We start from the raw sequence: 71,362 nt of genomic DNA on the forward strand, positions 1-71,362 counted from the left end.
TAGTGCAAATGTGTAACTTATCGCAGTAAAGAGGAAGTAGTGTGTTGCTGACTCATAACTTGGCGAGCAGCCAACGTTCGCTTACGCTAGACAAAGACACTGCTGCCTTGTGCTTGTCCATTAAACATGACATGGCATGAACATAGCAGTTAAGAGAGTGACGAGGTTAAATACCATGCCACACTGAAAACGTTCAGCATCATAGTGAAGCTGAGATGCGGGGGATTATAGTTTAGGATAAAGTCTGTCCTACATATAACTGTTTTGGTAGGACTGAATGTCAGATGAAATCCCTGTGACGTGCATGAATAGTTTCACAGTGGCAAAGGTAATGATAGTGTGGAATAGCTAAACAGACGTGGAACAACATTACTTACTAATGTGGCCAAATGTATTCACTAGGTCTAGGCTAAGTATGTTGTCGTCAGCAGCTTGTTATGAGAATATTTTAAGAATCTCAGTTCTCTTTGGAGGAGGAAGTCTGAGGGTATCTGTTTCAGTCCTGACATGTTCCTTCAGGAGAACCGTGTTCCTTCGAACATCCCTCAACAACACCTCTTTAGCAACGTTTTAACACCTGTCACCCTGGGATTTCCCCCTTTTCCCAATCCACTATTAGATTGGACAGAGAGTCCGGTGAGTCAATGCTGACGCAGTCAAAGAGGAAGTTCAACCGGATGTTACTGTTTATTCTTCTGAAACATGGCACACAAATTTGTTTAGTTGAGTCCCAATCGTATCCAGTAATTACCACTTATTGTAAATCTTCAGGTCTGACTGGAGTTCGTTAAGTAAAGAAACCAGTTTCAACTGAAGGGGCTTGGAAAATCCCTCTCGTAAGTTTTTTGTTGTTTTTTTAGACAGGTTGATGTGTAGACGATAAATGAAGAGAAGTTTTCATGCCTCTTTATGGAAATACGTCTGTGGCTTTGGTAGTCTCCCCACTGTTAGATATGGCTGACGGTATACCTCTTCAAGTCAGATGCCTAATCGTAAGACACTCACATACACTAACTCAAGACATTATCATGACCTAGGGCTGGATTCAATCCATATCACTGATGTTCAGCACACTGTGGTTTCCCAGTACCATAATCAAGGGACAAAAATAGCTTTGCGCCACATCAGATCTAAACCTGCATCTGGTGCTAGGTGCTACTACGAATACCCAATGATGAGGACGGGATTGTAGGTGCTTCTTCTTTGAGAATGTGTTGAAACTTTTACAGAAACGTTGAGACATCCAAATGAGAGTGCAACCCAGACATGGGATATTATCCAGAGTGCAAAGAATACCAGTGTATTGAATGACAGCACAGTTGCTGTTTACTCAGATATAAAGCGGCTATGGATAAATAGATGCATTATCTTGGAAATTCAATCTGGCCCATAGAGGAGGGCTTACTTGGAAATGGACTTAGTAAGATTGGAGACTATTCTGGAATGAATTAAATCACTCGAAGACTGAGGCCAGGTATTTTCGTATCTGCCTAATACATTATTCATACAACAATGATTAAGTGTTTAGAAAAGCAGGAGGAAACAGGCTTCGCACGCTAACTTGTTTCCTTTCAATACCCCCCCTTTAGTGGAGACCAACCCATGCCACATAAAGCTAGCAATTTTTTGGGGACCAATGATGTGTGTATAAATGATTGGTTTAAACAGACTGAACCAAAACTATAGGAGCACCACGGCTTTTGCTGTCTCTTCCATTGGGTTCCAGACGTAACTCATTTATCCAATATTGTCTTTCTTTGACCCAGTAGTATCCCACACTCAAGGCCTAAAGTTACCTAAATGGAGGGTCACTCACTTTCCTTAACGTCTTTTTTTCTTGTGCGCTTGAGACCTGTGGGGCAACAAGGGCATAACTCCAACCAACACCTCCATCTCCATCACCATCACCCCCAACCCCCCACCCTCAGTGTGGTGGTGGGGAGGTGGTTTGGCAGTGACCGTGCTCCAGCAATTTGCGCAATTAGGGTCCCGGGGCATGGCTGTCAGCCCCCAGTGCAGAGCGGCGCGGGGAGGGTCCATGTCAGCCTGCTCCTTGCTAATGAGCCGATCGCCTTCCATTCAGACGCTCAATAATTAAGAGCTGGTCCTCTTCCAAGAAACCTTCTCCTCCCCCGCCATCTGTCAGCGAGGCAAGCAAGGAGCACGCTCCGGTTTGTTCTCTCCTAAGCTTTATTGTGCAGGATTTTTTTTCTTTAGCACTTTTTTAGCGCCCACTTCCAAATGAGAAGAGAAATCTCAGCCTGGCACTGAACCGTCCCCTCAGAGAGGGGGTAGCTATGTTTGGAGCCGTCACAGAGTTATGTTAAGCACTTTGACTTTGAGGTGCGTTTGTGGTGAGGAAGGAGGAGTCGTTTTATAATCCATCGTTTGGCACAGGGGAGAGAAACTTCTTCAACTGGGAAATTAGTGTAAACAAGCAACAAACATGCCACCCTGCCAAACCCCCTTTCTAGCAGCACCTCACAGATGTCCCAGATGGGCCCTTCTCCAGGGCATTACTTGATTAAAAGGGCTTCCACAGCGTTCAACACCGGAGAGCCACCCCCCTGCCCACCTGGTGGCCCCAGCGCCCCTTTACCATTTCATTTAGCTCCCTTGTGTTAGATGGAAACTTCATCATTAGCTGAGGGAGGTAGGGGAGGGCTTACAAGCCACAGGAACCTCCTGGCCTCAACTTGTGCCCCCCATGGCTGCCCTTTCATCTGGATGGCATCTTCATTAGCCAGAACTGCTCAGTGCATTGTGGGGACAGGGTGGTGCATCATGGTCTGATGGGCCTCGGGATGTTGGATGGGGTTTTGGGATACAATGTTTCATCTGGATTTTCCTTGTTGTAAATTGTAGTTTAGATATGCTATGCCAAGACAAGCTAGTGGATAGTTATGGTGTGTAATGGTTGGTTTGGAGAGGGGTCTGTATCATGGTGGCCTTGGAGTGTGGCCTCAAGTAAACAAAGTAAAAGGGGATCTTGTTTAGACAGGGCACTGATGTGTCTGAAGTGAGGTTTTGGAGATAGGTAGTTGTAGCATAGGGGCCCCCGCTCACTGTTATTTCCTGTGCCTGTCGCATTGAGTCTGGTCTCTCTTGCACTCCACTGGCCCGGAATGTTCTCCCTTCATTATCAGCCTGCCCCAGCTCTGCAGGACACCCCTTCTTCAGCTCCACGTAACTCCCCCACCCAGTTCCAGTCCCAGCCCGACAGACGAGGGGGGAGACAGACAGGCCAACAGACTCCCTCGCCACGGTTTATTGACCCAGTTTGCAGCTGAGCATACTTGAGACATTGCGAGTGTCGCCTGCTCAGGTCGCATGGCGGGAGTTGACCAAGAATGGCTCCTAAATGTATGCGGGCGCCAGCGAGGACCACCGAGGGAAAGGATGTGGAGCACCCTGGTGGAGCGCCATCCTCTTGCATAATGCATTATTATTTACCCATATTAATATTGGTCATTGTTATTAATCAAAGGGTAGCCTATCATTTAGACATATATAGATATTTTAAATCATTAACTGTGAGGTATTTTTCTTATTGTTATTACATTCTCAGGATATACAGGGGGTGTAATGAAGACAACTTGCTGACAACCTGGCATGACACTAAACGTTGAACTGCTCTTCCTGCTTTTTAAAGTTATATAACATAATGTCTATGCTTAACCTGACATGACATATAAGACAATTGAAAATGTTGTAGTTTTCCAGTTCAGACAGGCTGAGAGGTTCTCTGCCTGTGATGCCTTTAGTTTGAGATGAGCGGAACCAGAGCTGACCTTCCCATTCACTCAGACTGAGGACGGTGTTTACAAGTCTTTTATCAGCCATGGCTGGGCGGGGTCAAAGTTCAAATAGCCAGGAACACTTCATTCTTTCCCAATTGGCACACTGCCCAACCCAGCCTCTGACATGCTTTCACTTTCATTGCTTGTGGCACCAAGGACAAAACCGCCACGAGAGAAAGTTTGTGCAAATTACTCAAAATCAAAGAGGCGGGATTTCCTCAGTCCGTTTTTATATTTAAGAACTCTTGTTCTGTTAATCTGTTCTCTGCAGTTAGTAGATGCTTTGGAGAGACAGGTTCCAATCAAAGCCTGTCTTGTTGGTTATTCATTGCCTTCTGTTGTCAGGGGCATTAAAGAGCCATTCGTCTTAATGCATTTGAAGGTTAAATGCAAAAAAATGGCCAAACAAAATTCCCCATGAGTGACTACTAGAAAGCTGGAATGAATTTCAATCTTTGTGTTATGTGTCATACCTTGTCAGTGACCCGTGGCACATGTCATGAAACGGAACCTAGGAGCCTAGATAGTTTCACTTTTCTGGCTGCTATCAGAAAGTTTAATTGAAAAGGTGTGGATTATAGGAAACAAGAAATATAGAACATAAATGAAAGATAAACATGGAATAATCTCCTATCATAGAATAAAGACTATTGGCACAGAACAACGCATGCATGTCAAGAGTCCAGAATGCTCAGTTTACTGTACCACAACAAGGTCTACAGAACTTTTCTTGATCCTGCAAAGTTGTACTGAAGGCAACTCACTCCTTTGGCCATTTGAAATACTCCTGATGTATTATTGTACATGGGTCAACTTCTCATAGGGAGAAAAAATGTATGGGGGCTCTGAGTTACTGGTGTCAGTTAAGATAAACAAAACTTTAAGTGGTGAAAAATGAGATGTTATCTGGGAAAAATGCCAGCTCTCCAAAATGAACAGCCTGCCAAATGTAGAGGCTGTTTACTTGTGTAATAATAATAAGCATTTGTATAAGGCCAGGATTCAATCCGAGGCACGTTATACAGCAGCACACTGGACAGCCGACAATGTGCTAAATTTGAGTCTGACTTCTTCTTTGTGCTGTGTGCGTGCGTGTGTGTGTGTGTCTAGTCTGGAGGAGGTGGGCGTGCTAACATCTAGTGAACCACCCTGCATGTTCACCTCTGCCACCAATGAGGAATTGAACAAGACAGGAGAAGAAAAACCCTTGCTCTCTCACTCGTTGAGTGGAGAGCACTGACTGGACCACTCTGACACTCTTACTTCCTAACTCTCTGTACATTCCAATATGGAAGGAATATCCAGCTCCATCCAGTATGTTAGTGCTGTGGCTCCTGAGTGTGTGACTCGCCACATATGGTGTATGTTAACAAGTAATAATAGAACAAGACATGGGGAGCAGCTTGCTAATGTCTCTCTTGGGCACTTAGGAGTGTGATCATGAGGGCTGAGAGGTCTTTTCTGGCTGGCTGCTTTGGCATGGAGCCCTGGTTACATGGCATGGAGCCCTGGTTACATGGCATGGAGCCCTGGTTACATGGCATGGAGCCCTGGTTACATGGCATGGAGCCCTGGTTACATGGCATGGAGCCCTTTGGCATCTAGTCAGTCGTCCTGGTTACATCTCTCATATTTCCTTGTGTTATTACACTACTATTTGGTTGAATGAAGGTGGCCTGAATTAATATATCTAGCTATTTTTTGGGGTATGACAGCAGTAGCAGAGTGGATGGATTTCATGTCTATTTCATGTAAGAGATTGTGAGACACTCCCCATTGCTTATCCAGCCCAATAAATTCGAAAAAATAGATATAAATCAGCTACAAGGGAGAGATGTTTGTTTACGATAGACATTTGTGGACAGAAAAGGGGCATTGATATGTTTGCTTTGTTATTAGTGTTGAAATTTGGTGTGAGTAGGCCAACTAAAATGTTCTTGTTGTTGGAAGCAATCTTTCTAGCCCACAAAGGCATTTTAATGGTTCAAATGTGAAGTTCAGCAAATGGAGTGATTCAAACAGTCTAGGACTATATAAATACATAAGCAAGGCAAGCATCAGTGTTGCCGGTAATATAAACACATTTAAACCGTTGCTGACAAATTATCAGCAAAAATGTGTGTCATCCAGGATTTTTGTTGATGAAGAGAAATACACATAACTGTGTTGATTTGGAAACGTGTCGCCTCTGGATTTTATAGCACCAGGTTCATTCAGAAGGAACAGTTTCCAATGGACTTCTCGATCTTCTCGATCTGGATCCTCGAGTCACATGAACTCTTATCTAATAATGGTTTGGGAATAGCAGCATGCCGAATATGCAGACCAGTTCATTGACTCATGACACACAAACCAGCTTTCCAACTGATAACCTCTCAGAGCTGTCCCATCCTTAAACAAGACCACTCACAATGCACACACTGTCCTGCTATGCTGTAGCAGCCAATGGTTCCTTGATATCTGAAAGGGATGGTGCCATCTAGTGTCAAATGACCACTGATACAACGTCTACAAAGCATGTTTGATTTGCGTGTAACATTGTGTTGGACAGTATAGTGATTGTCAAGCTACTCAGGAGCATACAGGCTAGTAGCCTATTGCAATCATTGGGTTAAATATTCTATTATGTAATGGATTTGTGTTGGTAGTAGGCTGTTAGTGATAATATAGCCATAATGTAAATATATTATTCAAAGATCCACTTTGTTATATATAATGCTATCCATGCTGGATAGTAAATCCAGGCTGTTGATAAAATTAGATATCAATCTTGGAGATCTGTTGTAAGAACAGACTTGGTTGAATTTGTGTTCTTGAAAACATATAAATCACGACCCCATTGGTCATTTGGTCCCCTCGGTTTAACAGCGATTGGATAGATATGATGCCTATCATTAGCGGTGAACTGACTGAATTGACGTTCAATATACTCTTGCTCTAGTCGACGATACTAAAGTTTATTTCATAGCTACAGTCGTGTATAATTTCTAAACTACATGCATTGGGAAGTTAACAGGAAAATCAGAAGTTCTGGGACGTGATATTTATGTGTCGAGTGAAGCAGCTGTTATTGTTTTCTTTTCTGTAGAAATGGGCTCGACAAACTCCACCCTGTCAAAAATTCCAAACGTCAAAGAATTAATGCAAGAAACGGGTTGTAAGTTCTCGGACGGGTAGGACTGTAGTTTAGACTACTAGAAAATCTGTATTGAGATTGTCACGATTGTACAATCACGTCATTGTTTATGCCAAATTCGAAGACAAATCTTTGGGAGTGGGCGTATAACGGGGATTTCATTATGAATGTTTTTGTTACAGCTATATGGAGCCCAGTTTTTCAATGCCTTCTATTGCATTTTTTTCCTAAATGTTTTAGAGCGCAGATATTTTGAAATGTGTCCAAATTATTAATAGCTTTCGCAGCGATAAGAGTGATGTTTGACAGGTGCGCAAATTGCGCGCACAACTTTGACTGACCAAAATACGCATGTGTCTTACCCAACCAAATACAGTATTGAATATCTAAGCTTTGAACAGAGACTTCTATTGACATATACATGTGGTTTTGAGAAGTTGTAGGTAAATTAATAACTTGGCCTTTATAAATGCTTGAATAATTCATGGAGTGTTAGCTTGAATGCAATCCTGAGCAATGAACTGGCCTCTATGGCTATTGCATATATTGATTAAATGGTTTGGTGTGCCGCTGTCCTGCCCATTACTAATACTAATAGCATGAATCGATGGTTCTCTTGTTTTCTCATTTAACATAGTCACCCCTGCACACGTTGTTCGACTTTATGACCGTTTCGAAGCATTGGACAAGGAAAAGACAGGCCATCTCCGGTAAGTGGTGGGACCATGTCAGCTTTATGGAGTTTGTTTGTTGAACCAGTGTTGACTAAAACGGTGCATGTCAGAATAATAATAATTCTTATGTCTGAATGTCCTATCTTTGTTTTATGCCCATTACTGTGAAGCCCGCAGGATTTTGGAGCCATTAATAGGTTGGCGATGAACCCCATCGGGGATCGGATCATTGGGGCTTTCTTCTCTCCAGGGTATAGAACAACATTTCTTACAGGTTTGAGTAAAATTGCTGCCTTGATAACCTCACCAATGAAATGGTAACGTGAAGGTTAATGTCCATTTTCGCTGTAATATAAGTCCAGGCTTTTTGTAGGTCTCATTAAAAAAAAAAACACAATCAACAAGACTAAATATTGATTTAACTTCAGTCAATTCTGTGCAACAATAAACTTTTCTCTTTTTTAATATCCTTATATCCTGTACGTTTGGAATGCAAGCAGGTTTTGGTCTTAACATAATCTCTCTCACAGACAGGAAACAGTGGACTTCCACTCCTTTGTGAGGATCCTGGCCCACTTCCGACCTGCGGACCAAAAACGTCCCAAAGATCCCAGTATGCCTGAACCTGTCAACAGTAGGACCAGTAAACTCCAGTGTGAGTCCTCTGGCATTTTTGTTGTTGTTGTGGTTGACTCACAAAATAGATTTTAGCGTTAAAATTCAACTCAATCAGATCCCCCCTGGTTTTCTCCTTCCTTTCAGTTGCCTTCCAACTATATGACCAAGACAAAGATGGAAAAATCTCCAGAGCTGAGCTTCTACAGGTCCATTATAACTGTTAGCTTTACTGACAATAATGCTCTGTATGGTGAGCAACACAATATACCACTAATAGTTAGTGATGTAAATTGTTTCTCTGTTGTAAATTGTAGGGACATACAAGACCTGGTTTATGTCTGAAATGCCAACACCCTATATCAGAGGTATTCAAATCTTACACTTTGAGGTCCGGAGCCTGCTGGTTTTCTGTTCTACCTGAAAATGTATTGAACCCACCTTTTGTCTCAGGTCTAAATCAGGCCCTGATTAGAGCGGAAGAATGGGGGAAAAAAGCAGTTGAACTGGTTTCATAGTCAGGATTTAAATTTGAGGGCCCTATACAATACAATGAAGCCATTCTCCATGGGCTTGGGATGTGATTAACAGCTGAGGGTGATTGACAGGTGCTGCGGTCCATGCTGGAGATGCAGGTGACGGAGGAGCAGCTAGAGAGCATTGCCGACCGCACCATCCAGGAGGCTGACCTGGACAAGGACGATGCCATCTCCTTTGAGGAGTTCCGCAAGGTACCACTGGGTAGAGCTCTAAGACTGACATATCAACATGGTGCATTGCAGCACAGGGCACCCAGAATCCTAAGCCATACAAAGTTCATGCCCATAGAAAATGATGTCGGCCATTGCTGTAGTCAAACAGCATACGGTACCTTGTGCGATGACAGTATTTTTCCCATCCTCTCTCATATTCAGTGGCTGCATTTGCTTCTGATGTAATATACCAATCCCACCATTCCACTCAGTCTAACTTTGGCTTTTCCGTCTCCTTACAGTCCCTGGAGAAGGTGAACATCGACCATAAGATGAGCATTCGCTTCCTGCGCTAGCTAGAGTGGTTGCACTGGGTCAACTGACTGTTCATGGAGATGTAGCCCACTTTGTGTGTACTCATCCCTCCATGGTAAAAACAAGGCTTCAGCAGGGAAATATTACTGATTCCTTTAACTGGATGACTAACACTAAATACCTTAAATGACTGAATAATATGCTGTAACTTAATATGTTTTTTACAGCATACTGGAATATGGGCATCATGTTCCAAAGTCTAACTGTACTAGAGCCCCACTGTATAACTACATAGTAACTGCTTTTATATAATACAATAAAATGTAATTTAATAATAGTAATTATACATGGGACTTATTTCGTGGTAATCAAGGACCCAAAGTCGCTTTACAATTGTAGAAACAAAATAAACATGTTAGTTTTGACAAGGGCAAACATAAGCTTTTATGAAGGGAAACAGATACTTGAAATTCACTCTTCCTTGTTAATTTTTGGAAGTACACTACCGGTCAAAAGTTTTAGAACGTCTACTCATTCAAGGGTTTTTCTTTATTATTACTCTTTTCTACATTGTAGAATAATAGTGAAGACATCAAAACTATGAAATAACACATATGGAATTAAACAAAAAAAAGTGTTAAACAAATCAAAATATATATATTTTTTAGAAATTCTTCAAATAGCCACCCTTTGCCTTGATGACAGCTTTGCACACTCTTGGCATTCTCTCAACCAGCTTCACCTGGAATGCTTTTCCAACAGTCTGAATTCTAAATAAATCACTGACAGTGTCACCAGCAAAGCACCCCTACACCATAACACCTCCTCCTCCATGCTTTACGGTGGGAAATATACATGCAGAGATCATCCGTTCACCCACACGCGTCTCACAAAGACACGGCAGTTGGAACCAAATTTCTCCAATTTGGACTCCAGACCAAAGGACAAATTTCCACCAGTCTAATGTCCATTGCTCGTGTTTCTTGGCCCAAGCAAGTCTCTTCTTATTATTGGTGTCCTTTAGTAGTGGGTTCTTTACAGCAATTCGACCATGAAGGCCTGATTCACATAGTCTCCTCTGAACAGTTGATGTTGAGATGTCTGTTACTTGAAGTCTGTGAAGCATTTATTTGGGCTGCAATTTATGAAGCTGGTAACTCTTTAATGAACTTATCCTCTGCAGCAGAGGTAACTCTGGGTCTTCCATTCCTGTGGCAGTCCTCATGAGAGCCAGTTTCATCATAGTGCTTGATGGTTTTTGCGACTGCACTCGAAGAAACTTTCAAGGTTCTTGAAATGTTCTGTATTGACTGACCTTCATGTCATAAAGTAATGATGGACTGTCATTTCTCTTTGCTTATTTGAGCTGTTCTTGCCATAATGTGGACTTGGTCTTTTACAAAATAGGGCTATATTCTGTATACCCCCCTACCTTGTCACAACACAACTGACTGACTCAAACGCATGTAGAAGGAAGGAAATTCCAAAAATTAACTTTTAATTGAAATGCATTCCAGGTGACTACCTCATGAAGCTGGTTGAATGTCAAGAGTGTGCAAAGCTGTCATCAAGGCAAAGGATGACTACTTTGAAGAATCTCAAATATAAAATATATTTTGATTTGTTTAACACTTTTTTTGGTTACTACTTGATTCCATATGTGTTATTTCATAGTTTTTATGTCTTCACTATTATTCTACATTGTAGAAAATAGTACAAATAAAGAAAAACCCTGGAATGATTGTGTTCTAAGACTTTACTGTAATAAGTATCTAGATGTAGCAGTCGGTGTCCAATTATACTGAACTTGAGAACTATACATACGAGTACGAAAGTGATGGAATATTTCTACCAATTAATATTATTGTAAGTTGTAGCATTCATTTTCTGAGTTGCTTATGAGGAGAAAAAACCATGAAAAACTTAAGCTTGGCTCTAATTGTTTCAATAGATTCGATTTCGAGACAGTCCAACAAAACGAATGTCTACATTTTGACCCAGAGTAATGAAAGGGTCTGTTTGTGACTGACTGGATGGCATTTGAACTAATGTGTGCCAAAATGTATTTCTCAAATCTCAGAATTTTTTGGTCAGATACATGGAATCTTAATTAAATAACCCTTTTGGTATTTGGCTGGAGTATTTTTTGCAACTGATTATCATATTTCAAGCATCAGTACATTTAGCTTTTTGATGTTACTGATTCAAATAGACACACCTCCCGTTCGCTACCTACGGCCATGTAACATGGGGTTATTTTCAAAGTTTGTTCCATATGAAATGTTCCTTATAATGGCAGGAATAGATCTTTTCACTGAGGTTTAAGTGAAATGACACATGGGTCGATAGAGGAAAATAGGGCTTGCCTTGAAACAGAGGCATAATAGAGAGATTTATTCTGTACATAAAGTGTCCCATTACATTAGAAGACGGTCATAAAGTGGAATTGATTTAAACAAACACATGCATTAGCAGGGCTTCCTCAATTGCCCTTCGGCTGACAGGCACATAGAATCCAGAATAAGGAATATCCAGTGCCTAAAAAGAACAGAAAGACACAATGATTACAACATATACGATGCAGCATAGAAAACCATCAGCACAGTACTCTAAATGTACAGAGTGCGTTGATGGAAGAATGTAATAGGTACCTGCGAGGGTATTGGTCATTGTTAGACGGTAGAGAAGGACATCAGTGGTCCCTCCCTTGATGTGGACTGGCAAGCAGTTGTCCGCCTGTAACCAAAGTTAGGGGTCAAATACCTATTCATGATCATGAATCACCGGAGCCTTTATTGTAAGCCGACTTTGTGATATGTGATGATAAAACCAAATTAAATTGCATTCCAGAACAGAACAACTATTCCCTCAAGCCCCTTTAAAACCCGTAATGCTCTTTTTCTATGTTCAATACTGTGATAAGATTCTGGGTGCTGACCAACAACAGTGGACCTCAGGCAATTCATTAATTTCGCAACACGACACATAGTAGTTCAAAATCAGGTCAATGTTGCTGTAAAGTACTCGATCAAACATGTTCAAATCACTTCCGATTGACATTGTTGGCCATTTGATTGCCAATAAATATCTAAATTCACTGATAAGACACCTCTTGTTTTCCTCGTTTGGGATTGTTTCTCACCCAGGCGTCCTAATGATGTCTTGCTCACCTGGAATAGGTTCTGATGATCTGGCACCTTGTTCTTCATCTGTTTGGTTGTTGTGCTGAAGGCTCTGGTAGCCAGCCGGGGCAGCTTCTGAAAGGATCCCACAGTCACATGTTAACCATGTTACCCTGTGTCTGCATATGATGTAAAAACTAGATTGAAAATACAGGGCTTATGACAAAACATTCCTTTGCATCCCTAATTTCCAAATGTCCAAAACAAATCGGTCGGATGCTTTCTGAGCGGCTGAGGCTAGATGCTGTTTTCATAGTGTTTCTAGTAGAATAAATCATTTGATAATAACATAACTATAGCATATTAAGTTATTTCGAGAATGGATGATCAGGATTAGATGGTAATATTAGCATGGTGTTTAGCTTTGGGGTTCCACCCCTGTTTTTCTACTTTCACTTTTAAAGAGATGTGATACTAGCCTGTTGTTTCCTATAAGAGGAAATTGCTATGGAAAACTTTGGGTTACTCTTACTTCCCGCTCCGTCTTCATCATGACAACATCTGCTATTGGTTAGGAGAGGAAATATCCCCTTCTAACTGTTGTTGATGTTTTGAGTACCAAATAAAGTACAAGTGGTTTGCATACACAAAAAAAATAGAACTACAAATGTTCCTTTTGATTTAATTTTAACAGCATGCAGGGGGGAAATACACATACTTGTAGGTGTATTACCTTCAGTATGTTTTAGACTTTTTGAGTGAATATACAATTTTGGCATCTTAGACATGCTTTCCATCCAAAGTGATGCTAGTTTCAAAGACAGCTGTGTTGTAACCTCAAATATGCTTGATTAAATCAACATCCTCCAAGATACAACAAAAAACAAAATAAAAGCCTTCTCTGTAAACAAGGCAGAGATTCAACTTCCTTTAAGAGATAATCTGTCACTCCTAATGAAATATGAAATCAGGCCACCTATCGATATTCTATAAAATGACACTATCAAGTGCATACCGGTATATAACCATTTTTGTCAATTTGATAATCTGTTGAAAATCGAGGTCAAACCATACCAACCCATACCACTTGTTCTGACCCATTATGCTTATTCATTATAACAGGACTATTTCATCACTGGGGACTTGTGTTCTGAAAGAAAGTCATCTCTTTTGAAGTCTTTAATCTATTGGTCTTTGTATCACGTAAACATTCTCTGTGAGGTGAATCTCTTACTACTTTTTACTATCACAAGCAAAACCTTCTCATTTCATTGAAGATCATGTTGTATACTTCTGTTGACTTGGGTTCTGTCCCTTTAAGAGAATTGTACCACAGTGTAATATCTACCCAGGTCAAATTGGGGGCATGAACCAGCAGGGCGAGAACTGACATTGCCGCCAGCCAATGACTGCCACAAAATCTGTGACCTCAACCAATTAGGTTATATATTTTGGAGGGAGAGAGGAACAATACACCCTTCCCCTTGAAATGGATTCCCTGTGTGCATGTGTGTAAGCTATATGTGGACACGGCACAGTTTGCTTAGAGAAATCATAAAGGACCGATAGAGGAAATGTGAATCAATAGAAATATACAAGACCAATATACCATCGCATTTTTCCACCTCACCTAGAAGTGAGAGGGATATAATTAAAATGATATGACCTCTCAGTAGGAGCTTGTAAACTAGATATTTTAAAAGAACAATAACAAGAACAATTTTTTAAATAAAATTTCATCTGAATGAAAATATGAGTCCAATACGACCATACAGAGAGATCATCTAGATTATTTACATTTCAGTAGAATGACATCAGAATTTCCTGGGACCAGCCATTTTGTTTTACTGTCTAAAGTGCCTTATATGCTGGCCTCACTATCAGTCGACCACCGGGGCTGAGACAAGGTCTGCAACAGGTTATTTAAGGCCAAGGTCCGTCTAATTTATCCGCCACACATACTTGGAATTATTTACTCCATTTAATACTTAGCAACAGATAATCAGGAAGACAGATTGCACAACTAATTTTGCCTTCTACTCTCCACATTAATAAAGGTTGGTACAAAGGTTAGTCCAACTGTACTTCCCTTTCCAAATAAGATCTAAGGTTCTATTAATAATATTATGAATCTTTATGATTCAAATGACAGAACAATTAGGAAAAATAGTTTTTACCAGTAGGTGATTCATGGTGGAGTTTGTACTCAGTGTAAAGCCTCTTGCTGCTTGTCTAGCCGTGGCCCGTACAAGGGTGCAGTCACATATTGCAGCAATTCTGAATAGGAGCCAAACTATGGTCACCAGGAGAAACCAAACTCTCCCAGCACTATGGAAGTGCTCAAGTCTTCACTCCCAAGGTCTAAAATGACTTCTTTGGTTGCCGTTGTTCATACTGATTTCTGTCGTCACACACTAAATATAAATATGTTTATTTTGAATTTAAGTAAAATTCTTTATTTGGAAGATGTATGCTTCTCATTGACAGTTTATACTTACACTACCGTTCAAAAGTTTGGGGTCACTCAGAAATGTCGTTGTTTTTGAAAGATAAGCAACATTTTTGTCTATTAAAATAACATCAAATTGATCTGAAATACAGTGTAGACATTGTTAATGTTGTAAATGACTATTGTAGCTGGAAACGGCAGATTTTTTATGGAATATCTACATAGGCGTATAGAGGCCCATTATCAGCAACCATCATTTCTGTGTTCCAATGGCACGTTGTGTTAGCTAATCCAAGTTTATCATTTTAAAAGTCTAATTGGTCATTAGAAAACCCTTTTGCAATTATGTTAGCACAGCTGAAAACAGTTGTCCTGATTAAAGAAGCAATAAAACTGGCCTTCTTTATGCTAGTTGAGTATCTGGAGCATCAGCATTTGTGGGTTCGATTACAGGCTCAAAATGGCTAAAAACAAAGAACTTTCTTCTGAAACTCCTCATTCTATTCTTGTTCTGAGAAATGAAGGCTATTCCATTCGAGAAATTGCCAAGAAACTGAAGATCTCGTACAGCGCTGTGTACTACTCCCTTCACAGAACAGCGCAAACTGGCTCTAACCAGAATAGAAAGAGGAGTGGGAGGCCCCAGTGCACAACTGAACAAGAGGACAAGTACGTTAGAGTGTCTAGTTTGAGAAACAGACGCCTCATAAGTTCTCAAGTTCTCTTCATTAAATAGTAGCTGCAAAAAAAACAGTCTCAACGTCAACAGTGAAGAGGCAACTCCAGGATGCTGGCCTTCTGGGCAGGGTCCCTCTGTCCAGTGTCTGTGTTCTTTTGTCCATCTTAATCTTTTATTTTTATTGGACAGTCTGAGATATGGCTTTTTCCTTTGCAACTCTGTACGCCTATGTAGATATTCCATAAAACATCAGCCATTTCCAGCTACAATAGTCATTTACAACATAAAAAATGTCTACACTGTATTTCTGATCAATTTGATGTTATTTTACTGGACAAAAATGTGCTTTTCTTTCAAAAACCAGGACATTTCTAAGTGACCCCAAACCTTTGAATGGTAGTGTAGGTGATATCATTCCTGTATTTGCATCATTCTAATTTATTCACTTGCTTTCAGGGCACACTGTCCATCTTCCAGTTGTGTGAACAATATTATTTAAGAGTCTCAAAGCCAGACAGTCTTGGTTTAATTTCTGGGTTGAGGTCCTCAGAAAGGGGAACTGGGTATGTTGTCTCACCTCTCCCCAGCTGTGATCATGAAATCAGGCAAACAGTTGGTTTAGCATTTTATAGATCAGTCGCACATGATCACTGTCTCTGGTAAGTCTCATAACATGTATTAAAGTCTCACAGTTGTTATAGTTGTACTATAGGGTTTTTGTAAATGTGATGTTTATAGGCATACATGTATGTCTCTAGCTGTCCTTGTTTGTAGTTAGAGGTGATAACGAAGATAATAAGAAGTAGCAAAGTGTAGACTCGACAGTAAGGCATGCCCGTGTGAAATGTACGATGCCTCTTTAACTGGCGTTGAACACAAGTTGTTAGCGCATCATTTCCTATGAATTGACACGTTTGCGGTTTCTTTAATGTTTATGAGAGCAACATATTTCAGCCTTTTTTTCACAAACAATTGTAGCCAATATATGTTTTATGTCACTCAATCCTAGAATAGAATAAATATGTCAGTGCTGCTCATGGTGGCCTTGCTCACTGTCCTTACCCTCACCCTGGAGTCTGACCACTGGACAGCAGGCCAGCCGGAAAAGTAAGATAAGGATCTTGCATTGTAAATACTCCAATCCAATGGTGTAATGTAGATCAATGTATACTTTTCAATTCAAGACTACTTATTTTAAACTTTTATAGTGCATGTCGATTTTTGACTATAATCTTTTTGGACAAGTATACTTGAGTGTGATGTATTGTTATGTTGAAATATGAAATAGTTTTGGGCATTAGGATACAGAATCATTCTATCTCTCCCAGGTTCTGTACATGGCAGTGTTTGAAGTTGACTCTGCAGTGGCCTGGGAGCTTCTGTTTGGTGAGTTTAACCACTTCTCCATAGCACATCACCCATTCCTGTTATTCTAACTCAATCTAACTCTGCACAGGGTCTAAAGAATTAATCTCAATGCAGAATACCTCCAAACATCCAGAACTGGACTACCCATGGACTGTGGTATTATTCTTTTTTTTTATCTTAAAGGGGAAATGTGTGATTGGTACATTCAAATTAATTATATATATGAACTGATTTTTGTCATTCCCCATCAGAATAAAACCTTTTGACTGATCTTAATAAACTGAATGAGAATGCCAATTCATATCAGAATTTTTTAATGTTTTTTTTACCTAGGCCTTTGAAAGCTCATACATGTTGCGGCTCCAGGCCAATATTCCACTCTGACCTCAAGGTAAAGCATGTCTCTGGTTACAGTCACCATCAAAGGACAATGAAGAATCCATGTGTTCAGCAGAGATCACTCTTTCTTTGAAGTAAATTTTTCACATAAATAGCTTCTCCTTTCGGGTCATGGAGAAGTCATTAAAAATAGATGCCCTTTTTTAAATGATTGAATTGGAATGTCAGTTTACTTCCTGAATCGACTGGCTTTAATTCGAATTGACCCCAACCCAGTTGATGTCTTCTTACAAATGTGATTCATCAGCTTTTAATACTACCTGTCCACCATCTGTCTCTGTTATACAATTTAGCATTATATTCTCCGTTAGATTGAATGGAAATAGTCAGAGGAGGTCGCCACAGAATATAAGTTATTACTGTATTCCGGTTAACAGAATGTCGGTTATGTGTTACAGGTACATAACAGAGCGTGTCACTGAATGTGCATGTGTTTCTCCAACAGGAAAGATGAATGGATCAAACATGGCTCCTGTGCTGCTTGTGTGGAGGGCATGAACTCTCCTTTGCATTACTTCCAAATATGTCTGAAACTACGCGAGCGCTTCAATATTGACCGGTCAGCCCCACTGATCACATTCACACATTTAATCTGCCTGTTTCACCATTACACATCGTCAAACCTGTGTTGACAGCTTGCATTTTTATTCTGGCTGAGCTACCTGCTACCCATTGTTCAGAGCCTTAGAGGATGCAGGCATCAAGGCCTCCTGTAACCAGTCTTATCAGGTAGGTAATACCCATCACATTGGGAAAGGATTAAAATACAGCTATTGGCATTGCATTGTAGGGTTTACAGAAATTCAATTATGATTTTCCTGTTCCCTTATTTGGATGTACAGACTGAGACACTGCATCCAAATAAGGATATGAAGGCCATAAACATTGTAATTCAATAATGTTGTATTTTTTGCAGCATTGGTTTTAGTAAGTTTCTTATAATATAGAACCACTTTAGTGAACTTGTTTGGTTGAGATCAGAAACATTAGATAAGTGAAACCCTGAGAACATGGCAAACAATTCCTATTTATGACAAAAAGGCAAATACCTTTTAACATAAAACATTTTCATGAGGAAGTAGGATTAAACTTGAGGAATTTCAGCTGAATAAATCTCTTACTGCATTGTTCTGCCATCTGGTCAGTGCAATGAAGTCAACCATGCTCTGGCCCCAGTCATTGGAGAGATGACCCTGGTGTCCAGATTCAGTGTATAAATGAAAAGGTAAGCATCCCTAGCCTGAATGCCAGTCTGTCTGTGCTATCATTCCAAACTGTTTGGCTTGACAAGGTCAGCAATGGAATAGGTAAGAGCACAAACAAATCTGTGAACAAGCTAAAGCATCACCGTAGTAATGTACCAAACCACACATTATCACCACTTGACTGTTGTCCATTTGCCTTTGGTGTAATCCAGCAATAGCGTTGATGCTTCAAATATATTGGTTGTAGAGAAACATTGTTTATTTGTGGCTGTGTAAATGGAATACCCCATCACTTCTCTCAGGGATGAGAAGTGTTGGTCCAGGTGAAGATCCCTCTGTCTCAAAACCTCACCCTTGGATGTCATCATGAAGAGGACCAGGAAACTGAACCTCAACCTACCCAGCTCTGGCACACCTTAACCAAACGATAAGCAAGTTGTTGAATTGCAGGGCTCACATCTTTGAGGTAGATTACATTAAGGCACTAATTTAGTATACAGTCACTTTATGTTCTTTCAGTATTTTTCTTCTGCAAAACATGCTTTGAGATTAAAAATAAATACATTACAAAACCCTTGAAGAGTATTTGAAAGCACCTTTTTGTTACCTATATACAAAACGCAATGTTTTTAAAGACACCACACATTGAAACAGTTCACATTTATTGACATGGTATACACTCACCCAAAAGGTTGTTTCTAAACCAAAAATGTAAAGCATAGACAAAAAAATTACAATCACAGAGCACTAAAAACCGATGGGATTTCACTAAGACTACACGTTTCACTAAATGAAAAAACATTTCTCACTTTAATCTTTGATAGTGAACATGGGGGCACATATTCAGCTTGTTTTGAGTGATGCTGCTTTGCAGTGAGGGCATGAGGTTGGGGTGTGATGGCTCAGAGCTCCAGCTTGCCAAGGAAGCGGAGGTTGAGAATCTTCAGCTGGTCATCCAGCTCCATCCTTACGATGCCGTCGTCCCCGTCGATACTCAGTAGGATCCCCGTGGCCTCACGGTCCTCCCCTAGAATCACCTTCACCTGGAGAGAAGCACCGCAGACAACACACCATGAGCAGCCAGGGCCTTATGAACCATGCATCTATGCACTGTCCAGTTTCCCCAGACCCAGAGCTCAAAAGGGGTGTTGTGGTGAGAAGAAGCCTTACCTTGTTGTTCTTAGTTGGGGTGACAGGCTCCAGGTGTTCACTGGAGATGCTCACCACCTTCTCTGTGTCCTGGAGGAAGACGGAGCACATGCCACCCTGAGGAAGGAGAAGACGCATCAGGTCAACGATGGAGTACTTGGTTCAGAGCATTCATGTTGTGTTTGATAGAACAAACTCGTCAACGTAACACATGGTTAAGACGGGTAAATGGGGGCTCAGAGCCCCCTCGAATGAGACATGAGATCCCCTAAATGTCTAACCGGGGGGGGCTCTAATTTAACCATTCTCCTATTTGTTTATACTATAATAACAATATACAATATAATAATAACAACGTGGAGAAGTGGTGTGGTCTTTGCTACTCACCGTGACACTGCGAATGATGCCTGTCTGGTTAACCACCTGGCTGTCCAGGAAGGTGTCCTTAACGCGCACCAGGATGTCGGTGGTGACCCAGTCGCAAGAGGTCTGGTCGATGTTGGAGCCGGGGGTGTGGGGATTGTAGCCGCCCGGGGAGGGGGCGCCGGGGGTCATGGGGCTGTAGCCTACCGGGCTGGGGCTCGGACTGGCCTGGGACGACAGGAGACAAAGATCAAAGCCGGGATTCTAGCGATGGACCTTAGGCTTAAGAGTGTTTTACCGACGCATTGTTCCTACAGCAGCCGAAGATGTAATGCTGGTTTCTCAAAACACCATGCAGAGAGAACGTTTGCGTAGTTGTTGGAGCATGTGTCCATAGTGATGGGATCAAATAAAAGGCTGCTCTCTGATCAGTTCTCTTTTCAAATCTTACTTAGACACCTTAAAGGAAAACACTCAAAAACTATAGCTGATAATATATATACTGCTCAAAAAAATAAAGGGAACACTTAAACAACACGATGTAACTCCAAGTCAATCACACTTCTGTGAAATCAAACTGTCCACTTAGGAAGCAACACTGATTGACAATAAATTTCACATGCTGTTGTGCAAATGGAATAGACAACAGGTGGAAATGATAGGCAATTAGCAAGACACCCCCAATAAAGGAGTGGTTCTGCAGGTGGAGACCACAGACCACTTCTCAGTTCCTATGCTTCCTGGCTGATGTTTTGGTCACTTTTGAATGCTGGCGGTGCTTTCACTCTAGTGGTAGCATGAGACGGAGTCTACAACCCACACAAGCGGCTCAGGTAGTGCAGCTCATCCAGGATGGCACATCAATGCGAGCTGTGGCAAGAATGTTTGCTGTGTCTGTCAGCGTAGTGTCCAGAGCATGGAGGCGCTACCAGGAGACAGGCCAGTACATCAGGAGACGTGGAGGAGGCTGTAGGAGGGCAACAACCCAGCAGCAGGACCGCTACCTCCACCTTTGTGCAAGGAGGAGCAGAAGGAGCACTGCCAGAGCCCTGCAAAATGACCTCCAGCAGACCACAAATGTGCATGTGTCTGCTCAAACGGTCAGAAACAGACTCCATGAGGGTGGTATGAGGGCCCGACGTCCACAGGTGGGGGTTGTGCTTACAGCCCAACACCGTGCAGGACGTTTGGCATTTGCCAGAGAACACCAAGATTGGCAAATTCGCCACTGGCGCCCTGTGCTCTTCACAGATGAAAGCAGGTTCACACTGAGCACGTGACAGAGTCTGGAGACGCTGTGGAGAACGTTCTGCTGCCTGCAACATCCTCCAGCATGACCGGTTTGGCGGTGGGTGAGTCATGGTGTGGGGTGGCATTTCTTTGGGGGGCCGCACAGCCCTTCATGTGCTCGCCAGAGGTAGCCTGACTGCCATTAGGTACCGAGATGAGATCCTCAGACCCCTTGTGAGACCATATGCTGGTGCGGTTGGCCCTGGGTTCCTCCTAATGCAAGACAATGCTAGACCTCATGTGGCTGGAGTGTGTCAGCAGTTCCTGCAAGAGGAAGGCATTGATGCTATGGACTGGCCCGCCCGTTCCCCAGACCTGAATCCAATTGAGCACATCTGGGACATCATGTCTCGCTCCATCCACCAATGCCACGTTGCACCACAGACTGTCCAGGAGTTGGCGGATGCTTTAGTCCAGGTCTGGGAGGAGATCCCTCAGGAGACCATCCGCCACCTCATCAGGAGCATGCCCAGGCGTTATAGGGAGGTCATACAGGCACGTGGAGGCCACACACACTACTGAGCCTCATTTTGACTTGTTTTAAGGACATTACATCAAAGTTGGATCAGCCTGTGGTGTGGTTTTCCACTTCAATTTTGAGTGTGACTCCAAATCCAGACCTCCATGGGTTGATAAAAATAATCAATGGAAATCCAATTTGTGTGATTTTGTTGTCAGCACATTCAACTATGTAAAGAAAAAAGTATTTAATAAGATTATTTCTTTCATTCAGATCTAGGATGTGTTGTTTAAGTGTTCCCTTTATTTTTTTGAGCACTATACATATATTCTTATTAGTCCACCGTTAGTACCGTCTCAAAATGTTTTGCATGCCAGCAGTCAAGTTTTCAATATTTGACTTTCAAGAAGCAAAGTGTCACTTGCCACATCATGATGATGATGCATAATGCATGCATATGCACGTTCTCTCAGCGTGGTGTTTTTAGAAACACGGGTTACGTATTAGGCTGTTGTAGGAACGATGCCTTGTTAAACACACACTGTGGATTTTTCCTTTTCATCTAACATAATTATATGATCACCTATGACTGCCAACAGGCCCATTGAGGCACCTTATTCTATAATAAAGCACTAAATCACATATAAATCACACATCATATATATTAAGGCAATAATTACAGGCCTAGGCAGTAGTCTAAAATTAGCAACAGAACTCAATTGATTGAACATGAAATTGATTTCAATATATAGGCCTATGTAGCCTACTGTATTCATCTTTTAATGCGGTCATACCAGTTCATTTTAACCTACACTTGTTTGAATCAATTGTAAAGACATTGGCACCGTTGTATTTGTAGTGAACTTCGTTGTGAAGTTATCCGCAGTCAAAGAGACAGATAAATATCTTGATTATACGTTTAGCAGAGAACTAAGTGTAAGGTGACACAGAAGGGCAAGAAAGCATCTGGACCACAAGAATAGTGGAGGCTGTCAGTAATTAACAAGAGTTCTAGTGAACTTAGCCTTAAGATGCTTTTGGGAAACTGGATACAGATCAGCACCCAAACACATTTGATCCTAAAAGAAATTCGCCCTGGCAAGACATTACATTTGATAAAAAAAGTCTTAGTGGGAAAGAATGACTACACATTTCAACACAGTGAAAGCTACAACAGTATATTGCAACCCCCATTACAGAGAAATAAATAGTAAAGACAGATTTCTGGGAAATTATATGAAGTGTGGCAGGAATCGACATTAACGCTTGCCAAGGCCGGATGTCCTTTGAGTGGTGCACCATTCTTGATACACAGGAAACTGTGTTGCAGTTCTTGCCATAAACCGCTGTGCCTGGCACCTACTACCATACCCCATTCAAAAGGCACGTACATTTTTTTGACTTGCCCATTCACCCTCTGAATGGCACACATGCACAATCCATCTCTCAATTGGCTCAAGGTTTCAAAATCCTTCTTTACACTGTTTGAAGTGGATTTAACAAGTGACATCAATAAGAGATCAACGATTTCACCTGGTCAGTCCGTCACGGAAAGAGCAGGTGTTCTTAATGTTTTGTTAACTCAGTGTAGATTTAAGTTGTCCAAATTGACCAAAACTATTTCAAACAATTACACCGATCAAAATTTGATCAGAGACGCCAACAATGGAATAATATTAAAATATATTTTTCATATTCAGTACCAGTCAAAAGGTTGGACACGCCTACTTATTCCAGGGTTTTTCCTTATTTTTTTCCTATTTTCTACATTGTAAAATAACAGTGAAGACATCAAAACTATGAAATAACACATGGAATCATGTGTTAAACAAATCAAAATATATATTTTCCAAAGTAGTCACCCTTTGCCTTGACAGCTTTGCACACTCTTGGTATTCTCTCAACCAGCTTCATGAGGTAGTCACCTGGAATGCATTTCAATTAACAGGTGTGCCTTCATTTGTGGAATTTATTTCCTTGTTAATGCGTTTGAGCCAATCAGTGGTGTTGAGACAAGGTATGGGTGGAATACAGAAGATATCCCTATTTGGTTAAAGACCAAGTCTATATTATGGCAAGAACAGCTCAAATAAGCAAATACAAACAGTCCATCATTACTTTAAGACATTAAGGTCAGTCAATCTGGAACATTTCAAGAACTTAGAAAGTTTCTTCAAGTGCAATCGCAAAAGCCATCAGGGAGGAGGAGGTGGTGTGATGGTGCTTTGCTGGTGACACTGATTTATTTAGAATTCAAGGCACACTTAACCAGCATGGCTACCACAGCATTCTGCAGTGATACGCCATCCCATCTGGTTTGCGCTTAGTGGGACTATTATTTGTTATCAACAGGACAATGACCCAACACACCTCCAGGCTGTGTAAGGGCTATTTTACCAAGAAATAGAGTAATGGAGTGCTGCAACAGATTACCTGGCCTCCACAAATCACCCGACCTCAACCCAATTGAGATGGTTTGGTATGAGTTGGACCGCAGAGTGAGGGAAAAGCAGCCAACAAGTGCTCAGTATATGTGGGAACTCCTTCAAGACTGTTGGAAAAGCTTCCCTGGTGAAGCTGGTTGAGAGAATGCCAAGAGTGTGCAAAGCTGTCATCGAGGCAAAGGGTAACTATTTGAAGAATCTCAAATATAAAATATATTTTGATTCGTTTAAACACTTTTTTGGTGACTAATTCCATATGTGTCATTTCATAGTTTTGATGTCTTCACTATTATTCAACAATGTAGAAAATAGCTGTGTCTAAACTTTTGACTGGAATAGAACTGTGAATATTTGTTTCCCATACCAACAGGAATTTAGCCGATTACAGATAAGCTTGTGCTCATTCGCACATTAAGTACAGCTACAGTGTAGCTAATGAGGACCCAGGGGGGGACATAATACCCCACAACATTCTAAGACTAGTTTTTCTCCACCTCATAATGACAGCTTTATCTCACCCCTTATATCAGTCTGAGCCAATCGTCTTTTGTACCGTGCCTGTCCTGCATTTTTAAAATTTTAGGTGTGGACTGGATGCATTAACAGGTGTGCCTTGTTAAAAGTTCACGTGGAATTTCCTTCCTTCTTAATGCGTTTGAGACAATCAGTTGTGTTGTGACAAGGTATGTGTGGTATACAGAAGATAGCCCTATTTGGTAAAAGACTAAGTCCATATTATGGCAAGAACAGCTCAAATAAAGATAAACGACAGTCCATTACTTTAATGAAGGTCAGTCAATCCGGAACATTTCAAGAACTTTGAAAGTTTCTTCAAGTGCAGTCGCAAAATGTATCAAGAGCTGATGATGAAACAGGCTCTCATGAGGACCGCCACAGGAAAGGAAGACCCAGAGTTACCTCTGCTGCAGAGGATACGTTCATTAGAGTTAACTGCACCTCAGATTGCAGTCCAAATAAATGCTTCAGAGTTCAAGTAACAGACAAATCTCAACATCAACTGTTCAGAGGAGACTGCGTGAATCAGGCCTTCATGGGCCAAGAAACATGACCGGTGGAAATCTGTATTTTAGTCTAATGAGTCCAAATTTGCGATTTTTGGTTCCAACCGCCGTGTCTTTGTGAGACACAGAGTAGGTGAACGGATGATCTCCGCATGTGTGGTTCCCACCATGAATCAGTGATGGTGTGGGGGTGCTTTGTTGGTGACACTGTCAGTGATTTATTTAGAATTCAAGGCACACTTAACCAGTATGGCTACCACAGCTTTCTGCAGCGATACGCCATCCCATCTGGTTTGCGCTTAGTAGGACTATAATTTGTTATCAGCAGGACAATGACCCAACACACCTCCAGGCTGTGTAAGGGCTATTTGACCAAGAAGGAGAGTGATGGAGTGCGGCATCAGATGACCTGGCCTCCACAATCACCCGACCTCAACCCAATTAAGATTGTTTGGGATGAATTGGACCGCAGAGTGACGGAAAAGCAGCCAACAAGTGCTCAGCATATGTGGGAAATCCTTCAAGACTGTTGGAAAAGCATTCCTCATGGAGCTGGTTGAGAAATGTAAAGAGTGTGCAAAGCTGTCATCAAGACAAAGGGTGGCTACTTTGAAGAATCTCAAATTTAAAATACATTTTGATATGTTTAACACTTTTTTGGTTACTACATGATTCCATGTGTGTTACTTCATAGTTTTGATGTCTTCATTATTATTCTACAATGTAGAAAATAGTAAAAATAAAGAAAAGCCCTTGAATGAATAGGTGTCCAAACATTTGACTGGTACTGTACATATAGAAAAAGGCTTACATATCAAAAGTGTAGGTGATATGCATATTGGCTACAGCTTCATGTTCAAACCGATGCTGACATTTTTGCCAGACTTTAATGACACTTCTAATTTAGATAATTATAGGCTAAACACCAGTCATGTTTGACAAATATAACAAAGGATAATAAAAATGAATGCCTAAAGGCTCGATTCTGTTGACAGGCATGGTTTGTTCGGATCAAATCATCACAAGACCAGAGAGTGAAGGACAGTGCTTTTTGCACACCGCACATCACCCAACTTGAATCTGAGCAATGTGGTCAAATTGCTTTTAACTATTTAACAATAAACTTAATTGTTTAAAACCTGGATGTTTTGTGTCATTTGATGAAGCATGTCTTAACTTGTTTCAAATAAGCTTAGTCTTATATTCGATTGTTTTCCAATTTAACTTATGTTATTGTCTAGCAGCCAAAAGGCACAATCCTGGTCATATTAGTAACCCATGCCAGTTGCTGCATCTTTAGATCTTCCCTCTTCATTTCTAACAGATATTCTCTGTCACATGAAAACGCTTGCGAGTGCGGTGTGCTTTTGAGAACGGTATTTTCCCACTAATTGCATTTTGGAATACTCATGTGTAGCCTACAGCCATCAACATTTCTATCAACATTTTAAGCTGAATGGTTTGATCGGTTGCATCAGCCTTATTGCTTTAAAAAAAAGTGTTATGCATTTTGGATTTGTCATGTTTTCTTGTACCAGGGACGACGCCCTTAATTTCGAGCACTAGAGGGATTTATAAAGACATAAAATGTATTTGGTTGTGATTGTTATGTTCCAATATTTTCATAGGCTACCAGGCATGGCCCACCATCCTCCAGGGGAGCCTTAAAGGGGCAGTGTTGTATTTTGAGACAGGCTTGAATACATTTGTCTGATTCTCTATGGTAAAAAAGATACATTCATTTTACTTTGTAAAATGGTTCCTTGCATCATACAGTGACGTAGAAATGGTGTTAACCTGTTAGGGCTAGGGGGCAGTATTTGCACGGCTGGATAAAAAAATGTACCCCATTTAATCTGGTTACTAATCCTACCCAGTAACTAGAATATGCATATACTTATTATATATGGATAGAAAACACCCTAAAGTTTCTAAAACTGTTTGAATGGTGTCTGTGAGTATAACAGAACTCATTTGGCAGGCAAAACCCTGAGACATTTTCTGACAGGAAGTGGATACCTGATGTGTTGTATTACCTTTAAACCTATGCCATTGAAAAACACAGGGGCTGAGGAATATTTTGGCACTTCCTATTGCTTCCACTAGATGTCACCAGCCTTTACAAAGTGTTTTGAGTCTTCTGGAGGGAGATCTGACCGAACAAGAGCCATGGAACGATGATGGCCCATTAGACACCTGGCGCGAGTTCATGTTGGGTACCCTCGTTCCAATACGTTATAAAAGAGAATGCATTCGTCCACCTTGAATATTATTCATGTTCTGGTTAAAAAAGGCCCTAATGATTTATGCTATACAACGTTTGACATGTTTGAACGAACGTAAATATATTTTTTCCCCTCGTTCATGACGTGAAGTCCGGCGGGCTTAGATCATGTGCTAACAAGACGGAGATTTTTGGACATAAATGATGAGCTTTTTTGAACAAAACTACATTCGTTATGGACCTGTGATACCTGGAAGTGACATCTGATGAAGAGAATCAAAGGTAATGGATTATTTACATAGTATTTTCGATTTTAGATCTCCCCAACATGACGGCTAGTCTGTATCGCAACGCATATTTTTCTGGGCGCAGTGCTCAGATTATTGCAAAGTGTGATTTCCCAGTAAGGTTATTTTTAAATCTGGCAAGTTGATTGCGTTCAAGAGATGTAAATCTATAATTCTTTAAATGACAATATAATATTTTACCAATGTTTTCTAATTTTAATTATTTAATTTGTGGTGCTGACTTGACTGCCGGTTATTGGAGGGAAACGATTTCCTCAACATCAATGCCATAGTAAAACGCTGTTTTTGGATATAAATATGAACTTGACAGAACTAAAAATGCATGCATTGTCTAACATAATGTCCTAGGAGTGTCATCTGATGGAGATTGTAAAAGGTTAGTGCATCATTTTAGCTGGTTTTATGGTTTTGGTGACCCTGTCTTTGAATTGACAAAACATTACACACAACTCTTGTAAATGTACTGTCCTAACATACTCTAAATTTATGCTTTCGCCGTAAAACCTTTTTGAAATCGTAAAACGTGGTTAGATTAAGGAGATGTTTATCTTTCAAAGGGTGTAAAATAGTTGTATGTTTGAAAAATTTGAATTTTGACATTTATTTGGATTCAAATTTGCCGCTCTTGAAATGCACCTGCTGTTGATGGAGTGCACCATGGGTGGGACGCTTGCGTCCCACCTAGCCCATAGAGGTTAAGTCAATTTTTGTTTTTTAAATCCTACTAAGTGGCTAAAAAGTTAATGTCAAGCGTGGTGGGTCTTACCTGATATGCCATTGGTGAGGGGGTGGGGTGGTAGCTGGCTGGTGAGTGTGTGTTCTGGTAGCCCACTGGGCTGGGTGCCACCTGATGGTAACTCTGAGGACTGGGGCTGGGCTGGTACGAGCCCTGTGGGGAGGGGGCAGCGTACGGCGAGTACTGTTCTGTGTTGTACCTGAGGAACACACACAGTCAGTGGACTTGGCTAGGACAGAGAGAATCAAATCCACATTCAGCAGTTGATCGCCACGGTAAAAGGGGCCTGGAGACATTGAAGACGACAGGAAACAGACAAAAATATTGTGTGTGTGTGTGTGTGTCTCACATGGCTGGGGTGCCTGGTGTCTGGGGGTTGTACTGGGGGTTGACCTGGGGTGACGGCACCTCTGGGTAGCCGGGCGTCTGGGGGTTAGGCGTGCCCCCGTAGCCCTGAGGGGACGGGGAGGGCTCGTCATCATAACCAAACTCATAGTCGTCATCCGCCCTGAAACCAGAGGAACAGAGGACCAGGTTAAAGACTGCTTCCCAAAAAATCATCCCATTAGGGAAACATCTTTCCAGGATGTGAAGTAAGTACAGACAAGAGCTGTATTCAACTTCGAAACCAAAGACCAAGACCAACAAACCCTTACCAACCGTAGACTGATGAGGGACTTTCATACATGTATTTTTTCTACTAATCTTTCATTGAATATTTTTTTGTAGCTGAAACATTGTTGAGAGGAGAGCTGGCAAGAACTATATTTTCATCGTACTTGTGTACACTACCCGTAGGGTTTGCATATGACAAAGACCCTTTCATTTGACATGACAGAGAAAGCCCTATACAACACAAGCTGGGCCTCCAGGCTGCCAGGACGTGTAGCCTACCTGGACGGTGTGTTGGGGTTGTTGGGATCCCACGCTCCGCTCTGCCCTGGCGTCCTGCTCCCATCATGCAGCGGCGTCTGCGAGCCGTAGTGAGGAGTACGGCTCCCTGTGGGGAACAAGAATCACCACAATGAGAACAAGCTCTACTGCGGTCATGGGTATATAGTCTGACAGAGGTCCATAGAGGTACTCCCTTGGTGGGAGTGTGCGTCTCACCATCGTGTAAGGGGGTCTGAGAGCCGTACATGGGGGTACGGGAGCCTGTCCCGTACATGGGGGTCTGGGAACCGTACATGGGGGTGCGTCCGTGAGTGGAAGTCATTCCTCCATGCCTCTTGGCTCCCCTGAACGTAACAAAAACAAGTCAACACACAATAACACTCAAAAGGTGAAATACTGCATTAATATAAAACTGAATTCACAATATATCGCTGTAATATATCTGTGATGTGAACAAACATTGTGGTGAGACGCTGTCGGTCCACAGAGATGGTCTGGCATGTCGAGTGCAGTTCCACTCTGGCTGTCGACTCTGTGGCGTCCTTCACCACTCCAATGTACCCTGGGAAATAATGGCAACGGTTAAGCCAAAAGATACCCCAATGAGACTAAGAAGGAAGTTGGAAGTTCAACTCCCATGGTGCAACAGCATCTTCTGCAAATCGTGCCTATTGTTCATTCTATGGCAGAAGACAACCCTGTCTGGTTCCCATGTGACCTAAACTATGGGAAACTAGTTGTGTATTCACATGCTTTGAACTCGTTGAGAACTCAGATTGGCTAATGGCTAATGGCAAACAAGCTGCGTCAACCATAAACTGAAAGTATACGTATCAGGCTCGCAAACAAATTATATTGTTAGAAAAATCTATTGTTTATTAAAATGTTTTTTTTCTTTAATAAAAATGTTTTCTGTTGCATTTACCGCCGAAAATGCTGTTACTGAGATAATTTCAATAGTATGCGATGTCAGATTTCAGCATGTGGGAGAAGTCGGAGCTCAGAGATGATAAATGTGTTTCCCGCTAGTAATTACCAGAAGAGGTGTTCAAGTGGATTTGTCCCAGTTGTAAACTGATATTTACTAATTTACGAGATGTTATGAACGCAGCATTACCCTTGTATGGTCCCTGGGAGATGCGGACAGTCTGTCCAATCAGGTCGTTGTCCCTCCTGCCCCGGCCGCGCCCCATCTGTCCTCCACCTCCACCGCCCCTCTGCTGCTGGCCTGAAGGAGAGGACAGGAGTTGTTTAAGACTTCTGGCCTGATAGTAGTTATTTAGTGTTGTATCCTGCACTAAGAGATTGTTCCCTAATATCTACAAATGAACAACTGCTGTGCAATAAACAGTTTATGATGACTGGGTCTATCAACACATGATCTCTGTGAGCTGAGCTGTACTCTACTCACCACCACCACCACCTGGATGCATGGGGCTGCTGATGCGTGGACTCATAGGCGCGAAGCCTCCCACAGTGAAGTTGGTGACGTCTCGGGGCTATATCCAAAGAATGGAAGAATCAGATGTCAACAACACCTCTGATGGGTCCCACTGGAGAAGGTTAAGAGTTGATGGAAGACTTGAACGTGATGTAAAAGTGGTGATGCGGTGAAAGCGAGTGGGAGACTGACCTTGGAGCCCCCGGCCAGAACCACGTGGCGTGTCTTGCAGACGAACATGCCGCCGTTCTCCACCAGCTTCTTGCAGTGCAAGAAGGCAAAGCCTCGGAAAATGTGGCGGATCTCTCCCTCACGCCCCTGGCAAACAAACCACACACCACTTATATGCTAACAATCTATTCATGCAAATCGTACCTCTTGCAAATAAAAAAACAGCTTGAGATGGGGCGATATGACCTAAAACTCAACATACAGTCCCATTTTGAGCATGAAAAGGCTCTTCAAGCCGACTGTTACCAAATTTGTCAATGAGGGCAGACACTGGCTTTGAAAATACAGTAGCCAAACCTAGCTGGAGGCCTATAGTAGAGCCCTTGAAAATATTACATTTTTTGCCTAATTCCATTTAGTTGCCTAAGATTATCATAATACATTAACAAAATGCATTATGATAATCTTAGGCAAATTAATTAAATGTTCTAATAAGTTCAATACGTTTAGTTGATTACCTACTAACACATACATTTTTGAATATTGTTGAATTACGTTTTAATGTCTGGATTCCGTGATTCCGTCCGCATCGATTTTATAGGGCCCTACTACAGCTGGAGTTGAGAAATAGATTTTCTATGAGTTTAGACCTACAGAAAGCAGAACTGTGGTCGTGAATCTTACCGAGTGTGGCCCGTCGATGACCTTGACGATGTCTTTGACGTGGATATTGTTCTGCTCAGAGTCCAGTGCCACGGCAAAGCGGTTGTCTTTCCGTCGATTCACTGCTTGGTGACGCACCGTCAGCACCTTGCCGTGCATGTTGAGGACCTGGGGAGAAGAGGAGGAAAACATGCGTGAGCACTATAGGGATTTAGGCTCGTCTGTCACAATTTAATATACACTACACTATGAACCAATTTTAAAATGGCACAATATCACACAAGTCCCCATTCCAAGAACAGATGCAATGGGACAAAAAAAATGGGACTCTAAGCCCACACACCCAATCGCTTATAAAATAATGTTAAGTTTGCCTTTATCTGAATCCGATTATTTCTGGAAGATTAAGAATAACAACCTGGAATGTCTCCCTCTCCAGCCTGACAATAACTCCCACGGTCTGGGGGTCCAGTTGGACCAGCTCCCCCCACTCGTGCTGGCCCCCGGCATCTACCCCTGATGCCGTCTCAGAGCACAGCTGCAAGTCCCTGGGCAGGACCTTCAACTGTAGAGCACACCCCCCCCGTAACATCGATAATGGTTCACTGTACGTAGGAATTATGCAAAAACATCATTATAACAAACAAGTTGATATCCCAGTCCAATAATGTGACGTTGCTTACCTCGTGCATGGTGAGGTCAGAGAAGAGGATGACAAAGTTCTCCTCCACGCGTACGATGAGGCCGGTGTCGCCCTCGTAGCGGCCTGCTATCACCTTGACGTGGTCACCCATACGGAAGTACTTCCTCAACTCATGGGCCGGGAACTCCAGAGGATCCTGCACACAGACCAGGCATCAATGACAAACCATTATTTTGTATCAGTGCCATTGAGAATGAACAGAACACAGTGGGGTTGTCTGGTTTCCTCGTGAATGTCTTGATCCTGTAATTCTATCCATCCCACATTTCTGGGAAGCCTAATGTCTTCAACATGCTGTGAAGTTATGTTGCTGGTATTTCTCTCTAACTTCCAGTTGATTCTATGCAAACAAGAATCTGGGACCGGATTCACAAAACACTACTTAAGAAAAAAACCTAAGAAGTTAAAAGAAAAAAATAAGAAGTTCATAAGATAGTTCATAAGTGCAATTTCTCAAAATGTTCTTAGGAATTCATAGGTCTTAGGAGCTTCGCAAATATCTTTCCTAAGAACTTCGTAAATATCTTCTTTGTGGCATTGACATTAGTGACATGCTTGGAACCAATAAATAAGCCTATGTGACAGGGAACATAGGATTTGGCCCACTATAATGAAGTGTAGATATTTCCATTTATTTATCTGCTTTATGTCTCGAGAATATATATATTTTTTTTGTTGGCTCGCAAACTCTTTATAAACAGAAACTTTTTCCCCCACAAATTATAGCCATCAGACTAGCTATATCACAAAGAAAAATGGATAACCAAGGAAAGTGCAAGAAAAACCTCAGCAAACATGAGCTTGACGCCATGGTTCGAGAAAATAGCAGCCGGGTAAAGATTGCTGTTGGGGGAGACTCGATAACTGCGGGTCACTGCAGAGACCAAAAAGAGAGGATGGCTGAGAGTGGCCGAGTCTGTCTCTGCCATCGGGGGTATGGCAAGGGACAGTGACGCCGTAAAAAAGTAGTCCGACATGAAGTTGGCAGCTAAGAAGGGAGCTGAGAGAAGCAGGGAGTAGAAGAAGACTGGAGGGGGGGTATCGACCATTCATGTGGACCAGCTGGAGGAGAAGGTGTTGTCCATGATTGGAGAGACGGTGGTAGAGGGACTGCATGACCGGTAAGTTAGCTAGCCTCTCTAGGGCCAGTGGGACGATTTCGTCCCACCTACGTAACAGCCAGTGGAATCCCGTGGCGCGTTATTCAAATACCTTAGAAATGCTATTACTTCAATTTCTCAAACATATGACTATTGTACACCATTTTAAAAAGACAAGACTCTCGTTTATCTAACCACACTGTCCGATTTCAAAAAGGCTTTACAATGAAAGCAAAACATTAGATTATGTCAGCAGAGTACCCAGCCAGAAATAATCAGACACCCATTTTTCAAGCGAGCATATGTCACATAAACCCAAACGACAGCTAAATGCAGCACTAACCTTTGATGATCTTCATCAGATGACAATCCTAGGACATTATGTTATACAATACATGCATGTTTTGTTCAATCAAGTTCATATTTATATCAAAAACCAGCTTTTTACTAGCATACCCACCGAACACTTCCGGTGAATTTACTAAATTACTCACGATAAACGTTCACAAAAAACAAATTATTTTAAGAATTATAGATACAGAACTCCTCTATGCACTCGCATGTCCGATTTTAAAATAGCTTTTCGGTGAAAGCACATTTAGCAATATTCTAAGTAGATAGCCCGGCATCAGAGGGCTAGCTATTTAGACACCCACCAAGTTTAGCCCTCACCAAAGTCAGATTTACTATAAGAAAAATGTTATTACCTTTCCTGTTCTTCGTCAGAATGCACTCCCAGGACTTCTACTTCAATAACAAATGTTGGTTTGGTTCAAAATAATCCATAGATATATCCAAATAGCGGCGTTTTGTTCGTGCGTTCAAGACACTATCCGAAAGGGTAAAGAAGGGTGACGCGCCCGACGCGTTTCGTGACAAAAAAATTCTAAATATTCCATTACCGTACTTCGAAGCATGTCAACCGCTGTTTAAAATCAATTTTTATGCAATTTTTTCGTAAAAAAAGCGATAATATTCCGACCGGGAAACCGTGTTTTAGTACAAAGAGAAAGAAAATAAAAACATGGGGTCGCCTCGTGCACGCGCCTCAGTCTCATTGTCCTCCGATAGACCACTTACCAAAGGCGCTAATGTTTTTCAGCCAGGGGCTGCAAAGACGTCATTCAGCTTTTTCCCGGGTTCTGAGAGCCTATGGGAGCCGTAGGAAGTGTCACGTTACAGCAAAGATCCTAAGTTTTCAATAAAAAGAGTCAAGAAGCCCAAGGAATGGTCAGAGAGGGCACTTCCTGTACAGAATCTTCTCAGGTTTTTGCCTGCCATATGAGTTCTGTTATACTCACAGACACCATTCAAACAGTTTTAGAAACTTTAGGGTGTTTTCTATCCAAAGCCAATAATTATATGCATATTCTAGTTTCTGGGCAGTAGTAATAACTAGATTAAATCGGGTACGTTTTTTATCCGGCCGTGCAAATACCCTCAACAGGCTAGCTAAGTTAGCTTGTCAATTTGCAAAGAAGAACTTGGCTAACTCTAGCCATTTAACACTAGCTAGCTAGATAACGTGCATTTCATTTGTTTTCTTGTTGTATTTAATTGTCTGCCAATTGTCTGCCAACATCAAGTGAGGCATCACTTATTTGAAAAGTAATTACTTCATTACATTGATACGCAATGAATTTGTATCCGCTCTCGGACTTCGGCTGCATATTTTCCGCCTTTTTCTTCAAATCTGAAAAATGTGTGAAGCCACACCCATTTTCTGAAGAATTGCATTATTGGCCCTAAAAGCACAGAAATAGTGTCCACTGCTTGTATACTTCGTATTTTGGTGTTTGTAGTACGACATCCAGGAACTTTTGTCATACAAACTATATCCATACTATGACCAATAAGCATACTACATACTCAATTTATTTCACAAATAGTAGGAAATCCGGTTTCCTCTGTAGGCTATTTGACTTGGCTGAAACAGGATCTGGCCCGCCAGCCAATTAAACGCAGCCTGCGGTGGATTTTTTATATATTGTTTTAAAGAGCTTGTCTGTAGTCAGCTGATTGTGGCGCTTAGTTTATAGAACGGCAGTAACCTCCGAAGTCTGCTATCAGCGGATTTTGTCTCTTGTGTTTGAACGGTTGGAAGAACTCAGGAACACATAGGTATCTTCGGTTTTCCTCTACGACACTCACAAGCCGCGCAGGACACTTTCGAAAGGACTGTGACAAAACCGCAATTGAATGCAAGGCAGAGTATCTTTTTATATACATACAATTATTACCTGATGAGCTTCCCGGATGTTTTCCTGAACTTTACAATTCATTTCTGATGCATTTCAGTCACTTTGTGATGCAAATAAAACAATTTACGCCTTTCCTCTATTAAAGTAATTTCACATATTTTCTTATTATCTGTATAAACATAGAAACTTGGTTGCAGTATGTGCTAGAATAGTTAAAAAGGCCATAAAATGGAAAATAAAAATAAATCCACATTGGTGCATCCTTATAAATGATTATTTTGGATTGAAAAACAAATCCAGGCTACACTTGAACGTATAAAACCGATAGAAAGTATGCAGAAATTATAATGGACTTTGGAAACTGCCTTTTTTCTGGCCACAAATGTGTGTCGATTTTGACAAATATTGGTCCCAAAATATATATATTAAAAAAAAGGTCCCTCCGTTGATTGCCCGCCCCTGGTTTAGTGGTAGTTCTCATTAAATTCAAATTCATGTGGCTAGACTAATAAATAACAACACATCATTCCTATGCAAAACAAGAATCTGGCTTGTAATGGCTTGACCCAGGGTCTGTTGCTTTCAACAACATGTAGGCTGAATATCTTACTTTAGGGCATGAGAATATCTGCACGAAAATCTGTCAAAAACCTGCAGAACATTATGTACTGTTTTGATAATTCTAACCAATGTGAACGTGTTTCCACAGAATTTGAATTTAGGCCCAACTCTAGTAGGACGAATGTGAAATGTCCTCCCAATGTCGTCGCCTGTTTGGCCCTTGTCATTACCTTGAGGTCCTCATGCTTGGGCATGATGGTGATCTTGTTGCCATCCACACTCAGGATCTTGCCCTGCAAGTTGATCAGCTCCCCTTCACACACCTCCACGTTGTCCCCGGCCTGGAGGTTGTGCTCACGCTCTTTACCTGTGGTCACACAACAAGACGTCTCTTACAAAAACAGATACACATGTCAATGAAAACCAGAAAGTAAATACCAAATCTCATGTCCTGAATATGCTTCAGAAGTGGCTGTTACCTGCGGTTTCAGTCACCACCTCCAGATCAATGCCTTCTGGCTGGTCCTCAAACTTCTCCAGCTCCGACAGAGTGGGTTTCACTCCTTCAGTGATCTGTAAAAGATGATAAAGAGACTGGGCCATGGGTACAGATAACGAAGACCACTTTTCTGCCCCGTTTTTCCCTATAGGGTTGTCAACAAATGGCCAATAAAACAGTGATATTGAGGCAACGTGGTCGTCTTACCACAGCAGACATGGCAAAGCTCTTGAAGAGGAACCCTTTGCGGCTGTAGCGGTTAGCTTCAAATATCATGAAGTCTCCATCATGGCTGACATCCCCACCAAGTGACCTGGAAGAAAACACCGTCAGGAAGTAACTGAGGCGACGATCTTACCCATTTAGGATAGCGTAATTAAATCCCCAATAATGATAGTCTTTAGGACATGTTTCTTTGTACCTGATCTTTTCTGCATCGAAGAGTCTCTGGGTTGGTCTCTTGAACTTCTTCCGCTTTGCAAACCAGTCTTTCTGGGAGACAGACAACAAGAAGAGTGTCAGGGGATATCAAAGTGGAGGGTGGTGAGTAGACAGGTGGTGTCAGAGTGCTGCTGTTGCTTACCATGCTCATCCGGGCCTTGATTCTGTCCAAATCTATCCTGGGAATCATCTTCAGTGATATCGTGTTTTGACTGGGCTCCACATAGTCCACCTGAAGGAGGAGAATACATGTATGTTTCAAGAATATGACAAGGATATTTACCTTTTGTCTTCCACTATGTGTTTCATGCGTACCTGGGCGATGTCATCTTTGTATAGGCCTCTCTTGAGTCGGACCCAGGACTTGGGCTTGAGGTTGGTCACCTCTTTGACCACCTTGAGGACGTCTGTCATCTCCTTGATGGGAACCATCTGCTGGTTCCAGAAGCCCATCCTCAGGTTGCCTATTCCGTCAATTGCAGCTTTGACGTGAGTCTGCTTGTACGACTCTACATAGATGTAACCTTTGACATGTTCGGGAGCCACTACCGACTTGATTTGGAGGGGCTGTGTAGAAATGGTGTATAGGAAATTAAAACGATTTCACAGGTTGTCAAAGCTCCAATTTTAATTTTGATCTACAAGAGATGTACAGGCTATCAAGAGATCAATCATATAAAACATTAAATGCAAACATTAGCATCTTAATACATGGAACATATCCATGCAGAGAATGAGGGCGGGGACATACCGTGTCTGTGAATTGATAGGCAATAAATTTCCTCATCAAGGCAATGGCAGTTGCTCTCTCTTCCCCAATCTGTAATGGCAAAATAATGTTGCATGACATAGGGGAAAAAAGTATAATTGTGTGCTGAACTTTTGGATGTCTACCTACACAAAAATATAAGCTCCATACCTTACACTTGACCGTCCAAAGATTAGGATCCCTTTGGGAAAAAAAATATAATACCAAGAATATTGAGAAAAATGTATATTTTGGATTGTTGTAGTCCACTAAAAATCTATTTCCCATTTTGGTGAAGTGATACATACTTGACGCCAGGGAGCAGCTGCTGCTGGGTGATGTCATCAGACAGTTCCTCAGAACCCCCAGGGAAACTAAAGGGAATCAAAAACAATATTTCAGTCAAGGGGATAACAGGTCAAATCAATTTTGAAACTGAAATTTGGGCCAACTATTTCGACAGATCACTACTGTGAAAACTCACTCATTTCCTGATTGCTTGGCATATTTCCTCATGTAATATTCACCCAAGGCCTCCTCTCTGGAATCTCTGAAACATCCAAACATTCAAATGTCAGACTTCAAGAACACAGCTCTGCATAGTAACAACTGAAATATCAATGAAAGAAGCCTAGCTACTCGTAGCCCATTAGAACAAATTACCTCCAGAGGTTCTGCAGCCTGCGGGAGCCAGAGTTATCCTCATCAAGGACCACATGGTCAATGTTGGACACTGAAGAGTAAAGCAGACTCATATCAAACAAAAAACAATTTCATGTACAAGACTGAATGTAAAAGTTTCCTTCAGTTCAAACAAGTGGTACTTTAAGAACCTGTCTGTGTACACCTACAGTGCATTCGGAGAGTATTCAGACCCCTTCCCTTTTTCCACATTTTGTTACACTACAGCCTTATTCTAAAATTGATTTAATGTTTCCCTCAATCTACAAACACCCCACAACAACAAAGCGAAAAAAGGTTTTTAGAAATGTTTGCAAATGCATTAAAAATAAAAAACAGAAATACCTTTTTTAAATAAGTATTCAGACCCTTTGCTATGAGACTTGAAATTGAGCTCAGATGCATCCTGTTCCCATTGATAATCCTTGAGATGTTCCTACAACTTGATTGGAGTCCACCTGTGGTAAATTCAATTGATTGGACATGATTTGGAAAGGCACACACTATATAAAAGGTCCCACAGTGACAGTGCATGTCAAAAACCAAGCCATGAGGTTGAAGGAATTGTCCGTAGAGCTCTGAGACAGGATTGTGTCGAGGCACCAAAAAATGTCTGCAGCATTGAAAGTCCTCAAGAATACAGTGGCCTGCATCATTCTTAAATGGAAGAAGTTTGGAACCACAAAGATTATTCCTAAAGCTGGCCGCCAGGTCAAACAGAGCAATCAGGGGAGAAGGACCTTGGTCAGGGAGGTGACCAAGAACCCCATGGTCACTACGACAGAACTCCAGAGTTCCTCTGTGGAGATGGGAGACAATTCCAGAAGCACAACCATCTCTGCAGTACTCCACCAATTCGGCCTTTATGGTAGAGTGGCTAGATGGAAGCCACTCCTCAGTAAAAGCCACATGACAGCCCGCTTGGAGTTTGCCAAAAGGCATCTACAAACTCTCAGACCTTGGAGAAACAAGATTCTCTGGTCTGATGAAACCAAGATTGAACTCTTTGGCCTGAATGCCAAGCGTCACGTCTGAAGGAAACCTGGCACCATCCCTATGGTGGAGCATGGTGGTGGCAGCATCATGCTGTGGGGATGTATTTCAGCAGCAGGGACTAGAATAGTCAGGATCGCAGGAAAGATGAACGGAGCAAAGTAGAGAGATCCTTGTCGAAAACCTGCTACAGAGCGCTCAGGACCTCAGACTGGAGTGAAGGTTCACCTTCCAACAGGAAAACGACACTAAGCACACAACCAAGACAACGCAGGAGTACCTTCGGGACAAATCTCTGAACGTCCTTGAGTGGCCCAGCCAGAGGCCGGACTTGAACCCAATAAAACATCTCTGGAGAGATCTGAAAATAACTGTGCAGCGACGCTCCCCATCTAACATGACAGGGCTTGAGAGGATCTGCAGAGAACAAAGCACCAAGTAAAGGGTCTGAATACTTATGTAGATGTGCATTTCATTTGTTTATATATATAAAAGTTGAAGTCGGAAGTTGACATACACTTAGGTCGGAGTCATTAAAACTCGTTTTTCAACCACTCTATACATTTCTTGTTAACAAACTATAGTTTTGGCAAGTCGGTTAGGACATCTACTTTGTGCATGACAAGTAATTTTTCCAACAATTGTTTACAGACAGATTATTTCACTTATAATTCACTGTATCACAATTCCAGCGGGTCATGAATTTACATACACTAAGTCGACTGTGCCTTTAAAACAGCTCGGAAAAGCTTCTGTCAGGCTAATTGACATAATTTGAGTCAATTGGAGGTGTACCTGTGGATGTATTTCAAGGTCTACCTTCAAACTCAGTGCCTCTTTGCTTGACATCATGGGAAAATCAAAAGAAATCAGCCAAGACCTCAGAAAATAAAATTGTAGTCATCCAGAAGTGTGGTTCATCCTTGGGAGCAAGTTCCAAACACCTGAAGGTACCACATTCATCTGTACAAACAATAGTACGCAAGTATAAACACCATGGGACCACACAGCCGTCATACCACTCAGGAAGGAGACGCGTTTCCTAGAGATGAACGTACTTTGGTGCGAAAAGTGCAAATCAATCCCAGAACAACAGCAAAGGACCTTGTGAAAATGCTGGAGGGAACAGGTACAAAAGTATCTACATCCACAGTAAAACGAGTCCTATATCGACATAACCTGAAAGGCCGCTCAGCAAGGAAGAAGGCACTGCTCCAAAACCGCCATAAAAAAGCCAGACTACGGTTTGCAATTGTACATGGGGACAAAGATCGTACTTTTTGGAGAAATGTCCTCTGGTCTGATGAAACAAAAATAGGACTGTTTGGCCATAATGACCTTCATTATGTTTGGAGGAAAAATGGGGAGGCTTGCAAGCCAAAGAACACCATCCCAACCGTGAAGCACCGGGGGTGGCAGCATCATGTTGTGGGGTGCTTTGCTGCAGGAGGGACTGGTGCACTTCACAAAATAGATGGAATCATGAGGGAGGAAAATTATGTGGATATATTGAAGCAACATCTCAAGACATCAGTCAGGAAGTTAAATCTTGGTCGCAAATGGGTCTTCCAAATGGACAATGACCCCAAGCTTACTTCCAGAGTTGTGGCAAAACGGCTTAAGGACAACAAAGTCAAGGTGTTGGAGTGGCCATCACAAATCCCTGACCTCAATCCTACAGAAAATGTGTGGGCAGAACTGAAAAAGCGTGTGCGAGCAACGAGGCCTACACACCTGACTCAGTTACACCAGCTCTGTCAAGATGAATGGGCCAAAATTCACCCAACTTATTGTGGGAAGCTTGTGGAAGGCTACCCGAAACATTTGACCCAAGTTAAACAATTTAAAGGCAATGCTACCAAATACTAATTGAGTGCATGTAAACTTCTGACCCACTGGGAATGTGATGAAATAAATAAAAGCTGAATAAATCATTCTCTACTATTATTCTGACATTTCGCATTCTTAAAATAAAGTGGTGAGCCTAACTGACCTAAGACAGGGATTTTTACTAGGATTAAATGTCAGGAATTGTGAAAAACTGAGTTTAAATGTATTTGGCTAAGGTGTATGTAAACTTCCGACTTCAACTGTATATACACATTTGCAAACATTTCTAAAAACCTGTTTTTGCTTAGTCATTATGGAGGATCACATTTTAGAATAAGGCTGTAACGTAACAAAATGTGGAAAAAGTCAAGAGGTCTGAATACTTTCCGAATGCAGTGTATGTCTATTCGCAAGTGGTAGGTGGGTCTTTTTCCTGTTGGAAGAAGATAGATAACACTTACCCTCAGCTTCCTCTGCTCCAGGCCAGCCAGGTTTTGGTAGAGGGAGGAACACACATTAAGAACCAAATGAGATTGTCATGCACACAGAGTGACATGGGCACAAGTAGGAACAAATGAAAGGAAAAAATAAACATTAATGATGGTATAAGACTAGATCACATGGCACATGAGACTATGGATAATTGTAATGTGGATAATTAAAGTGTGGATGATTGTAGTGTGGGTGATTGTGAGTCTTTGTGATATGGTTGATTGATGTGCCACAAAAAGCTTAAACAATATCAGTTAGCTAATTCACACATATATTAGCTTTCTTCTAACAGGTAGCATTTCAGGCAAATGGTCACATTTGGTTCCCTCTTTGATCACGTAAGTGCCTAGAACACCATGGTCAGATTATTGACAAGTCGTAACTCTGCTGGTGTCAGGTTAACATACCATCCAACAACATTTCTACAATATTTTCCTGACTAGTAAATAGCTCACAGCTGTCAAATACAATACACTAATGTATTACTTCATACCCATACCCAGCCCAGTTACTATAGGAGATCCCAATAATGTATTTGCCGTCTGTGCTCCGTTAGATGTGCAGTAGTGTGGAAATGTGGGTGGAGTTATAACAGAATGTGACTTGTTGAATGAGAGATAACTAATCCATTTAATTAGATATAAGGAAAACAGACAGCAGAAAATCTGGAATTGATTTACCGTTAACTGAAGGAGGCATGCACAAGAAAAGGAATTATTAGCGCAGGAAGAACACAGTCAATACTCTCACATATAATAATTTTGGCTTAGATGTTTTGATTGTACTTGTAATGCTTCCCGTCCCTTCTGGAATCCAAACAATACTACAGACCAATCAATCATGCCTAAGCATCTGCACATCACCCGTAGGAAAGTCATTTTCTAATAATTTAAACGCAACAAAGTTCATGAAGTGAGTCCTCCTCAACAGACAACTGCCCCAACGTTGTTCATTCATAACTCCCTCTCAGGTGTTAGATATCCTCAAACAAGGCAGCATGTGTGACCTCACCTTTCTCCAAAATATCCTCAGCACCTTCCTCCCATGGGTCTTCATCTTCATACTCATCGTCCACATCTAAACAAACCAGAGGGAAAGGGAGAATTTCAGATACAATAAATGAAAACCTTCTGGTTAGCAAGAACATGTGGACAACTATTCTACACCGCAATGGAATTATTAGAGTTTAGATTTGGCTTACCGGCTTCATCCAAGATGAAACCTCCATGCCTGGGTTTCTTTCTGGGACGGTCATCATCGTCCTCTTCCTCCTCTTCGTCATACTCCTCCTCATCTGCCAAGTCTTCCCCTTCCTCTTCTGCTGCCTTATCACTGCCAGATAAACTTGCCTGCCCATCTTCCTATTTAGGGGGAAACATTCAAACCACTCACAAGTTATGTCAAATGCAGTGAAACTTGCAATGTAAATTTGGAGCCAACCTAGGAGATTTGTTTGCATCAATTCGGATACAGTAGAAAATTGAGGGCCATGCATGCACAGGTGCATCTATTCCACCCACACATTCAACTGTGCAAGGTCCATCCATGCACAGCCAGGCTAGCTACTTGGATAGCCTGAGGTTAGCGCTGTGCTGTTACAGATAGCTAGCTGCTTGTTACATTACTATGGTCTTTATTTATTATGTGTGTAATAACAGTGCTGGAAACCCTATCTTACACGAATTACAATGCTACCATGTGACCAACCTGCTAACAGCTAACTAACGAACGTTAGTTAGATAAGGCTTAATGTTGTTAGCTAGTATGCCGTTTTAGCCAGAGGCTTGTTTGCTAGCTTACCTCTGCCTCATTTTTGTCCACCTCCTCGGCTTCGCTGCTTTGTTCACTCTGGTTGTCAGAGAAGTCACTGTCCTCACTGTCCGACATTCTTAGAGCAGCAGCCTCCTCTAAAGAGACTGAGTTGAAAAACACAATGATGTTAGTTTGCTAACTAACGTTAACTATTAGTTCAAACAGTCCTTCTTTGGGCGAGACTAAAAAATAATTGCGAGCTGCTAACTAGCACTGTACTAGCTAGTTAGCCAAAAAGCTGGAGTAAAGATGTTTCAGGATAACAAGCTTAGCTACGTTATTCTCCAACAATACATGTTGTAGTTAGGTAGTTTATTAAAATAATGTAAACCACCGAAACCATACAGAGAATGTGCAATGTTGATAGAAGGCAAGGCCTAGTAGCCTCCGGATCACGCTAGCAACCTAACGTTAAGCTAGCAAACGACCCACATTTTCAAGTATATTTTGATAAATACATTACAAGCATAGCTATGTATTACCTTTCTAAAACGCACGTCTTGGGTTGGAATGAACTAAAACCAAAAATATGGTTTTACGTTGATATTTTTTTTGCACTTCCACGTCTTCCTACGAATCACAGAATCACGAGATTTGGAAGGGGTACGAATCAAATTCCCGCGAGGGTTCGAAATAATGGTTCAAGCAGTGGTTAAATTGGTGCAGTCTCGTCAAAGAGGTTTATTTCGGTGGTGTTGGGTTTCATGTCCACAGCAGAACACCGACTTTGTAATAATAATGGCGAAGATGCATAAAGCTGGCGGCCCTCATGTACTAAACATAAACTCACAATTTGCTTAGCTCACCATATTGTATAGTGCTCTCCTTTACTATTTTTTGTATTGGCATTAGCACAGTATATACATGATCCCAATTCGAGGTCCATGACTGCACCAACACGAAGAACCCCCCCCCCCCGAAAAATTCGATTGTACTGATTTATAGGCACATTGAACCATTTCGCATGCCATAGTTAAAAAAAGATAGATAGTGCTCAAAAGAAGGCATCATATCTGAATTCAGGACTGTTTTGCTAGCACAGACTGGAATATGTTCCGGGATTCATCCGATGGCATTGAGGAGTACACCACATCAGTCATTGGCTTCATCAATAAGTGCATCGATGATGTCGTCCCAACAGTGACCATACATACATACCCCAACCAGAAGCAATGGATTACAGGCAACATCCGCGCTGAGCTAATGGCTAGAGCTGCCGCTTTCAAGGAGCGGGACTCTAACCCGGAAGCTTATAAGAAATCCCGCTATGCCCTCTGACAAACCATCAAACAGGCAAAGTGTCAATACAGGACTAAGAGTCAATACAGGACTAAGATCGAATCGTACTACACCGGCTCTGATGCTTGTCGGATATGGCAGGGCTTGCAAACCATTACAGACTACAAAGGGAAGCACATCCGAGAGCTGCCCAGTGACACAAGCCTACCAGACGAGCTAAACTACTTCTATGCTCGCTTCGAGGCAAATAACACTGAAACATGCATGAGAGTACCAGCCGTTCTGGAAGACTGTAATCACGCTCTCTGCAGCCGAAGTGAGTAAGACCTTTAACCTCTTACATCTAGACGTTCCGCTAGTGGAACACCTGCTCCAATATCCAATGATAGGCGTGGCGCGAATTACAAATTCCTCAAAAATACAAAAACTTCAATTTTTCAAACATATGACTATTTTACAGCATTTTAAAGACAAGACTCTCCTTTATCTAACCACACTGTCCGATTTCATAAAGGCTTTACAGCGAAAGCAAAACATTAGATTATGTCAGCAGAGTACCCAGCCAGAAATAATCAGACACCCATTTTTCAAGCTAGCATATAATGTCACAAAAAACAAAACCACAGCTAAATGCAGCACTAACCTTTGATGATCTTCATCAGATGACACGCCTAGGACATTATGTTATACAATACATGCATGTTTTGTTCAATCAAGTTCATATTTATATCAAACACCAGCTTTTTACATTAGCATGTGACGTTCAGAACTAGCATTCCCACCGAACACTTCCGGTGAATTTACTAAATTACTCACGATAAACGTTCACAAAAAACATAACAATTATTTTAAGAATTATAGATACAGAACTCCTTTGTGCAATCGAGGTGTCCGATTTTAAAATAGCTTTTCTGTGAAAGCACATTTTGCAATATTCTGAGTAGATAGCCCAGCCATCACGGCTAGCTATTTTGACACCCACCAAGTTTAGCCCTGACCAAACTCCGATTTACTATTAGAAAAGTTTGATTACCTTTGGTGTTCTTCGTCAGAATGCACTCCCAGGACTGCTACTTCAATAACAAATGTTGGTTTGATTCAAAATAATCCATAGTTATATCCAAATAACGGCGTTTTGTTCATGCGTTCAAGACACTATCCGAAGTGTAAATAAGGGTCATGCGCACGACGCATTTCGTGACAAAAAATGTCTAAATATTCCATTACCGTACTTCGAAGCATGTCAACCGCTGTTTAAAATCAATTTTTATGCCATTTTTCTCATAAAAAAGCGATAATATTCCGACTGGGAAAGCGTGTATACGTACAAAGAGAGAGAAAATAAAAACATGGGATCCCCTCGTGCACGAGCCTGAGTTTCATAGTACTGTGACTGTCCACTATCCAAACGCGCTACTTTTTTTCAGCCAGAGCCTGCAAAGCCATGATTCAGCTTTTTGCCGCCTTCTGAGAGCCCATGGGAGCCGTAGGAAGTGTCATGTAACAGCAGAGATCCCCTGTAATGGATAGAGATAATCAAGAAGGCCAAGAAATGGTCAGACAGAGTACTTCCTGTACAGAATGTTCTCAGGTTTTGGCCTGCCAAATGAGTTCTGTTATACTCACAGACACCATTCAAACAGTTTTAGAAACTTTGGAGTGTTTTCTATCCAAAGCTAATAATTATATGCATATTCTAGTTTCTGGGCAGGAGTAATAATCAGATTAAATCGGGTACGTTTTTTATCCGGCCGTGAAAATACTGCCCCCTAGCCATAACAGGTTAAACAGGTCAACATTCACAAGGCCGCAGGGCCAGACAGATTACCAGGATGTGTTCTGCGAGCATGCGCTGGCCAACTGGCAAGTGTCTTCACTGACATTTTCAACCTCTCCCTGTCCGAGTCTGTAATACCAACATGTTTTAAGCAGACCACCATAGTCCCTGTGCCCAAGAACACTAAGGTAACCTGCCTAAATGACGACCGACCCATAGCACTCACGTCTGTAGCCATGAAGTGCTTTGAAAGGTTGGTCACATCAACACCATTATCCCAGAAACCCTAGACCCACTTCAATTTGCATACCGCCCCAACAGATCCACAGATGACACAATCTCTATTGCACTCCACACTGCCCTTTCCCACCTGGACAAAAGGAACACCTATGTGAGAATGCTATTCATTGACTACAGCTCAGCGTTCAACACCATAGTTCCCACAAAGCTCATCACTAAGCTAAGGACCCTGGGACTAAACACCTCCCTCTGCAACTGGATCCAGACTTCCTGACGGGTCGCCCCCAGGTGGTAAGGGTAGGTAACAACACATCCGCCACGCTGATTCTAAACACAGGGGCCTCTCGGGGGTGCGTGCAAAGTCCCCTCCTGTACTCCCTGTTCACTCATGACTGCATGGCCAGGCACGACTCCAACACCATCATTAAGTTTGCCGATGACACAACAGTGGTAGGCCTGATCACCGACAACGATGAGACAGCCTATAGGGAGGTCAGAGACCTGGCCGTGTGGTGTCAGGACAACAACCTCTCCCTCAATGTGATCAAGACAAATGAGATGATTGTGGACTACAGGAAAAAGAGGACCGAGCACGACCCCATTCTCATCGACGGGGCTGTAGTGGAGCAGGTTGAGAGCTTCAAGATCCTTGGTGTCCACATCACCAACAAGCTAACATGGTCCAAGCACACCAAGACAGTCGTGAAGAGGGCACAACAAAACCTTTTCCCCCTCAGGAGACTGAAAAGATTTGGCATGGGTCCTCAGATCCTCAAAAGCTTCTACAGCTGCACAATTGAGAGCATCCTGACTGGTTGCATCACTGCTTGGTATGGCAGCTACTCAGCCTCCCAGTACATCACTGGGGCCAAGCTTCGTGCCATCCAGGACTTCTATACCAGGCGGTGTCAGAGGAAGGCCCTAAAAATTGTCAAAGACTCCAGCCACCCTAGTCATAGACTGTTCTCTCTGCTACCGCACGGCAAATGGTACTGGAGCGCCAAGTCTGATTTAAGTTTGCCTGCATTAAAGTCCCCAGCCACTAGGATCGCCGCTTCTGGATTTTCTTGTTTGCTTATGGCCTTATAGAGTTGGTGGAGTGTGGTCTTAGTGCCAGCATCGGTCTGTGGTGGTAAATAGATGGCTACGAATAATATAGATGAGAACGCTCTTGGTAGATAGTGTGGTCTACAGCTTATCATAAGGCACTCTACATCAGGCGAGCAATACCTTGCCTGAGGTAAGCTAGAGTATCTGTCTCTAGCTTACAGATGTTTTCAAAACAGTTTTTGTGGTATCATTATGTTGTTGTTTTCTTTTTTCCCCACAATTTAGTTACTATATAAAAAAAAGAAGTCAACCAAACATTAGGTAGACTAGGCCTACTATTAGTGATTGGGTGGAAAATCGATACAGTTACTGTCATAGGCGTCGTAAGGATTGGAACAAGGCGCAGCGGGTAAAGTGCTCATCTTCTTTATTTGAAGTAACGTGAACACTTAAACAAAATAAACAAACGACGAAACAGTTCCGTAAGGCAACACAGGCGATACAGGAAAACAACCACCCACAAAACACAAATGAAACAAACCCCAAATAAATATGGCCTCCAATTAGAGACAACGACAACCAGCTGCCTCTAATTGGAGGTCCTACCAAAACCCCAACATAGAAATAGAAAACTAGATTTAAACATAGAAATAGAAAACATAGAGCCTAAACCAAAAACACCGAAACACACAAAACAAACACCCCCTGCCACGCCCTGACAAAACTTCAATGACAAATAACCCCTGGTCAGGACGTGAGAGTTACGTATTGCGAAATTAATTTTATTTATTTATTGAAAATGTTTACTAGGTAGCATTAGCTAGCAGTAGTCGGCTGTACCTGCGCCAAAACTCTGGTATTTTTTGTTCCATAGCTTGTTCTCCATCTTCTTTTTAAATAGTGTGCCAACATCCTCATAAAGAAAATATGTGCATTTTCCCAACAGTGGTGTGTTTCCACCAAAGCAGTGTGTAATGACGTAGTGCACATAAAAGGTACTTTTTCTCTTAAGTTTTCATTTACTGAATAAAATGATATAGTTCAATTCGCATATTCAACTCTACCAATTAATTTTTCACAAAAACTGTTGCTTTAAATAGCAAATATGTCCACTCTAGTCTTGGCATGTGCTCTCTAGCCAACAGCTCGCAGATACAGTATGGGTGCCAGCCTACACGATGAGAATATTATGAATAAAACTAATTGCGTCTAATTGTTAACAGATTTTCATGCAAATACTTGAAAATCCGCTTTAAGTAAATGTGCATATTTTCACGACCAGTGATGTTTCCTCCAGGACTTGTTGCTGAGAAAAATCTGTAGAAAAATCAATGCATGATGATGTTGTGCATCACAAAATGTACTTTTTCACTGAAGTTTTCATGTATCGAATAAATATCTAAAGTTCATTTTCAACTCCACTGACAGTTTTGTCACAAAAACTGTTGCATTAAATAACAAATGTGCCTACTCTGGTCTTGGCACATGCACTCCAGCAACAACTCGCAGATACAGTGTGGGTAGGCTGTGCTGGTAGGCTATATGCATCTATAGTGCCTTCAAAAAGTTTTCAGACCCCTTGACTTTTTCCACATTTTGTTAGGTTACAGCCTTATTCTAAAATGGATAAAAAAAAATGTTTTTTTATCCTAATCAATCTACACACAATACCCCATAATAACAAAGCAAAAACTGTTTTTTAGAATCTTCTCCGCAGATCCTCTAAAGCTCTGTCAGGTTGGATGGGGAGCGTTGCTGCACAGCTATTTTCAGGTCTCTCCAGAGATGTTCAATCGGCTCCGGGCTCTGGCTGGGCCACTCAAGGACATTCAGAGACTTGTCCCGAAGCCACTCCTGCATTGTCTTGGCTGTGTGCTTAAGGTATTTGTCCTGTTTGAAAGTGAACCTTCGCCCCAGTCTGAGGTCCTGAGCACTTTGGAGCAGGTTTTCAACAAGGATCTCTCCGTTCATCTTTGCCTCGATCCAGACTATTCTCCCAGTCCCTGCTGCTGAAATACATCCCCACAACATGATGCTGCCACCACCATGCTCCACCATAAGGATGGTGCCAGGTTTCCTCTAGACGTGACGATTGGCATTCAAGCCAAATAGTTCAATCTTGGTTTCATCAGACCAGAGAATCTTGTTTCTCAAGGTCTGAGAGTCCTTTAGGTGCCTTTTGGCAAACTCCAAGCAGGCTGTCATGTGCCTTTTACCGAGGAGTGGCTTCCGTCTGGCCACTCTACCATAAAGGCCTAATTGGTGGAGTACTGCAGAGATGGTTGTCCTTCTTTAAGGTTCTCCCATCTCCACAGAGGAACTCTAGAGCTCTGTCAGTGACTGTCAACTGTGGGACCTTATATAGACACGTGTGTGCCTTTCCAAATAATGTCCAATCAATTGAATTTACCACAGATGGATTCCAATCAAGTTGTAGAAACATCTCAAGGATGATCAATGGTAACAGGATGCACCTGACCTCAATTTTGAGTCTCATAGCAAAGGTATGAATACTTACGTAAATAAGGTATTTCTGTTTTGTTTTTTGATAAATTTGCAAACATTTCTAAAAACCTGTTTTTACTTTGTCATTATGAGGTATTGTGTGTAGATTGCTGAGGAAATGGTTTTATTTATTCCATTTTAGAATAAGGCTGTAACGTAACAAAATGTGGAACAAGTCAAGGGGTCTGAATACTTTCCGAAGGCACTGTACATTATGAGATTATTATGTCAAGCATTGATCATCATGTCACCAGAATAAGACCCTTGATATTTATTGGAAAAGAGCATCAAATTCATCACAATGCGCTTTCACCACCCTGTGAAGTTCATCATAATTTATTTCATCTGTAACCTAATAAATTGCATGCTGTCACGTCCTGACCAGTATTAAGGGTTATTTGTTGTTGTAGTTTGGTCAGGACGTGGCAGAGGGTATTTGTTTTATGTGGTTCGGGGTGGTGGTGTATGTAGTAGGGTGTTTGATTTATTATTTCTGGGTTTTGGTCTATGTTCTATGTTTTGTATTTCTATGTTCTTTCTGGTTTGTTGTATTTCTATGTTTAGGTTGATGGGGGGTTGGATTCTCAATTGGAGGCAGGTGCTTTCTCGTTGCCTCTGATTGAGAGTCCTATATATGGGTTATTGTTTGGTGTAGTGTTGTGGGAGATTGTTTCTTGTTTTGCCTGTGTGAGCGTGACAAGACTGTTTTGTTGTTTGTGCATTCTTCGTTTTTGTTATTTTTGTGTTCTCTTGATTCAAAATAAATTAACTAGATGAGCATCCACATTCCTGCTGCGTTTTGGTCCTCTATTCCCGACGACAACCGTTACACATGCTTTCCGGAGTCGTAGAGGGAGGACCACATGCGATTTCATCGCGTGACTCCAAGTTTAATTCGATATGGTGGTTATTATATACATATTTGAGCATAAAGACTTTTCCACCAGCATTTTTACATAATTGATTTTACTGACACAAAAATATCCCACCATGTCAAACGATTAAAGGCATTTATAAAATTGTACCTTAACTTTCTGTTTACATCACATCTGTCTTGATTTTCTTTTTATACAGTATGACTTTTATGGTGGCAAAATTGCAAGATTATGTTATAATACTTTTATTGCATTAAATGGTTGTTTTATTTCAACAGAATAGAACTATTGTGTGTGTGTTCTACTGAGGATGCGCCTCTGGGAGATAACACTGACAGGAGATGTACGATGTCTTTTGGGTGATAAAACCTAAAGAGCATTCCAGAGCATGAGTTAATGTTTCTTTTCTATACCATACCAGGGAGAGATGGTTCCAGTTTGGAGTCAGAGGGCCAGACACTGGTCTATACAGTGAAAACTGTTGACACAGCAGATACTGTCTGCTATGTATTATAGGTATCTTTCATACAAATCTTAACCTTGTGACCCATTCTATATATCTGTTGTTCATCATGTAGATTGAAAGGGGTGTATCTTGGCTATAAAAGATCTTTGTACTTTTGTCTCGGCGCTCTCAACGAATCATCAGAGACGGTGATTCGTCGACAAGCCATTGCTATTGCAAAGCTCTCACTATTAAAGATTTTGTTTAAGTATAACTCTGACTTGTTTGATAAGTTTATCTCTCCTCATTTGATAGTAAAGAAATGAACCACCACACTTTACTCAAGCATAAAAACTGTGGATGGAGACGTGGTCAGTGAGCGAGATAATTTTTATTTTTCAAATGGCAGTCAAGCATCGATCATCATATCACCAGAAAAAGACCCTCGATATTTATTGGAAAGGAACACCATGCACTTTCACCACCCCTATGAAGTTCATCATAACATAGGGCCTATTATCTGTAGCCTAATAAACTGTATGCTTTCTTAAGTCATAGTGGAAGGACCACACAACATATCATCTGTGACTCCAAGTTTACTTCAATATGATGGTTATTCTAGCAATATTGTTAGAATCGTGAGATCACAATACATATTGAATTGGAACCGAAGTATCGATAATATCGTATCGTGAGGTCCCTTGCAATTCCCATCCCTACTGGCTACACACACAGAAAAAGGTTCTAAATGGTGGAAAATATGGATTCTTTGTCTTGTAAACATAGCGGAACCGTATTTGGTGCTATATAGAACCCTTTTTTAAAATATTCAATAAAGAACCATGCTCATAAGGTTCAAAATGGAACCTGTATTTTATTTTACTTAGTCATATTATATTGTTTAGGTTCTATAGGTGTTGTCATTGTGTGAATCAGGAATCAGCCCTGGAACGACTGGGCCGCCCTAATGAGATTTTGTTTTTGAACTGATGTCGAAGGCAGTTATTAATTGATATAAGGCCATACGTGAGTCTTTCACAAGACACCTTCACTGGCAATAGTCATATTACATTGTGGCATAACACACCAGATTAGATCGACTGAAATGACACTCACTCAAGGTTGTACAAAAAGAGCTCTGAGCAAACCACACCCCAAAATATTTTCATTTAACTGCAAATAACCATTGAATGGCTCAATAAAGTATATACAGTTCCTTCGGAAAGTATTCAGACCCCTTGTCCCTCCTATATCTCTCAGATTTTGGAGAGACACTTCAGATCAAACTTCCTTGTGATATTTTTGGGGGACTATCTGTTGTTCCATGTAGTGAATTTGTTATTCAATGCGTTTGTATGGGTCAATATTAATTTTTTAATATATATTTTTCATACTTCAAGGGGTCTTAAAATTCAAAATCAAATAGCTAAATGATCCTTGGTATGACCTTCTTAAAACAATTCCATATAGCTTAGTGGAACTCCCCCTCCTCCGGCTTAGACAGGGCTTAGACTCTGATGGGTTAACATTTGAGTACATTTGATTACAGCTTATATGTTGTTAATGTTACTGTTGTTAACGTTGAAAAGTGTATCGAAACTACAACTAATATTACAGGTTTACGGAACAGACATGACAGCAAGCCAAGACACATTTGTAATGTGAAAATGTTTAGACACACTGCCCAAGTAAATCATTTCTCATTCCAAAGAGACCTGGACAGACAACTTGATGAGGATGTCAATTGACCATGAACGAGTGGGTAAAAAGTAAACACAGAGGCCTTTTTAAATCCAAGAATGGTCAATTGTGTATTTGGGGTAAGAAATGAGCAAGATGCACAGGTTAGTTCAAATCAATATGCATTTTAAACATAATAACACAAAAATACAGTAAATCTAAGCAACATAATAAAAATATCCCCATCCAAATCCGTCAGTTTAAGAGATATCAGGTTTTTGCATGTGCTGCGTCTCAATCCACTGCATCCGCCTATGTCAGCCTTCCACATCAGTGTTGAAAGATGGCCGAGTTACAGAAGTGTTTTTCAGACCATGAGACATCCCAAAAATCTGTCTTCTCAAGAAAACGTCTACAGCGTCCGAACAGTTTGGCCTACAAACTATGACCACTCTATGGAAATGGGAGACTCTCACGAACACGATGGTGCTCTCAGTTTTGCTGTACTACCCCACAAGTGTCACGAGACTCGTCTGAAGGTAACCCATACAAATGAATGGAAGTATGGAGGTAGTTATGTGCCAACAAAAATAAGGGGTTAAATATGTGTAAAAAAAAATACAAAAATATTTCCTGAGCTTTGTTATATCTCCTAGATATAGGACAGACACTTCAAAACCTTATTTGTTTACTGAATTTTTTGCCATTTATGAATGCGTTAGTCAATGCGTTTCTATGGGCTATAGTAGTAAAGGCCAAATTCAATATTTTATCAAAACATTTGTATATATTTTTTGATACCTAAAGGGGTCCTAAAATTCAAAATCAAATAAAAAAATGTAAAATAAAGAGCTTAATCTTAAGTAATATACACAGCATATGACACACGGTATTCAAACACTGGTGTGTGCCTTGTGCATCAACATACAACATAGATCAGACAGACTTTTATTCTAAGTGAAGGAGATGATGTCCCCGGCAGATCCTCAGCTACTCCCTCTGGGAAAGATAGCGCTGGTCTGGTACATTACAATACATGTATAGTATTTTCTACATATAGCAATTGTTCAGGTAGCCTTCTGCACTTATGTGAGTCCTTGGATGTCCCTGTCTATGGATGTGTCCATCTCAGTGGCTACACCCCTTATTGTTCATCCACTCCAGAATTGTTAGCAATGTTGTTAAGAAATCCTTTGCTGCCCTTTCTCTGTGGACCTCACAGTCTGGACAGTTGGCACCTTCCTTCTGCAATACAGAGAGGAAAACACTCACAATATATGCATAACATAGTCAAAAAAGAGAGGCTCTATGATACAGCGAGTGTAAAAAAGCAAGAGACAGAGAAGTCATTATTTTAATATTATAATATTGCAAGTACTATAGTACTTCTCTCCTGATTGCTCAGTTTGGCCAGGCAGCCAGCTCTCGGAAGAGTCTTGGTGGTTCCAAACTTCTTCCATTTAAGAATGATGGAGGCCACTGTTTTCTTTGGGAACTGCAGAAATGTTTTGGTACCCTTCCCCAGATATGTGCCTCGACACAATCATGTTTCGGGGCTCTACAGACAATTCCTTCGACCTCATGGCTTAGTTTTTGCTCTGACATGCATTGTCAACTGTGGGACTGTCACGCCCTGACCTTAGAGAGCCTTTTTATTCTCTATTTTGGTTAGGTCAGGGTGTGACTAGGGTGGGTACTCTAGTTTTGTATTTCTATGTTGGCCTGGTATGGTTCCCAATCAGAGGCAGCTGTTTATCGGTGTCTCTGATTGGGGATCATATTTTGACAGCCTTTTCCCACCTGTTGTTTGTGGGATCTTGATTTTGTATTGTAGCTTTTAGCCCTACAAAGCTGTACGTTTCGTTGGTTACTCTTTATTGTTTTGTTGCCGGTTATCATAAATAAAAATGATTAACCTACCCCACGCTGCATCTTGGTCCGACCATCATTACAACGGCGTTCGTTACAGGGACCTTATACAGACAGGTGTGTGCCTTTACAAATCATGTCCAATCAATTGAATTTACCACAGGTGGACTCCAGTCAAGTTGTAGAAACATCTCAAGGATGATCAATGGAAACAGAATGCACCTGAACTCAATTTTGAGTCTCATAGCAAAGGGTCTGAATAAGATATTCTGTTTTTTTATTCAGAATAAATTTGCAAAAAAATAAATAAACCTGTTTTGGCTTTGTCAAATGCAACCTTAGTGTGTAGATTGATGAGAAAAAAGTATATTTAATCCATTTTAGAATAAGGCTGTAACGTAACAAAATGTGCAAAAAGTCAAGGGGTCTGAATACTTTCCGAATGCGCTGTAAAACAGGATATATTTGTTTGGGCAGACGAGGGACAGTTATACTGATAGTAGTCTCGCTAGACTATACTGATAGTAACATAATGGTCGATCTCAATGAATTGAAAGTTAAATATTCACATCAATCCACTGATGTCTATCATCTACACTTACACCAACGGTCTCTACAGTAGGCATGTAAGACGCTGCGAGGGGATTTCTTATTATTTCACTGTTACTCACCTTTAATTATTATCAAGTACTTGCAACAAAAAAAATATGTTGAGAATATATAATGCAGGCACATTTATGTTAATTTGCCTAACGCAAGCCATGACATTTTTAGACAGTCTTTTTAACCATTAACCAAGGTTTCCAATTTCAATTTCAACAATGAAAATGAATGCGATTTGAAATATATTTACTGAACAGGCAGATATGTAATCAGAACTGTTGCAAAGTGGTGTTATGCTAGACTTTTCTGTCTAAATCGGAATATTAGTTATAAAAAAATATAGCTGCAAGTGGCAATTCCGGGGGCCAAGCCATAGTCACATTCAAGCCACCATGTGGTCAATCGGAGTGACCTTGGAGTGACTTTCTATCATTGTACAAAGTTTCGTGACAAAAGACCAGGCGGATATTTAGTGTCATCAAATCATATAGGAAGGAATAGTAGCAGCATTTTATAAAAAAAATATCTATCGTGGGGGACAAAAAGTCTAATTTGCGGAAAATGTAATGGGCAGTCTATAGGTCCTTATGGGAAACAAAAATGGGAAACAAACATCCATGTATATACAAAATGGCATTGACTGTAGCTAAAACGGGGCAGGTGATATGCTTGTTCAAAGTTTGGAATTTCAGTTGATCACTATATACAGTATATTAGAGAAGGGGGCCAGCAACTGGACGGTTGCCGGTTTGAATCACAGTGCTAATTGTTCTCATCAATAATGTCCAAAATATCAGAATCGGGCTGCCTGTGTAAAAGCAGCCTTAGTAGTGCTGGAATTTCTAAACTGTTCACTTGAGATGGTTTGTATCTTAAAATAACCATGTCTGAGTAATGAGCACAACATGTTATTAGTCAATGGCGACATGAACCTTATGTTTCTCTTATAAACACAGATGGAAAATGTTAAACAAATGTGTAAGAACTGTCTGAGAATAACAATAGTATAAGCAAACAGTAACGCAGGAGTCCAAATCAGCTATTCAGATTCTCTTCATCATTTTCACCAAGACAACAAAATGCTCTATAGCTGGAATTAAAGTGTACTAAGACAGCCAAAGGACAAGGTAGAATCCGAATCATCCCAATGCACCTCAAATGCAGCTGGCCTGTGTCTCCATCACACTGATTGGCTTACCTGTTTTATAAAGGACTTCAAGCTCTTCAGTCGGAAGGATAGTTTTAGCTTGTATATGGGTGAGGATTTATTCCCAGATTCTAACACCAGGACATTCACTTCTTTTTCAAAGCATGTGAGTGTGGACATGGGGCACTTCTGCTGAAGAGAGTAGGGGATATAATTAAACTCAAACAATGGATGTAAAACATCTGTAAGAAAGTCACACAACACTGTGGGAGTCAAGAGGGTTTTGTAGCAATGAGAGCCTCCAGAACAGATTTAACAGATCCAAATATGTCTCTTTCTTTGGTGGTGAGAGAGGAGAGTTACATTCATGTCATGTAAAATGCTTTGAGTTATAATCCCATTATATACATTTAAATAAATAATAATCAGGGCGGAGCATGGAAGCCTCAAAACAATTCAGTTAACTAACTCAGGATGATACAATCCAACAATTATAGTTCAATATTGTGTCTAACTGTCTAACCTTCAGCGCAATGAGTGTCATGTATTATACAGAACCAGTCAAAAGTTCGACACACCTACTCATTCAAGGGTTTTTCTTAATCTTTTCTATTTTTACATTGTAGAATAATAGTGAAGACATCAAAACCATGAAATAACATGTATGGAATAATGTAGTAAGCAAAAACGTGTTTCCAGATTGACTGACCTTCATGTCTTAAAGTAATGTAATGTGTAAAAAAGATGGTGTAGCAGTCGGACGTGTGTTTGTCTCGTCGGGTGTAAATAGTAAATACTCTGTTTCTTCTGGGGTTTTTTCATATGTATTTTAATCTCACTTTCCATCTACAAACTAAATATACTTTCTTGCAACCCACCTCACCCAATGTGGTACGGATCTGCTATCTTTATACTTTATAACTGGAACCTCCATCAGTAGCTAGCCAGCTAACTAGCTACTAGCTATTAGTCATTGTTAGCCACGGCTAGCTGTCTTCACCTTTAGCTCGGACACCAGCAGCTTTAGCTCGGTCAATACCTGCCAGTCTGCATAGCGCGATATCAACTTAGAGCATATCGGACTGCTTTTCTCTACCACATCACCGGATTCCTGCCGCAAGCTCTGGACCATTACACCAGATCATCGCAGCTAGCTAGCTGCAACCGAGTCGCTATTGTTGGCTAACGCCTCTGTGCCGAAGCAAGCACCAGTTAGCCTTGAGCTATCCTCGAGCTAGGCCCATCTCCCGGGTAGCCGATGAAGAATACCAGCTAATTCTTGGGCTATAACACCTTTTTTGCCAATTGGCCTGGACCCTTTACTGTCGACACGGAGCCCCGCCGATCCATCACGACTGGTCTGCCGACGTAATAATCTGATGTGGTTTCAACAGGCTTTTCCGTTGCGATGAGGCCGAAGACCCATCTGCTAGCCCTAGCCCTCTAGCTTTCTGAACGCCTTGTCTCCCGCTCGCCAAGCGTAGTAGCAACTACCGAACTGCTCCCTGACTCACCTATTGCTGCTCTTTGGACCCTATGATCACTCGGCGACACAGCTGATGCCTGCTGGATTGTTCACTAACACGGTACCTCACTGTGTTTATCTGTCGGCCCCAGCCTCGAACTCAGGTCCTGTGTGTATCTAACTGACCCTCTCTGCCCATTCATCGCCATTTACTTGTTGTTGTCTTAGCTCTCCTAATCAACACCTGTGATTGCTTTATGCCTCTCTCTGGACGGTTCTGACTTAGAATATGTGGACAACTACAAATACCTATGTGTCTGGATAGACTGTAAACTCTCCTTCCAGACTCACATTAAGCATCTCCAATCCAAAATTAAATCTAGAATCGGCTTCCTATTTCGCAACAAAGCATCCTTCACTCATGCTGCCAAACATACCCTCGTAAAACTGACTATCCTTCCGATCCTTGACTTAGGCGATGTCATTTACAAAATAGCCTCCAACACTACTCAGCAAATTGGATGCAGTCTATCACAGTGCCATCCGTTTTGTCACCAAAGCCTCATATACTACCCACCACTGCAACCTGTAAGCTCTCGTTGGCTGGCCCTCGCTTCATATTTGTCGTCAAACCCACTGGCTCCAGGTCATCTATAAGTCTTTGCTAGGTAAAGCCCCTCCTTATCTCAGCTCACTGGTCACCATAGCAGCACCCACCCGTAGCACGCTCTCCAGCAGTTATATTTCATTAGTCAACCCCAAAGCCAATTACTCCTTTGGCCACCTTTCCTTCCAGTTCTCTGCTGCCAATGACTGGAACGAATTGCAAAAATCGCTGAAGCTGGAGACTCATACCTCCCTCACTAACTTTAAGCACCAGCTGTCAGAGCAGCTCACAAATCACTGCACCTGTACATAGCCCATTTGTAAATAGCCCATCCAACTACCACGTCCCCATATTGTTTTTTAGTTTTTTTTCTCCTTTGCACCCCAGTATCTCTACTTGCACATTCATCTTCTGCACATCTATCTCTCCAGTGTTTAATTGCTAAATTGTAATTATTTCGCCACTACGGCCTATTTATTGCCTTACCACCCTAATCTTACCTCATTTGCACACACTGTATATAGACTTTTCTATTGTGTTATTGACTGTACGTTTGTTTATTCCATGTGTTGTTGTTTGTGTCGCACTGCTTTGCTTTATCTTGTCCAGGTCGCAGTTATAAATGAGAACTTGTCCTCAACTGGCCTACCTGGTTAAATAAAGGTGAAAAAAAAATAAAGAAAATTATGGACTATCGTATCTATTTGCTTATTTTAGCTGTTCTTTCCATAATATGGACTTTGTCTTTTACCAAATAGGGCTATCTTCTGTATACCAACCCTTGTCACAACGCAACTGATTAGCTCAAACACATTAAGAAGGAAAGAAATTCCACCAATTACCTTTTAACAAGGCACACATGTGTGGTTCCCACTGTGAAGCATGGAGGAAGAGGTGAGTTGTGTGGGGGTGCTTTGCTGGTGACACTGTCATTGATTTATTTAGAATTCAAGGCACACTTAACCAGCATGGCTACCACTGTCACGTTCTGACCTGTAAAGGTGTTATTTGTTAGTGTTTAGTTTGGTCAGGACGTGGCAGGGGGTATTTGTTTTATGTGGTTCAGGGTGGTTGTGTGTATGTGTCCATGTAGAGAGGGGTATTTGATTTATTAGTCCAGGGTTTTGGTTATTGTTCTATGTTAGTTTATTTCTATGTTCTGTCTAGTCATTTGTATTTCTATGTTTAGTTAATTGGTGTTGGGGCCTTCAGTTGGAGGCAGCTGTCTATCGTTGCCTCTGATTGAAGGTCCTATAATTAGGGGTTTGTTTGTATTGTGGGTAGTTGTATTCTGTTTTGTGTTCTTCACCTGACAGAACTGTTAGTGTCATTTTTGTAATTGTATACGTGTTTCATTTTGTTTCACCTTCTTCAATATTAAAAAGAAGATGAGTATACACTTCCCTGTTGCGTCTTGATCCTCCACACACGACACCCGTTACAACCACAGCATTCTGCAGCAATACGCCATCCCATTTGGTTTGCGCTTAGTGGGACTATCATTTGTTTTTCAAGAGGACAATGACCCAAAACACACCTCCAAGTTGTGTAAGGGCTATTTGACCAAGAAGGAGAGTGATGGAGTGCTGCATCATATGACCTGGCCTCCACAATCACCTGACCTCAACCCAATTGAGATGGTTTGGGATGAGTTGGACTGCGGAGTGAAGGAAAAGCAGCCTACAAGTGCTCAGCATATGTGGGAACTCCTTCAAGAATGTTGGAAAAGCAATTCCAGGTCACTACCTCATGAAATAGTTTTGATGTCTTCACTATTATTCTACAATGTAGAAAATATTAAAAATAAAGAAAACCCTGGAATGAGTACGTGTGTCCAACCTTTGACTGATAATGTATGTCTCCAAAATTTGGTCAAATACAGTTCCTAGTGAAAGTCTACACGCCCCTTGCACAGTCTTCACATTTTGCTGTATAAAGTTTCAGCTAAAAAGGCATTAAACTGTGGACATACATAACCCGTAGTATTTAATCTGTCTATGCACACTAGGCAAGACCAGGGCGGACCACCCCCTGTATTTTGGTAAGCGTGCCAGGTTGTGCTAAAGATTAGGTAAGTAGTGGGAAGGCAGGTAGTGTAGGAGAGGGAACTCTTTTTAATTTTTACTTTCTTTGCTTTGGTTCCGTCCAGCCCCTTTTCCCCACCTACCGTGTTAAGGAATAATAAAATCACCGTAAACTGGATTTTTCTCTGCCTCTGTCGTACTTCCCCACACCTACGATCACATATATTTTTTTCACTCCACGGGAAGTTGAGATGTAGCAGGGTGTTGCGTTCCCTCCTCCAAGAGGCGTACGTAACAGTATTGTGGAGTAACTACAATGTTATTGATCCATCCTCAGTTTTCACAGCCATTAAACTCTGTGACTGTTTTAAAGTCACCATTGGCCTCATGGTGAAATTCCTAAGCGTTTTCCTTCCTCTTCGACAACTGAGTTAGGAAGGACACCATCCTAAGTGTAATTAATAACTTTATGCTCTGCTTTTTTTTACCCATCTACCAATAGGTGCCCTTCATTGCGAGGCATTGGAAAACCTCCCTGGTCTTTGTGGTTGAATCTGTGTTTGAAATTCACTGCTTGACTGATGGACCTTACAGATAATTGTATATGTTGGGTACAGAGATGAGGTAGTCATTAAAAAATCATCCATGCAACTTCTGACTTGTTAAGCAAATTATTACTCCTGAACTTATTTAGGCTTATGGTTGAATAGTTATTGACTCAAGACAGAATGTGGAAAAAGTCAAGGGGTGTGAATACTTTGTAAAAATTGCTCAAAATTACTCAATTCCCACTGGAAAGCCCTTCGGTGTGTCTTCGGCATTAACGTTCTTTAACACATGCTTCTGTCTTTTCACTTGGTCATGCAGGCCAGTAATGTTAAGTGAAATTAATATTGCTTAACCTCTGTATTTTCAAGTATTGTGGTGGCAGTGAAGGGGGTTCACCTACAGGTCATGATAGGGGCTGTACCAAATGTTTGATGTATTATAATAATTTATTATGCTTATGTTGTATTAATAGAAGGGGAGGGGTTATAAGACATTACATTACATTACATTTAAGTCATTTAGCAGACGCTCTTATCCAGAGCGACTTACAAAATGGTGCATTCACCTTATGATATCCAGTGGAACAACCACTTTACAATAGTGCATCTAAATCTTTTAAGGGGGGGGTTAGAAGGATTACTTTATCCTATCCTAGGTATTCCTTAAAAAGGTGGGGTTTCAGGTGTCTCCGGAAGGTGGTGATTGACTCCGCTGTCCTGGCGTCGTGAGGGAGCTTGTTCCACCATTGGGGTGCCAGAGCAGCGAACAGTTTTGACTGGGCTGAGCGGGAACTGTGCTTCCTCAGAGGTAGGGGGGCCAGCAGGCCAGTGGTGGATGAACGCAGTGCCCTTGTTTGGGTGTAGGGCCTGATCAGAGCCTGAAGGTATGGAGGTGCCGTTCCCTTCACAGCTCCGTAGGCAATCACCATGGTCTTGTAGCGGATGCGAGCTTCAACTGGAAGCCAGTGGAGAGAGCGGAGGAGCGGGGTGACGTGAGAGAACTTGGGAAGGTTGAACACCAGACGGGCTGCGGCGTTCTGGATGAGTTGTAGGGGTTTAATGGCACAGGCAGGGAGCCCAGCCAACAGCGAGTTGCAGTAATCCAGACGGGAGATGACAAGTGCCTGGATTAGGACCTGCGCCGCTTCCTGTGTGAGGCAGGGTCGTACTCTGCGAATGTTGTAGAGCATGAACCTACAGGATCGGGTCACCGCCTTGATGTTAGTGGAGAACGACAGGGTGTTGTCCAGGATCACGCCAAGGTTCTTAGCACTCTGGGAGGAGGACACAAGGGAGTTGTCAACCGTGATGGCGAGATCATGGAACGGGCAGTCCTTCCCCGGGAGGAAGAGCAGCTCCGTCTTGCCGAGGTTCAGCTTGAGCTGGTGATCCGTCATCCACACTGATATGTCTGACAGACATGCAGAGATGCGATTCGCCGCCTGGTTATCAGAAGGGGGAAAGGAGAAGATTAATTGTGTGTCGTCTGCATAGCAATGATAGGAGAGACCATGTGAGGATATGACAGAGCCAAGTGACTTGGTGTATAGCGAGAATAGGAGAGGGCCTAGAACAGAGCCCTGGGGGACACCAGTGGTGAGAGCGCATGGTGCGGAGACAGATTCTCGCCACGCCACCTGGTAGGAGCGACCTGTCAGGTAGGACGCAATCCAAGACCTCGCCCTCCTTACATTTATAGGGTCCTAGACACAGATTAGCAATATATATACATTATGAGGTTTAATATTGTTTCACAGTAATTTTCTAGGCTCTCTGCCTCTTATGAAGAAACTGTCTGAGAAATGTGTGACTGTGAAGACAGAACTCTGCAGGGGAGTGTAAGAGATAAGAGATTAGTCAAACATTCCACTATAAAACAACTTGGACATTTACTGTTAACATTTTAGATAGCTATATAAACAAGAGTTTTAGTGTTGAGTAGGCATGGTTTTGGTCTCATGAGTAAAAGATAATGACGTAGGCAGTGACATCACTAGGGCTGGACTTCGGGTTTAATAAAATAACTTGGGACCTTTTCTTTGATGCAGAACTTATTCAGAAACATGCGTTATGTTCCTGATGTCAACTTCTGTCTGCTATTCCATTAATAAAGGTTTTTGAATGATTTAATTAAAGAAATTGTCATAATGCTAATTTCACCAATGAGCCAATGATTGACAAGGAACAAGGAAACGAACCCCAACATTTGGTGAGCTAGCCAGGAGTGAGTGTCAACCCCCGGTTGGAGGAGATTCCACACCATGGTGCCAGAGCTCCAAATTTAAAAAGGTAAGCAGACACCCGTTGAATCTAAGTCTGTAATTAATTGGCATTCACTGGTGTGGTTTCCCTCTAGCAAGTAATTGGCACCTTACTCAATCTAAAATATAGACATACACTTTGAATATGAAATAGTCGGATTGTAGTTTGGTGTAATTACGTAACGGGCTATTGGTGAAATGCATGATGTCAATATAGGATGAATGTTTTTTTGATTTTATTTGTTAGAGGTAGTTCGGCGACAATTACCCAATACTTGTTGGCAGAGGTGATTCAGCGCTAATCACCTAATTTTATTTGTTAGAGGTAATTCAGAGCGACAATTGCCCAGGTTTTAATTTTATTTGTTAGAGGTAATTCAGAGCGACAATTACCCAGGTTTTGAAGAGGTGGTTCAGTGTTAATCATCCATTATATGTTGGGAGCTAATGCAGCGATCATTACTTAATGTTATTTTGGTTTTGGAGAGGTGGTTATAATACTCATCTCGTCTATTTTATTTTGGGTTGTAATGCAGGCAATCTCTACTGAAAACAAGTTATTTTATTTTTGTAGTGTTTATTTTGATGAGGTACCCTGTGAATGAGTTGAGTTGTTTATGAATAGATGGATTATGGCGGGGTTTATTGGGTAATGGCCCAATAGTGCAATAAAAAGTTAGGAGTAGGACAGAAGTTATTTGAATAAAAGGTTGAATGTATTTGTTAGTGACACTTTCCTATCATAGGACAGTACTGGTGTATAACATATTACGGTTACTATACACCCGTAAGATATAACATTAGGAATTGAAGTCTGGCATGCGGGTGTCTCTGTGAGGCCCGTGTGTAAAATATTTTTGAGTTTAGTAGAACCATTTACTATAGCCTGGAGTAAGTGAGAGTAGAATTAGGATTTCAGTATCAACCACTGTTATTTAACACACACTGAAAGAAGATAGATAAGAATTTATATAGGTATATTCCTACATATTACACCCACTTTAGGATAATCCTATAGAAATTGGAAAACACATTACACCCAGACTATCTAAATAAAAAGCCGGAGCACCATGGCACAGTCAAACCAGAATGAGGAGATAGGAGCAATGAAGCCTGTCACGCATGTTGAATATATGCAAAAGACGTTTCCTGCTGTGGAATTTACATAATCTTTTATGAAATGGCATGTCTGGACAGTGATGGCAGGAGAAAATAGATATCCAATGGTTGGTTCATTCAACAAGACTAGGTTGGATTTAGTCAAGGAGATAATTCAGACAAGAAAAATGGACAAAAAGAAGGGGATAAAGAAGAAACTGTGATTGAAATGATGATGCTGGAAGGACAGATCTTCATGAACAAGGCTACCGTGACCAAACTAAAGATGGAGAGAACAATAGAATGCGGGAGGAAAGAACTAGGTCAGGACAAAGGCAGAACAGGAGTACTCCCCACCGCCCAGCTGCCGTATGAGAATCAACCCAGAGGACCCCTGGGTGACTATACACAGATCTACCCTCTCATGCCACTGACAGAAGAAAATGGAGAAACAACCACAAAGGAGGTGGATGGCACAACAGCAGCAACAAGCGACATGAGAACAGTAGAATTGGATGAAAGAAAAAAAAACAAGGCACAGTTCCTGGGGGAAGTTTTCCATCGCCACCCCAACACACTCCACAAAAAGGAACAGACTGCAAGACCCTAGACATCTGCTCAAGTTGTTTCTACAGGCTCACCACAACCACAGCCTGCAGCTCCTCCACAGTCATATCTGTCACACCTGTGAACCTGGCACCTGCAGGGTATGGGCTTTTCACCATTCAGCCTTATGGTGACACAAAAACATGGTATGGAAGAGGATATGGGCCCGCCAAAGTTTTCGTGACTGGAACAACACTCAATGCAGGACCTGTGGGCGGTTGGGGTATGTGAGTTCGCAGTGTGGCGGAAATGGAAGAAGAAGAGGAAACAACAGGGGCAGAGGAAACTTTGGGCCTGGAAGAGGAAGTGGAAACTTTGCTAATGACAGAGCACTGCCATGGCCAATGGGAAATTAGAACACCAAAAGTTCTTATTTCCCTCAGAATCAACAATGACGGTGCCCGACTCCCCTGCTCCAGTATAAATTCAATGATGGAAGAGAAGAGCCAATGGTTACTCTTAATGTTAAGGACATGACCTACCATTTATAATAGACACGAAAGCTCACTGTTGATATTTAGGTAAACCTGGACAAGTTATTGGAGCTTCCCTGAGCAAATCATCAGTAACAATAACAGGGACAGCTGGACAGCCCAAGAATGTGTACTGGACAAAGACTTGTTTGATGTACCTCTGCTTGACTCTGACATGGTGCTGTTCGTTGATGGTTCTGCTTATATAGATCAAAGCACGGCGACGAAACATGTAGGATTTGATGTAGTAGATGTGGAAGGTGATATTGAGGTTATACGGCCCCTACCAGACCATTTATCAGCGCAACAGACATATTTATTAGCTCTGACCACAGCTTGGGAATTGGGGGAAGGGAAGGCCTTTACTGGCTGCTGAGATTTAGCGTATGCTATTGGGGTTTGTTTGTTATGGTGTGGGATTTGAAAAGCAAGAGAGTTTACTAATACCACTGGCACACCTATTAAAAACAGACCTTATGTTGAACAGTTGATTGAAGCTATGTGAAAACCTAACACATTGGCTATTGTTAAGGTTGAGGCATACATGGGTTGGTGTGATAATGCTAGAATTGGTAACAGCATAGCTGATGTGGAGGACAAATTGGCTGCTTCCCGTTGTCACACACATGCATTTTATTTTTAGTCATTTGTGTCATTTGAAACTACTGATCTCGAGAAACAGCAGCAGGCTGATATTCTCAGTCACCAGGTGTGGCGGGAGAGAGGGTGTGCTCTCTGCCCTAGGTCTGGCTTATGGCTACATCTTTTGTCTGGCATGCCCTGTTTACCATCAACCATTTTCTTTAATATTTGCCGATTGGCTCATGGAGTGAGCCATTCGTCAAAGGGGGATATGAGAGGAGAACGGAGAAGGAGGAGAACGTTTGAAAATTTGACCCAAAAGAAAATTTGACCCAAAATTTGAATTAGCACGTAAAACTGTTCATTTATCGTTGCACGACATGTTTGTTATATAACATAGACAAGGGAACTCCACTGCAACCAGGGAGGTTCCCCACTCCAAAAGGATATTTTGTCCACCTAGCTATTGATTTCCTAGACATGGTAGAGCGAAAAGAAAGAAAGACATACTGCCTGGTGATAATTGACAGGTTTACCAGGTGGGTGGAACCATCCCACCACCAACCTTGATGCGCGAACAGTAGCAAAATTGCTAGTTAGGGAATTTATACTCAGGTTCGGAGTGCCGGAGGTTTGTCTGCAGACAATGGGACCCATGGCAACAAAAGAGGCTGGGATCTACCAATGAGGATGGAACAGAGGAGAAATGGGGAAGACCACAGTCCGAGGGCCGAGACCAAAGGTCAGAAGAACCAACAGAGGGTTCAGCCACAGAACCTGAAGAGTCAACAGATGTCGAGGACACCATCATACACACACACTATGGTTGTGAAACAAGAAAATCGCAACCATGGAAACACACATGCAGGGTATTTGTTGCTCTCCAAATCCTACCCATTCCCTTTGTGGACGGGGATGTGGAGAATAATAAATGGGTGAAACAGTGACATACATGGGATTACAGGGGAGGGGGAACACATCTGGCACACGGGTAATGATTTTCCATGAACCCAGTTCCACAACCTTTTTGTGGGAAACCCAGGTAGTACCAATTGGAAAGAAGGATTTTGGATGTTAATTACTCCATTTTATGCAAAGGACCAATACCAGGGTTCGACAAAGAAACAACAATTATACTATTCTGATGTTAGTCACTAGGGGAAAGGAAGTAGCATGGGAATGTGGATTATCCAATAAGACAATAGGTAATAGTTCAGATGCAGCTAAAGAATTTAAGGAGGGTGGGCCCATTGAGACTAAATGGCCAAGGTAGAAGAAGGTTCCTAGTGTACAAACAGGTAACAATTCCCAGCTGATTAAATGCATAGGACCTCCAAAAGTACAATGGGGAGAGTATCTGACTGGTAGTGTAAAGCCCCTAAATGATAAAGGAGATGTTGTGTTGGCAGGATTAAAACCCACAATAACTCCCCGTTTGTATCTGCAACTCAGGGAATGTGAATGTAGGAAACACTATCAATTGCCTGTCTTTCACAGGCCTAAAAACAGATACCAGTAGTTTTGATGTACTGGATGGGCAACAATTGATAACTAGGGTAAATATGTCAAACATAGGCAAAGGCATGGGGACACCTCCGGATCATCTCTGGATCTGTGGGGGTAATGGCTACATGTTCCTCCCCATGGGATGGTCAGGGTGGTCAGGGTGTTATGGTATGTTATGGGATGGTCAGGGTGTTATTATCTGGGGAAAACTGAACTGACAGTAGCAACATTACTTGTTTCTGAGCTGCTGAATAGTTCTTTGCAAATTAGTTTCAGATCGAATGGCAGAGCTAAAAGAGCAGCTCAAAATAATGAAGCTTATGGACAAGTGCTGTCTCAGGTGGAGATGGCAGCCCTAGTAATCTTTCTAGGTGCAGGAGTTGTAGTAAAGGGTAAGGGGATTAACAATTTGACATACTCCATGCAGGTCCTTACTATCTTGAAAGTACAGGGTTGTCACTAAATGTGCAGAATTTGAAGGCAGTAATGACCAGAGAAGAAATGGCACACATTGGCTAAAGACAGAAGGGCCTACAGGTCCTTTGGAATAAATTATGAGGATTACTGTGTTATGTTGCTTCCTGACTTCTCTGACAACATGACAGCTATTATAAATGATCTGGTTAAATTAGGTTGTAGTCTGGGAAAAGCTGACAACACCATCTTTGACCAAATTGGACACTGGTTTAATGGTGTATTTGGAAACGTGATGGGTAAGGTAATGATGTTCCTGTCTGCCATGATTGTTCCACTCCTGGTAGGACTACTGTGTTTTTCTGTTGCTTTATGTGTAGCGGGGTGCGTAATTGGCAGCAGAGAAGTCAGGCACAGGAGAGCAGAACTGGGTAATAACCAGAGATTTATTAAGCAAAACCAACGGCATCCAGGACAACAAGATACATGGGCACAAAAATAACCTGTTGTGCACTCACGGGGAACGTACACAAGCACTACAATAAACAATCCCACACAAAGACATGGGGGGAACAGAGGGTTAAATACACAACAAGTGATTGAGGGAATTGAAACCAGGTGTGAGGAAAAACAAGACAAAACACATGGAAAATGAAAAGTGGATCGATGATGGCTAGAAGACCGGCGACGCCGACCGCCGAGTGTCGCCCAAACAAGGAGAGGACCCGACTTCGGCAGAAGTCGTGACATATGTATAATAAAGTGCTTGGCTAGAAAGACTGTTGAACATTTGGGGATTATGGGATGGGTATGTTGGGGTGGTCACAAGAAGGGAGGAAACTTACCTAATGTGTTAGCGGGAAGATATATGAGACACTAGAGCTTGTCATGAATATATGGGTCAACTGAGAGAAGAGTATAGTGATAGGAGAAACTATGCTAAAGGGGATTTTAGTGTGTTAGACTTACAGTAACAGGTGACAGGTGTAAACCTTTCTAGGATAGAGGAAGGCATGGGAGCACCTTTTGGATGGATGTGGGTATGCAGTGACAAGGGGTATCTCATTTTACCTCCTGGATGGGGGGATGTTGTTATTTGGGGAGAACAGAAATGTACATGTTAAGAATTCCGTTATGTTCCTGATGTCAACTTCTGTCTGCTATTGCATTAATAAAGGTTTTTGAATTAATTAATTAAAGATATTGTCATAATGCTAATTTCACCAATGAGCCAATGATTGACACGGAACGAGGAAACGAACCACAACAGCAGCATCATGTTATGGGTATGATTGTCCCCGGCAGGGACTGGGGAGAATTACACAATTACACACGTTTATGCCAAAAACACAACAGAATGGCTTTCCAATAGGTGTTGAGTGTTTCTGAATGGTTTATTCTCATTCCTGACTTAAATCGTCATGAAAATCTGTGAAAAGGTTTGAATACTGCTGTCCAACAATTCCCAAACAAAATTATTAGCTTGAGTAATTTTGACAAAAACAATGGATATGTTGCCCTAAGAGTTGTGCAAGGTTGGTAGAATCTTATTCACAGTGATTCACAGCTGTAATGGCTGCCAAAAGTGCTTCCACTGATTATTAACTCTGGGATAGAGTTGACATCAATGAAGACATTTTCATTTCCTATTTTGTATTAATTTGGAACATTTCCTATAAAATGTTTTTTTTTAGATCGGTAGGACAAATACATTTTTAGATTTTATTTTAGGGCAGCATAATGTGAAGGCTGTGCAACGGGTGTAGAGACTTTTACTAGTGACTGTATTATTAATGCAGAAATAACACAAATAAACCACATACCTGATAATCATCTAAAGTTGGGGTGTACAGTCTGCAATCAAATGACTCCTGGTAAGAGAGAAAATAACAGGCTACAACACAGATAATGTAAACATAAAAACAAACAGTGAAAAAGTAATGTAATTGTGTGCTGATGTTGATTCTACAGTGCATTGAATTTTATTCCATTATAGACTGAGTGAACATAACTTTAGGAACACCTGCTCTTTCATAGCTTTCACCTGGATTCACCTGGTCAGTCTATGATTCGTTATTGATGTCACTTGTTAAATACACTTCAATCATGGTAGTAGGTGCCAGGCGCACCAGTTTGAGTGTGTCAAAACTTGCAACGCTGCTGGGTTTTTCACACTCAACAGTTTCCCGTGTGTATCAAGAATAGGCCACCACCAAAAGGACATCCAGCCAACTTAATACAACTGTGGGAAGCATTGGAGTCAACATGGGCTAGCATCCCTGTGAAACGCTTTCGACACCTTGTAGAGTCCCTGCCCCGATGAATTGAGTCTGTTCTGAGGGGAAAATGGGGTGCAACTCAATATTAGGAAGGTGTACCTAATGTTTAGTAAACTCAGTGTATATTTCATGAGGTAATATGAAAAACAAGTGAAAATATCTTGATACCATCTTGCGAACTTCCTCAATGCATTTTTGCACAATTCTAGGAAGTTCTTTACTGCAAATGGATATTCCATATGCCTGTTTCATTGTCATGGCGATGAAGAAGAGAAGCCACAGCAAAACAGTTAGAAGAGTGTCAGTTCTCTGTCTCCTCAGCATGGCATGGGCCCACTCTTTCACAGGAGCTTCAGATCAGTAGAGAAGTAGCTTAAAATTAAGATAAC

The 71,362-nt window shown here is 41.5% G+C and overlaps 4 protein-coding genes and 1 long non-coding RNA gene across 11 annotated transcripts in view; 2 read left to right on the top strand and 3 right to left on the bottom strand.

Moving 5' to 3' along the window:
• Positions 1–649: 649 nt before the first annotated feature.
• On the top strand, positions 650–9,569 carry LOC106580765 (calcineurin B homologous protein 2). 4 transcript variants are annotated; one of them, XM_014162155.2, is made up of 8 exons: positions 650–992; positions 7,574–7,646; positions 7,781–7,861; positions 8,141–8,265; positions 8,373–8,434; positions 8,543–8,593; positions 8,834–8,956; positions 9,220–9,569. In XM_014162155.2, exons 1-8 carry the CDS (start codon positions 983–985, stop codon positions 9,271–9,273), a joined length of 579 nt encoding a protein of 192 aa, XP_014017630.1. In that variant the 5' UTR covers positions 650–982; the 3' UTR covers positions 9,274–9,569. The 4 variants fall into 4 exon arrangements, with proteins under 4 accessions (XP_014017630.1, XP_045559541.1, XP_014017628.1 ...); XM_014162153.2 differs by lacking the exon at positions 650–992 and adding an exon at positions 6,648–6,957; XM_045703585.1 differs by lacking the exons at positions 650–992; positions 8,543–8,593 and adding an exon at positions 6,614–6,957 and having other exon boundaries at positions 8,344–8,478.
• A 2,042-nt stretch (positions 9,570–11,611) lies between these two features.
• LOC106580767 (cytochrome c oxidase subunit 7A2, mitochondrial) lies at positions 11,612–14,698 on the bottom strand. 2 transcript variants are annotated; one of them, XM_014162158.2, is made up of 4 exons: positions 14,532–14,698; positions 12,403–12,489; positions 11,884–11,968; positions 11,612–11,770 (listed from the first exon to the last, which is right to left on the bottom strand). In XM_014162158.2, exons 1-4 carry the CDS (start codon positions 14,544–14,546, stop codon positions 11,715–11,717), a joined length of 243 nt encoding a protein of 80 aa, XP_014017633.2. In that variant the 5' UTR covers positions 14,547–14,698; the 3' UTR covers positions 11,612–11,714. The 2 variants fall into 2 exon arrangements, with proteins under 2 accessions (XP_014017633.2, XP_045559542.1); XM_045703586.1 differs by having other exon boundaries at positions 12,403–12,486; positions 14,532–14,618.
• A 1,130-nt stretch (positions 14,699–15,828) lies between these two features.
• Positions 15,829–19,034, top strand: LOC106580768 (uncharacterized). 2 transcript variants are annotated; one of them, XR_006760965.1, is made up of 4 exons: positions 15,829–16,868; positions 16,939–17,006; positions 17,184–17,241; positions 17,695–19,034. It is a non-coding gene; the product is annotated as an uncharacterized lncRNA (long non-coding RNA). The 2 variants fall into 2 exon arrangements; XR_001322964.2 differs by having other exon boundaries at positions 15,829–17,006.
• A 61-nt stretch (positions 19,035–19,095) lies between these two features.
• On the bottom strand, positions 19,096–44,429 carry LOC106580766 (transcription elongation factor SPT5). 2 transcript variants are annotated; one of them, XM_014162156.2, is made up of 31 exons: positions 44,163–44,429; positions 43,669–43,784; positions 43,070–43,229; positions 42,880–42,945; positions 42,549–42,554; positions 41,838–41,849; positions 38,536–38,605; positions 38,357–38,422; positions 38,181–38,246; positions 38,044–38,074; positions 37,876–37,944; positions 37,440–37,691; positions 37,267–37,356; positions 37,105–37,175; positions 36,891–36,996; positions 36,664–36,757; positions 36,415–36,551; positions 32,303–32,458; positions 32,038–32,184; positions 31,641–31,787; positions 30,978–31,103; positions 30,756–30,843; positions 30,462–30,572; positions 29,804–29,906; positions 29,561–29,688; positions 29,345–29,450; positions 28,800–28,958; positions 28,481–28,649; positions 19,991–20,194; positions 19,625–19,720; positions 19,096–19,497 (listed from the first exon to the last, which is right to left on the bottom strand). In XM_014162156.2, the coding sequence occupies exons 2-31, from the start codon at positions 43,753–43,755 to the stop codon at positions 19,357–19,359; spliced, it is 3,264 nt and encodes a 1,087-aa protein (XP_014017631.1). In that variant the 5' UTR covers positions 43,756–43,784; positions 44,163–44,429; the 3' UTR covers positions 19,096–19,356. The 2 variants fall into 2 exon arrangements, with proteins under 2 accessions (XP_014017631.1, XP_014017632.1); XM_014162157.2 differs by lacking the exon at positions 42,549–42,554.
• A 9,166-nt stretch (positions 44,430–53,595) lies between these two features.
• The window catches only part of LOC106580769 (interleukin 15, like), a 30,196-nt gene continuing 12,429 nt past the window's right edge, over positions 53,596–71,362 (bottom strand). Inside the window, exons 2-5 of the mRNA XM_045703587.1 lie at positions 71,142–71,362; positions 70,518–70,565; positions 57,162–57,302; positions 53,596–54,736 (exon numbers count right to left, since the gene is read on the bottom strand). The exon at positions 71,142–71,362 is cut by the window's right edge and continues 305 nt beyond it. Of these exons, the coding sequence (XP_045559543.1) occupies positions 54,620–54,736; positions 57,162–57,302; positions 70,518–70,565; positions 71,142–71,297 (462 nt within the window). The 5' untranslated portion in view covers positions 71,298–71,362 and the 3' untranslated portion in view covers positions 53,596–54,619. The remainder of the gene's footprint in view (positions 54,737–57,161; positions 57,303–70,517; positions 70,566–71,141) is intronic.

The sequence above is a fragment of the Salmo salar genome, chromosome ssa20 (assembly GCF_905237065.1).
Source record: "Salmo salar chromosome ssa20, Ssal_v3.1, whole genome shotgun sequence".
Taxonomy (NCBI): Eukaryota; Metazoa; Chordata; class Actinopteri; order Salmoniformes; family Salmonidae; genus Salmo; species Salmo salar.

Bases quoted from the DNA above. Each gene is read 5' to 3' on its own strand.
- LOC106580767 (XM_014162158.2), bottom strand. The intron at 11,969-12,402 runs GTGAGCAAGACA...CTTTGGTTACAG, and splicing joins ATCATCAGAACCTATTCCAG to GCGGACAACTGCTTGCCAGT. The intron at 11,771-11,883 runs GTACCTATTACA...TGTTCTTTTTAG, and splicing joins AATGACCAATACCCTCGCAG to GCACTGGATATTCCTTATTC.
- LOC106580765 (XM_014162153.2), top strand. From the start codon at position 6,891: ATGGGCTCGACAAACTCCACCCTGTCAAAAATTCCAAACGTCAAAGAA. The intron at 7,647-7,780 runs GTAAGTGGTGGG...ATTACTGTGAAG, and splicing joins GAAAAGACAGGCCATCTCCG to CCCGCAGGATTTTGGAGCCA. The intron at 8,435-8,542 runs GTCCATTATAAC...TGTAAATTGTAG, and splicing joins CCAGAGCTGAGCTTCTACAG to GGACATACAAGACCTGGTTT.
- LOC106580766 (XM_014162156.2), bottom strand. From the start codon at position 43,755: ATGTCGGACAGTGAGGACAGTGACTTCTCTGACAACCAGAGTGAACAA. The intron at 30,844-30,977 runs GTCAGTCTCCCA...CTTTGGATATAG, and splicing joins TTCTGGCCGGGGGCTCCAAG to CCCCGAGACGTCACCAACTT. The intron at 28,959-29,344 runs GTAGGCTACACG...CTCTGGTTTCAG, and splicing joins AACCCCAACACACCGTCCAG to GGCGGATGACGACTATGAGT.